General features: G+C 41.2%; 7 protein-coding genes across 25 annotated transcripts; 4 read left to right on the forward strand and 3 right to left on the reverse strand.

The window, feature by feature from the left end:
- Positions 1–748: 748 nt before the first annotated feature.
- On the forward strand, positions 749–6,365 carry LOC103477065 (cyclic nucleotide-gated channel alpha-3-like). The gene is made up of 8 exons (XM_008429949.3): positions 749–856; positions 1,833–1,877; positions 2,774–2,851; positions 2,964–3,020; positions 4,191–4,277; positions 4,477–4,578; positions 4,675–4,781; positions 4,858–6,365. The coding sequence occupies exons 2-8, from the start codon at positions 1,834–1,836 to the stop codon at positions 6,210–6,212; spliced, it is 1,830 nt and encodes a 609-aa protein (XP_008428171.1). The 5' UTR covers positions 749–856; position 1,833; the 3' UTR covers positions 6,213–6,365.
- Positions 6,366–9,153: 2,788 nt separating this feature from the next.
- Positions 9,154–19,565, reverse strand: LOC103477069 (ubiquitin-protein ligase E3A). Its single transcript, XM_008429962.2, has 11 exons — positions 19,258–19,565; positions 18,687–18,731; positions 14,138–14,442; positions 12,804–14,053; positions 12,576–12,720; positions 12,221–12,426; positions 11,977–12,141; positions 11,742–11,897; positions 11,583–11,656; positions 10,869–11,012; positions 9,154–10,074 (listed from the first exon to the last, which is right to left on the reverse strand). The coding sequence occupies exons 1-11, from the start codon at positions 19,332–19,334 to the stop codon at positions 9,954–9,956; spliced, it is 2,688 nt and encodes an 895-aa protein (XP_008428184.1). The 5' UTR covers positions 19,335–19,565; the 3' UTR covers positions 9,154–9,953.
- A 4,505-nt stretch (positions 19,566–24,070) lies between these two features.
- ddx4 (DEAD (Asp-Glu-Ala-Asp) box polypeptide 4) lies at positions 24,071–30,147 on the forward strand. Of its 2 annotated transcripts, none has more exons than XM_081614184.1 (22): positions 24,071–24,206; positions 25,160–25,192; positions 25,299–25,347; positions 25,477–25,518; positions 25,594–25,644; positions 26,300–26,365; positions 26,598–26,642; positions 26,723–26,749; positions 26,825–26,878; positions 26,950–26,985; positions 27,057–27,092; positions 27,169–27,210; positions 27,290–27,432; positions 27,497–27,649; positions 27,760–27,914; positions 27,982–28,111; positions 28,177–28,343; positions 28,414–28,559; positions 29,186–29,285; positions 29,351–29,621; positions 29,699–29,800; positions 29,881–30,147. In XM_081614184.1, the coding sequence occupies exons 2-22, from the start codon at positions 25,172–25,174 to the stop codon at positions 29,956–29,958; spliced, it is 1,914 nt and encodes a 637-aa protein (XP_081470310.1). In that variant the 5' UTR covers positions 24,071–24,206; positions 25,160–25,171; the 3' UTR covers positions 29,959–30,147. The 2 variants fall into 2 exon arrangements, with proteins under 2 accessions (XP_081470310.1, XP_008428196.1); XM_008429974.3 differs by having other exon boundaries at positions 24,072–24,206; positions 25,471–25,518.
- A 588-nt stretch (positions 30,148–30,735) lies between these two features.
- On the forward strand, positions 30,736–43,486 carry ccdc14 (coiled-coil domain containing 14). 13 transcript variants are annotated; one of them, XM_008430083.2, is made up of 12 exons: positions 30,736–30,859; positions 33,419–33,462; positions 33,532–33,607; positions 33,802–33,874; positions 34,306–34,407; positions 34,729–34,833; positions 35,220–35,582; positions 38,692–38,859; positions 39,047–39,190; positions 39,478–39,580; positions 40,071–40,575; positions 43,346–43,486. In XM_008430083.2, exons 1-11 carry the CDS (start codon positions 30,857–30,859, stop codon positions 40,522–40,524), a joined length of 1,635 nt encoding a protein of 544 aa, XP_008428305.1. In that variant the 5' UTR covers positions 30,736–30,856; the 3' UTR covers positions 40,525–40,575; positions 43,346–43,486. The 13 variants fall into 13 exon arrangements, with proteins under 13 accessions (XP_008428305.1, XP_008428314.1, XP_008428328.1 ...); XM_008430092.2 differs by having other exon boundaries at positions 33,594–33,654; XM_008430122.3 differs by having other exon boundaries at positions 30,788–30,859; positions 33,594–33,607; positions 34,306–34,403.
- On the reverse strand, positions 40,686–45,435 carry LOC103477127 (ankyrin repeat domain-containing protein 10-like). 2 transcript variants are annotated; one of them, XM_008430042.3, is made up of 6 exons: positions 45,238–45,435; positions 43,481–43,633; positions 43,320–43,411; positions 42,793–43,004; positions 42,637–42,696; positions 40,686–42,526 (listed from the first exon to the last, which is right to left on the reverse strand). In XM_008430042.3, exons 1-6 carry the CDS (start codon positions 45,433–45,435, stop codon positions 42,222–42,224), a joined length of 1,020 nt encoding a protein of 339 aa, XP_008428264.2. In that variant the 3' UTR covers positions 40,686–42,221. The 2 variants fall into 2 exon arrangements, with proteins under 2 accessions (XP_008428264.2, XP_008428269.2); XM_008430047.3 differs by lacking the exon at positions 43,481–43,633.
- Positions 45,436–45,505: 70 nt separating this feature from the next.
- On the forward strand, positions 45,506–49,989 carry hsf2bp (heat shock transcription factor 2 binding protein). 5 transcript variants are annotated; one of them, XM_081614256.1, is made up of 10 exons: positions 45,506–46,013; positions 46,251–46,329; positions 46,413–46,548; positions 47,046–47,149; positions 47,548–47,697; positions 47,869–48,013; positions 48,106–48,223; positions 48,309–48,412; positions 48,495–48,692; positions 48,777–49,989. In XM_081614256.1, exons 2-10 carry the CDS (start codon positions 46,279–46,281, stop codon positions 48,788–48,790), a joined length of 1,020 nt encoding a protein of 339 aa, XP_081470382.1. In that variant the 5' UTR covers positions 45,506–46,013; positions 46,251–46,278; the 3' UTR covers positions 48,791–49,989. The 5 variants fall into 5 exon arrangements, with proteins under 5 accessions (XP_081470382.1, XP_008428216.2, XP_008428223.2 ...); XM_008429994.3 differs by having other exon boundaries at positions 45,506–46,042; positions 48,495–49,989; XM_008430001.3 differs by having other exon boundaries at positions 48,495–49,989.
- Positions 49,990–50,193: 204 nt separating this feature from the next.
- On the reverse strand, positions 50,194–53,096 carry cryaa (crystallin, alpha A). Its single transcript, XM_008430147.3, has 3 exons — positions 52,718–53,096; positions 52,424–52,546; positions 50,194–50,706 (listed from the first exon to the last, which is right to left on the reverse strand). Exons 1-3 carry the CDS (start codon positions 52,913–52,915, stop codon positions 50,497–50,499), a joined length of 531 nt encoding a protein of 176 aa, XP_008428369.1. The 5' UTR covers positions 52,916–53,096; the 3' UTR covers positions 50,194–50,496.
- Between the last annotated feature and the right edge of the window lie 15,465 nt (positions 53,097–68,561).

A 68,561-nucleotide genomic window follows, 5' to 3' on the forward strand; every position in this document is an offset into this window, starting at 1 on the left:
TGTAGCATCTAGCTAATAGAAATTATTTTTGTAATTCTAACTGACATAAAGGGAGGAGTTTGGTTTGATTTAACTTCAAACAGTGAGAAAAAGAGATGTCTTTTTTTTTTATGTAAACATTTGGTTTCAAATGGATATAGTGGCAAATCACAACTCGTGTCACCTCAAGTCACTTTACCAAAATAAATTTTTTTTTTCAATCATACAGACAGATTCCAAGTCAAGTTTCGTCTCAACGTGCATGAAAGCAATAGAAACCTTTTTCAGCTTGTTAGAAGCTGAGCTAAATTATAAAGGAACATTTTGCATCCTATTTGTGATGCAGCTCTGGGCAGCTGCCTTTATGGCCCAAATCAAAAGCCAAGCCACTACTGGTCATGAGTTCTTTTTTTTTTTTTACATCACAGAATCATTAATGCTCAAAGATTAGTGGTGTCACTGAACTAATATCTTCTGATTGGGAAATATAAATGATTCTAAAAAGATGTTTAAGATACCTCAGTCCAGCAGGATTCAACGACCTGGAAGAGGTTCACAGCTGAGGGAGGAGAAATGTCTCACTTCCTCCTCCTCCTCCTCTCACCTCCTGCTGGGAGGTGTCACTGCGATAAGGATTTCCTCCACCAGCAGAAGATGAACTCAGCAGAGCGAGGAGACGACTTCATTCACTGAGCTGCGCTGGGGGTCGGACTGCGATTCCTTCCTGGTGATGTGTTACTTTCTGGAGGAGAGTGTTGCTTTGTTTGGTGTGAAACAGCAGGATGAAAATTAGTCAGAGCTCACCCTGAATCCTCTGCAGTCACAGACGCTCCTCATCATCATCTTCATCATCATCATCATCATCATTTACACGCAGGTAAATTTCAACAGCTGAGGTGGTTAAAGTGAAGAAAACTACTTGAGACTGGGGCTTAGCGAGTCACGTTGGTCTGAAAATCTAATTTTAGTTTCCGTAATCTGGGAGAAAAGGATTTCAGTGAACTGTACTGTAGAGGCTTAATGAGCTAATGTGACCAAACACAAACTAATTATGGTTTTATTTATAATTCAGAGATGTCATCTGCACATTCAGTTTGCAGTCATGAGATAAATAGTTTCTAATGTAAAAACTGAAGTTTGTGCCTGAATTAATTATAAAAACCTGGATGATCTCCCCGATTTTATCAGCATCCTCCTCTCTCTGGAATGTGGGAAAAAAATAAATGCATTGATTTGGAGAAAAAAGGAGGGAAAAGGCTGTTTTTAAGAAAGAAAGAAGTTAATAAGGATTTGATACCTTGTTAGTGCAGTAGAGAGGGATGACATTGGCCTGGACTTTGGGTTTTGCCTCTTCAGGAATGCTGTCATTGTTACCGGGAGGCTAAAGAAGACAAATCATAGATGTCTTAAAATGAAAGAAGCAAAGAAGGCAGGACAGAAGGTGGAGTGTTTGGACTTGTGGGAGAAAGTTACAATTAAACCTGGTTGGTCTGCAGCACTGCTGTACCTGTGTAAAACTGATTATCTTTAAAATAAACAGACTCTGGTATATACATGACACTGAATTTTGTTTTTCTCTCTCTTTAACATGAAATCAGACAAAACCTTTCAAACTCAGGATTAATAAAATAAAATTATATGTACACTTACACCAGTTACTATCTCAATTGTCTGTGGTATGAGTCAGAAGTACCATTTTTATTTTCTAAAATAGCAAAAGTAACCAGTGAAGCCAGAGATTTTGGTGCCTATCTTTGGAAAAAAAATGTTTTCTATGAGGAATTGACTCATTAATATTTATGTTATGTGTTGTCATAGCACCCGTGTACCAGTCTAATTGTCCTGTGTTACAGGATGGAGCCCCAGCAACAGGCAATAAGAGCAGGACTGCTGTCCAGGTGAGAGCAGACAAAGCCTCACTAAACAGTGGATTATGGGGTTCCATTTGTGCCAAAAATATGTTTGTGTGTCTGTAGCAAACGAGGAAATACTCAATTGTACTTAGATATTGCAATTTCTGTTACTGTCATTTATGAAAAAATATGTACATATTTCTAGAATGAGTCCTCAAAGTTGATCTTGTGTACTAAAATCTGCAAATCCTTGAGACCACCTCTAAAAATGCTTATAATTGCCATTTTTAACAGTTCAAATACCAAATATACCTGAATGTGAATTAATACAGTGGAAAATGTCTTGGCACTAACATCCACAGTCTTCCTTATATTGGGAGTACAGCCAGTCACTGCCAAGGAGGCGAATTTGCTAATCCTAGCCAGTAGCATGTCAAGTAGCATTGTGTCTTTGTAAATACAAAGACACAGCTGAAATCAGCTTCCCAAGCTGCATTTTCTTTCTACAAACAAATACACAGATTTTCTACAAATAATTCAGACTTATGTTTCACAGAAAACGTAAAGAACAGTTGAATCTGTGAAAACTGAACCAGGAACAAGTGTGGGTTCACTTCAGCGTACCCATTTTGATCTCTTACTTGGTGTTGGCTCTGACTTGGTGATTTCATCAGCATGTTTGAGGTCTGGAGGAGAATTATTATTATTAGTTGGCATCACAAGAGACCCAATCCCACAACATTGCATATTTTATTTTATCCCAACTTGCAATAAGACAAAAAACAAGAATTATTTTAAAAGCTCAGGTTTCTGAACCTGCAGATAAAGATTATGACTTTCAGGAGGCTTATTTGATGTGTATTTCATTACAACTACAATCTCAGGCAAGACTCACTATTTTTCTAACCAGCAAATATTTTTTTTTGGTTCTCTTCTCAAAGGCTTTCAAACATGACACGCTTTGGAAGGAGCAGCATTGGTCCAGAAGAGTCCGGCCTCGGCAACCAGAGGAAAGATCGGTGAGCATGTAGTTCTTCATATGTAGCTTAGCATTTAGCCCGATGTTTCTCACTCTGTATGCTGGGGGACTTCATGAAAATGAATTAACTTTTCCATTTGTTCCTGTTGCAGGGAGAAACAGTGGCCCCTAGCTGCTCAAAACACAAACAACTCCAACAATAACGATGGGTAAGTTACAAATTATCTCATGAATTTATGTCAGATGAGCCTCTTTATAAATCTTTTTAGTCATAAGGCTGTGAAGAGCATAAAGCCTAGTTGAAGTCAGTGGATGGTTGTACTGTCCTTTTGCCAATGCTTCATTTCAACCTTGAATCAGAAAGTCTGCATAACAGTGAAGGGTTAACATCAACCCAAAATACTTGCTGTAAGTCCTAAGTCAAAGTGTTTTGTGAACGGGGTTATGGGGTTGATCATGAATGAACATGCCTACATCTCAAAGTTCAGGACAATGAATAAAGACTACATCTGCTTTCAATTCTGGGTTTTCTGGATGCATCAAGTTTCTAAGGTAGACTTGTTGTTTTTTTTTTTTCAAAAACATCTTCCCTTTCCAAATTCTGGAATATCTGTTGTTTACTTTAGTACACATGGTATGTCTGGCATCATGAAGTAGTGTAAAAGATTTCAAAAAGTATCACATCAAGCCCCAATCTAAAGAAATTTAAGAACAGATCAGACAGTTATTAATTACTGTGTGTGTATGAAGTTCTGCAAAGCCATTTTTATGACTTTGTAACACCTTGGTACTTTCTGGACTTTGGTACTCCAGGAATATACAATGGGAAACATGAAACTGTGATGAATCTTCCAATGAGTGATTGTATCAAAAAAAAAAAAAGTACGGTAATTGATAATGGCCCGATCAATGGACAATCCTGAACAGAGCTCATCAGGAGTTCATGTAGGAGGTTGGAGAAGAACTCAGAATAAAATATAAATCTCAAATGTTCATGATTCAACAGCAGAGACAGGCACCGCAAACTAGCTGAAGCCAAGATTTTGTTGTCAATGGACACTGAACATTTGTCCTTTTTAAATGCACATGGTGTAGAGGTGTTCTTACGAAATACATGTCAGAAAGTAAAAAGTGGGTTTTCATTGGCTCTGTGTGAAATGGATCTATATAACATATCAGTTTCATATTTTGAATTGAATTGAATTGATGAGTCATGTGAAATATGTACATGTATCACTGAACAAAAATGTATTCACTTTACTGGTCATAATATTATGCCTGATTTGTATTCAGAACCACCAGTCTATTTAACTGTGAGATTCCTTACTGACAAGGCAGCACAAGTTCCCCTAATCTGACTTTTTACAATTGATTTTTAGGAAAAAGGAGGAAAAGAAAGATGAAAAGAAGGAGGAAAAGAAGGACGATAAAAAAGATGACAAAAAGGATGATAAAAAAGAACCACCGTAAGCACCTTAATCTTTTTCTTGAATTTGAGTGGTACACTGATGTCCTCTTGAGAGGTTAAAGACATTTACTGTATGTCTACTGGTGCTCTATTTGTCATACTTTTTTTATAAAGTCAAGCTTCATGGGTTTGGTATTGAATAGTACACTGTCCTCACTAATGAAGTTGACTTCTCACTGTGGCTTATCATCAACCAGGAAGGAGGTGTGGATCATGGATCCTGCTACCGATACGTATTACAACTGGCTGTGCACAGTCTCTGTGCCGGTCTTCTACAACCTGATGTTTCTTGTGGCAAGGTTTTGGTTTATGTAATTTTCTAAATCAATTTCATATATCATTTTACTTTCATTCACTATTCTCAACTTTTTCTTGATGATTTTGCTTCCACGTAGGGCATGTTTTAATGAACTCCAATATGCTAACTCAACACTGTGGATGGCTTTGGACTACATATCAGATGTTATCTACTATGTAGACACCTTTGTGAGAGCCAGGACTGGTAAGCAAAGGCAGTTACTTCTTTCAGTTTTTTTTCACAGACGGTTCACTTCCTAAAGCTTGCAATGTTCCAACAGGTTTCTTGGAGCAAGGACTGCTTGTGAAGGATGCAAAGATACTAAAAGAAAAGTACATGAAGACCCGGCAGTTTAAGTTAGATATGATGTCCATCATCCCTACTGACTTTGTATTTCTTCATATTGGAATCAACAACCCAGAGTGGAGGTTCAACCGTCTCTTTAGGTTAGCTCGACTCTTTGAGTTCTTTGACCGGACGGAAACTCGAACAAATTTTCCAAACATCTTTCGAATTGCAAATCTGGTACTTTACATTATCATCATTATTCACTGGAATGCTTGTCTCTACTTTGCTGTCTCCAAGGTTCTTGGTTTTGGTTCAGACACATGGGTATATCCTAACATAAGCAATCCTGTATATGCTAGTCTGACCAGACAGTATATCTACTGTTTTTACTGGTCCACTCTTACCTTGACAACCATTGGAGAGACCCCACCTCCAGTCAGGGACATAGAGTACTTTTTTGTTGTAGCTGATTTTCTCACTGGGGTTTTGATCTTTGCAACAATTGTAGGCAATGTTGGTGCCATGATTTCCAACATGAATGCTGCACGAGTGGAGTTTCAGGCCAAGATTGACTCAATCAAGCAGTATATGCAATTTCGGAAGGTCACAAAAGATCTGGAGGCAAGGGTAGTGAAGTGGTTTGACTACTTGTGGACAGAGGGGAAGTCCTGTGATGAGAAACTGGTACTAAAGAATCTGCCTGACAAGCTTAAGGCTGAGATAGCCATCAACGTCCACCTGGAGACTCTGAGAAAAGTACGTATCTTTCAAGACTGTGAAGCAGGTTTACTTGTGGAGTTGGTTCTAAAGCTTCAACCTCAGGTCTTCAGCCCTGGTGACTACATCTGTAAAAAAGGGGACATTGGCAGGGAAATGTACATAATCAAAGAAGGAAAGCTAGCTGTTGTGGCAGATGATGGGGTGACACAATTTGTTGTCCTCAGTGATGGGGCATATTTTGGAGAAATCAGCATCCTTGGAATAAAAGGCAGCAAAGCAGGAAACCGGAGAACTGCCAACATCCGAAGTGTTGGCTACTCGGATTTGTTTGCACTATCTAAAGATGATCTAATGGAGGCTCTCGTTGAATATCCTGATGCTAAATATGCTCTAGAGGACAAGGGAAGGGCCATTTTGATGAAAGATAATCTCATAGATGAGTCACTGGTAGCTGCTGTTGATGCCAAGGATTTGGAGGATAAAGTCAACCAGATTGAAGGCAGTGTGGACGTCATGACAATCAAACTTCAAAAGCTTAGAAATCAATATGAATCCTCTCAGCGTAAACTCAATCAGCGGCTCACTAACTTATCAAATGAGGTCAAAAGCCTCAGAGTTGATGAGTGATGTTTGCTGGGAAATGAGTCTACAAAGAGATAGTGAAAGCTCGTCATCTTTGGCACTTTAGAACTTTTATACTCACTAAATGAAACAGTTGGACAGTGTTTCTACTCACTATCCCCATACAAAATATTCTAAAATAAAAAGGTTGCCTTTTAAGTTCTCCATTGTGTCTTTCCAGGTGGGCTCATAAGGATGAGCCTAGTAAGGTCTACAGGGGCTGAACACAAAAGCAATGCTAACAGAACCATGATAAATATCACCCAATCCATTATGACTTCAAAGTTTAAAAAAACTGTACTGATGACAATAAGAACACGATGCTTCTCTACCTAAAATGGTCAGAAAAGAAGATGAGATATAGATACAATGACTCAATGAAGAGATTAATCTATAATGAATGTCTAACTCTATACCAATCAGTTGTAGTAGCCTTAATGTGACATTTGAATTCCTACCTAATCCTGCCATCTAGTGGGGTTTTAATTAAGGCCATCAGATTAAAGTATCCATCATATTTAGCAGATGTTCTTTGGAAGTATAAATGGAGACGGTGTAGGATCATCCCAGGAACTACCAAGGGATGATCCTTGCCATCTTCTGGAAGTTTCTAGAACTCCACTTCCATAACCTACAGTGAAACCACCAGCACAGAGAGCACCTACCAAAAACGGGGTTCCACATTGATAATTAAAATGTCTTACAGTGAAGATGAGACACAATGTCTGTTTAGAAGAAGAGTCCAGGTCACGCATTCAATCTCAGGACACACTGTACCAAGTACCCACATGTTGCCGGCAGAGGCATCAAGTTGTGAGGATGCTTGAATGGTACAAAGTGACTGAAATATTAAAGGTCAACATTGCTCAGCTTTATGCAAGATCTATGCAATTAGCTCAAAATTATCCATAAACCTGTCAGATTCAGAAACAAACTCCTTGGAGTTGAAATCATCTGGAATTGAAATTTGCCAGCTGCATGAATAATTTCAGGTTGGTTTTGGAAAGAATATGCATGCTAACATTAAGATTCTGGAAATGTCTTCCCACAACGCAAATCTCAAATTTTATGGACTAATCTTCAAATCCAGGTCCCGAAAAACTATTTTGGTACTCCGCCAACACAGCCAAAATAAAATGGTCAAAATATTTCTGGAAATAGCTTCAGATGTGTGGAAGCCATTTCCACACATCTGAACCTGCTGGGGACCATATTAGTGGGTTTATGTATGAATTAGAGAACATCTTTTAAAACTGAAGATCTGAAAAAGTTAAGATGGACAATGTTTGAAGATGAAAATGTCGGGCATTTGTACGGTTATAATACACGATGCCAGATTATCAGGTCCTCTTACTAATTGGTAAAATATAACAAGATCTTTTTCATAGTTCCTTTTATTGTTTCTGCCTGGTCTGTATGCAAACAAAATTACATTTACATTCATAGTAATTTCTTTAATGGTTCATAAGGAAGTGGCTCATATAGTTCGTTTAGATGATGCATTTTCCACGGCATACATCAGAGATCCAAATACAGGTCGGAACGTCTTGCCCAGATGAACTACTAGGAAAGTCACCACGGAGCTTTGCCTGAGACTAAGTGACTTGTGGATTTTCTGACAGGTCAGCAAACCTTTGGTAGGGTTCTTCTACTCATGGTGGTGTCCCACCACTTACTACAGTCCAAGAACTAAAGACCAGAGAAGTCCAACTGTTGAGATCTATTGGGATCTCCTTGACTCTGCCTGTGCAGAAGGTTCCAGATAAGCTGCTGCAGTGTGAGCCTCCTAAGTGTTCAACATTAAAACCAAAAGTGGATGAAATAAACTGGAGTTTTTACCTGACAAACGGTTAGTAAATGAATTGAGCTGGAACCAGATATTTACATACACCACAGCATGAAACATCCAACCTTTTCATTTCCTGTCTGACTTTAAAGTAGAAAAAGCTGTTTTAGGGCCACCAGGATTACCTAAATTATTTCTATTTTCTAAATACAAGATGTTTATTATTTACATACACCAAGATTCCTGTGTCTTTAAGCTATTTGGGGTATAGCGCAGATGAAGCTTCTGGTGTATTTTAACGCAAGATCTCAAACTGATTCCTTGTGTGACATCGTCACAAATTAAAGAACTCAGCTAAGAAATGAAAACTGTGAACCTCAAATCTAGTTTATGTTTGAGATACTTGAAGGTACCACATCTGCTAAAACTGTTATATGCAACTACAAACAGCATGGGAGTGTCTTGACATATCACTGTGGAAGAAGATGGGTTCTGTTTCCCACAGGTGAATGGGTTCTGGTGTGAAATGTGACTCGACACCAGAACAACAGCTAAAAGTGAAACGAGCCCTGTGTCAAGATGGCCTGAAACGCTGCTCAGCAATGAAGAAGCCTCAACTGAAAAACCAAAGTGAAAAGCCAGATTACGGTTTGTAAAGATGCTCACAAGGAAAATCACATTTAAGGATGTCCAAAAAAATCAAATCCCTAAAAATTTCATTTTTGAAAAAGCTAAAACTGATTAAAGTCTGTGTTTTGTAGTGTCCAAAACATCCTGACCTCAGACCTAAGAAAATTAGTGATAAGAGGTGAAAATGTGTGTAATGGAGCTCTACTAAATCAGTTATGTGGGGAGCTAATGGAACGAAACCTTCATGACTTGAGCTCAAAGGAAATTCTACCAAATCCCGAGGCAATGGAAGAAAACGTGCATTTGAAGAACGTTTCCCTACTCTGATATTAACCAAACAAAAATATTTTTTGTGATCCTAAACAGGCAGTTTAGCTTGATTCATTGTCACAAATAGCTAAAGCAGGTTGTTTTATACACAGCATTTGTGAATATCTGGTTTCCCTGGGAGGTTGACACATGGAGAACATCCTCTTTAATCTACATGTGTAGATGTTGTACGATATGGTGATGCAGTTTCTACTGCACTCGTATATATAAACACTGTTTTTATTTGGAATTGTCAACACAGGAAGACAAGGAAATGAAAATTTCCAAACAATCATGGCAACCTGTGGCCAAGAAAGAAAAAAACAAAACATTCTGAAAATGTCTAAGTGCACTTTACACAGCTCTGATCCGATAAGATTTGATTCTTACCTGTGGTGTACCCCCATCCCACCAAACCCCCACCCAGAGCAAGAACAAATGCCCAGAAACAAACTTGAACAGTAATTTAGATGATGTGCCATTTTGGACCAAAGGACAGACAGTAATTTTCCCAATGCTTACCTTGATCTGAATTGTGTTTAAGCAACAGTAGAGTGGAATGGTCAGTGAAGCTCTTTCTTTAGTGGGGAACCTTCAATCATCTGTTAGACCAGGTTATCTTAACATCCTGTTTTTGTTGACTGGATTCTGTCCCCCTTTTCCCAGATTAGGGAAGCTAACAACAAGCAGCCATGTGATAACCCACTGAAACGTAAAAATAAATAAGGAAAACCATCCTCTCTATACATGGAAAACCCAAAAGGAGGCTGCAACACATTCACATACTGTGGATGTGGGAGTGGGAAGTTCAGGAGGCCTCTGTGCTTACACTGACTGAGGGAAGATGATGCAGACGCAGCAGCAAAACTACTAGAGTGCTCAGTTGGAACCGTTTGTCCTTTCGTTCTCCTCCTGGTCTGTGTTCTGTCACCGTTTGGATTGTGTCTGATAAAGGAGGGGCAGGACGGGGCGGGTTGGGGATTCATGAGCTTTCTGAGAAGGAGTCTGTTAGTAGTGGGGGCTCAGAGCATGCCAAACCCTTTGGCATAGGTGATGGCTTTCAGCAGTCTCTCTCTCAGCTTATCCTTGTTGCTGTATTCTGGCAGCAGCAGGACGTTAAAGCAAGTGTGGGATGTCGGTAACCTGCAGACAGAAAAACATGACGGCAGAAAGTTCAGGAAAAACGAAGAACTAAGGAAGAATAAAGGAAGGAAGGACAGGAAAATAGAGTTTACTAGGCGAATGCGCCTCCTACTGGTGGTGTTACAACAGTAATATTTTAAGCTCAATACTGATCCTAAGAAAAATATTTGACACTGTTTTCAAAACATTGGCAGTATTATCTTAGGGTTCTTTCTAGTAAAGACCAAAAATATAATTAAATGCAATGAGTAGGAAACAATTCAGCCCTTGCTTAGAAAGATATATAATTTAAAAATGTCATTTTGACAAACTGTTAGCAGTTTAAGTGTCTATGTTAAATAATGTTAATAACTGGACAATATATTTTCATAAATTTACCCCTTACTCTACAGTCTCTGTTCCTATATATATATATATATATATATATATATATATATATAATTTTTTTTTTTTTAATAAGTTTACTACCTCTAACTAGCAGCTGGTTAACCCGAACCTCCTCACTGTGGGGCATTAAAGGATATTTCTCTTTAGGAAGCATGTGCCTTTGAGTCGTTTATGCAATTATGTTTGTTATAACTTTATTTTTGTGCGTGTTTGAATTTGCCTGTTAATAATGAATTACAAACCCTAATTTTGCTGAATATTTTCTTCAGACTGACTGAGAATGAGAGGCTGGGTCAGCCTCACATTCTGACTCAGCGAGACAGGAAGCTCTCCTTCTGACCTGTGGAACCTTGTGTGACTGACCGGCGGCCTATTGGAGCAGGATGGTTATCATGGTGACACCTCACCTATCTGTGTCTGGGCCATTCTTGGCTATGATCATCTTCAGCTTGCCGAGCCCGCCCACAGGCGCTCTGTCAGTACCGGTGGTGAACTGCAGGAAGAGGCGCTTCTGCTCCTCACTGAAAGAATGCAACGTCTCCCAGAATTCCCTGCAGGAGACAAATCCCACAGTCAGAACAGAAGCTGTCATCACAGCATGGAATCAACCTCTGGAGAAATACTCTTCACCTGCTGGTTCTTATCACATTCTGCATGTTTATGGTTTAAGTTCTCTAACCAAATGTAGTGGAAAAACTACAGAGTCTCCAGCTTATAGAGTCACTAAACCTCCAGGTTTACATCAGAATAGGAAGGAGGGAGTAAGAGAGGAAGGAAAAAAAGCAAATGAGGAAGGAAAAGGGGAATGAAAAAAAGCAAAGAAAAAGACAAGAAGGTACAGAAAGAAAAAAGGGAAGGAAAGAAAGAAAGAAAGAAAAAAGTTAAAAGAAATAAAGGGACAGGAATGAAGGAAAGAAAAATTATTAAAGGAAAGGAAAAGTTAAGAAAAGAGCAATGAAAAAAGGAAACACAGGGATCAAATGGGGTTATGATGAAAAGAAGGAAAAGTGAAGAAAGCAAGCACAAAAGGAAGGGAAGAATGGTCACAAGGAAGAAACAGACAGACCACATCTTTAACACACAATAATAATGCAGACCTAGAGAAAAACTTGCTTTCTTACTTAATAATTCGAGAGTCTTTGTTATAACCGCCGTCATACTCCGTTGTTTCCTCAAGAGCTTGAAAGTCCAGGTTCTGAATGAGAGAAAGAGGACCTCAAACCCAGGTTCTCAGACACAAAGAAAACTCCCGATTCCTGACAAATGTTTCCAGATCTCACCCTGCTGCCGCAGATCAGGAGCTCAATCTCCTCTGGTCTGAACAGGTACTTCAGCGGCGACTCGTTGGTGACCATGTGGAAGCCTCTCCTGAATGCTTTGAACTGTTTCTCAACGCTTTTGTTTAAAATATATTCAGAATACAGAGCTACAAAGTCCTGTGGAAACAGACATCATCAGCAGGTAGTAGCAGAAAGTGTTAAAGTGAAGAACAAGGGTGGCATCAGTCAGCCTCACCTTTCGGTTTTCATTCGTCACTGGAATCTTGTCCCCATTTTCCCTCAAATCGTACATGAGTCTGTTACCAAACGGGTCCGTCTGGGAGATCTGGAAGGTGATCATCATGTCCTCCTCCACATTGCCCTCGTACTCCACCAGCTCCTTCAAACTCTGGTACAAAACCTTTCAAAACACAACTCAATGTCAGCAAAACCTTCAACTCATCAACTGCTGCTTGAACCGATCCTGAAGTGAAGCTCACTGGATTAGCATCAGCCAAGTCCCTGAAAGTTCCTTTCTTTCCCATCAGCTTCCTGTAGACGACCATGGGAAAGTGCACATCCAGGATGCAGTTGTTATAGATGGCCAGGCCGAGGACGATGCCGATCAGTGTGTACTGGCCTTCATTTTCAAACGACGACGAGTTGAACCAGAACAACCTGGTGTGTTCATCGTATGTGAACATGCCTGAACGAAGGAAAAACAAAAACATGACAGTGGAACAGAAGCATCCTCATTTGAGTGAGGAGAAGAATTTTGTGGAATGAGTCCAACTCTGTTTATACCGTCAGGGTAGCATGTGGGCGACACTTTGAGCACTTATTGGGATTTCTTACCAATATCAGGGTTGAAGATTTCCTCCACTACCAGCTGGAAGAACTCTTTGGACACTCCTCCTTCATCAACACCTTGCTCGCCTTCAAACTCCACATACAGTTGCTTCTTCAGGTCCGCAGGATTCTCCATTGCTATCATTTCCAGCTGCAAGAACAACAAAACAACCTGGTATGACTACACTCCGTTGGTTGCAGGAGCTAGCAAGCATCGGCATTGTCCACACGTACCCTGACCAGAGCGTCATCAATGATGTGGTCCCTGCGCACTTTGAGCCTCAGGTAGGGGTTGAGCTGCTGGCCCTGCACCAGGCTGTAGAGCACCGTGATCCTCCGCTCGCTGTACATGCGGATGCGGTTGTCGTAGTACAGGCCCAAGTTCTTGGTGACGGCATTTAGGACGAAGGGACAGGTCATGAAGGAGAACTTGTTTTCTGTCTCCACCTTAAAGAAAGTGTAGTCTTTGTCCATTTCCAGCACTTCGTTCAAAGGCTCGTTCACAAACTCCTCAAAGGGAATGAGCGGCCGCCTGCAGTCGTTGGTGCGGACTCCCAGCTCTGTCTCCAGAGGGTCCACTCGAGGGCCTTTTTTGTTCCGTCGTTCCTCGCCCAGCAACTCCTGCAAGGTGAGCTCGCTGGACTCCGGGATGGGCTCCTCATCCTCGTCTTCGTTGTTCTCTGTGTCCAGGTCGCCTCCAAGCACGTTTGCATAGTAAACAATCTTCAAGCACTTGGTAGCCGCCACCACCGCATCGTCGTCATTGACCAGGTTGCGGCTGCTGAACTCGTTGCTGATCACCTTGAAGGTGATGAGCTGCTGGAAGGTTTCCATCATCCGGCGGATCTGCTCCGCGCTATAGTGGGACCACAGGCGAGTCAGCTTGGCCTGGGCAGCCAGGGGGAGTTTGCTCATGGCTTTGCAGAATTGCGGCAGAGCGATCTCCAGGTATTCTGGACTGTGCAGGTTGTTGTTCTCCATCACTATAACGAACAGGTTCAGATAGTTGGGGTCTCTTGAATACACATTGTGGTATGTCAGGTCACACTCGACATTAGGTGAGAGGTAGACGAGTGCATTCAAGAAAGCAGCCTCTATCTTCTCGTTGGAGAGCAAGCGCTCGTAGACCCGCCGCACGGCTTCAACGTCCACCGAAACCTCATCAGGGGCCAACTTCTGGACATCGTTTTCTCCTGAGGAGCATTCGCCGAGCCGTGACGATGAGGAGGTGGGGGAGTCTTCCTCCATGGCTGTGGCAGAGCACGCAGCAGCCTCTTTTTCATCTTCATCCTTGTCCTCGTCCTTTTCTTGGAGGGACTTTAGCTCCTCCTTTGTGTGAGGTTTGGATCTCCGGAAGCTCTGCACCAGGCCTTCAGCACTGGAGAATACCCGACCTATTACCCGGATCAGAGGGGAGTAATCCTCCTTCTCTCCACAGATGTCCAAGATCTCGTACACCTTCTCCTCTGTCAGGTAATTTATATCTGTGTACAGAGACAAATGTTTCATTAACAGAAAAGGCAAAACTTCATCTTAGCAAACGTTCCATATGTCTTGAATGGACCCACCTTTGAAATTGTCTCTCACAGCGTGGACATCTTTATGGTTCAGCTTTCTGTTGCTGCAGGCCGAGTTGCTGTGAGCGCTGCTCTCCAGGTACGTGGACGCGGTGCCTTTCTTCGAAGGGTGTGGGTCACATAGTTTGGCGTTGACCTTGTAGAGCTCGAGAGCTTTGACTGCCGCCGCGTTGTTGTCCATGCGGCTGAATCCCACTGATGAGGCACACCAGGAGTTGGAGCAAGACTCATTCCCACAGCCTTCCGTTAACTGGTGGTAATAGCGCTCTATTAGATGTTTGGCAGCTGCACGCTTCCTGTGTTCAGAAGACAGAAACGGACCAATGAGCATGAACCGATGAGGATGACAATAGTAGAGGCTATTTTCAAGGCTCCAGAGCAAACTTGAGAGAGAAGTATAAATAATACTTCTCTCTCAAGTATCCTGGAGCTCTGAGCAGAAGGAGCCATGTGTACCGTAACGTGTACCATAACGTACATTGTACCGTGTGCGGTACTAGCTAAGCTAGTCTGTAGCTTACAGTAGTCTACTACAGCTTAGTCTGTAGTAGTCTGTCGCCGGATGCATAAGGCCGGCTCAAGTGAAGCCATGAAGGGCTTAAAAGTAAAAAAAAAATAAAATAATTAAAAAACCTGAGCCTGGAACTTTTTGTGGTGGTGATGATAGAAAGATATTGCTGAACATTTATCAAAAACTGCCTTTGTTGTGCTGTTAGAATCAGTTGTTTGCAGTTTTCAAACGGACAAACTTAAAGTAACGACTTCAATGAGATTCCAATTTGGCCCAGCGTGACTATTTATATGACACACTGGCGCCGTGTAGGGGGGGGGGGGGAGTTATGGTAATTCTAAGGGCCTGGGGACCCTCCACATTTATTTATTTTTGTTGATAGAAATAAAAAAAAAATTGGGGCCCTGTCAATTACAAAATTAATCATATTATGTTTTTGAAGATTGTTTTTAGTGGTAAAAATGTAATGTTCCTACTCCCAGACCAAAAAACACACATCCATATTTGCCCTGAACCTCATTTGATCTGCATGAAATGGTTAGTTCCTGCTTAAAGCGATTGTCAGTGACAGTGTTCAGCAGCAGTCAGTGGAAGACAAGAACGACTGTGGCTGTTACTATGCTGCCAAGAAAAGTTATAAAATCAGGTTTTCAAAAAAAATAAAAAATAGAGGGAGAGAGAAAAAGAGGTAAGAGTGTCAATTTGTAACCCAGCTTTTCTCTGAGAGGTGGATAGACTGTGTGAGATTATCAACCATCCATCCATCCATTTTCTTTACACCCTTGTCCCTTAGTTCTGGTTGGGAGGGGTGCTGGTGCCTATCTCAAGCTAACGTTCCGGGCGAGAGGCGGGGTCACCCTGGACAGGTCGCCAGTCTGTCATTTATCATAATTAGCTTAGCTACAGACTACTGTTTGCCTTCTTTTCATTAGCATTTAATGAATTAAGGAAAAAAAGTACCAACATATTCATATATTTAACTTGTCCCTTAACAGATGAGTCAGTCAGCAGCAGCTCTAACCCACGCATCTCCTGTCCATTCTCTCCTAAGTGAAATTAAAGCTGCACTATGTAACTTTTATAAAAAATATATTTTTCACATATTTGTTAAAACTGTCATTATGTTGTGACAGTATGGTATGAGAGGTAATCTGTGAAAAATCTATTTCCTCTGCCTTCTCCCAGTGAAAGAAACAACCAGTCAGTGGCAGGAGAGTTTTAGCGCTGTCAATCACAATCTCATGTGGCTGCTCATCCACCCTGCCCCTTGTTCTGTGCTCTGCTACAGCTAGCATAGCCTGTTGTGAATGCTCAGTCTAGTTAGCATAGCTACCAAAGACGGCAGATAAACTGTTTCTTGTAATGATATGTCGTTTCTCCATCATTAGCACATTTAGTAGTGAGTGAATGAGGTTGATTGACATCACTAAGACCCTCCTCCTGGTTCTGATTGGTTGTTTTGGCCAGAACGTTGAATTACTTTAGCTAGCAATAGTAGTTCAGGGAGGAGGTGGAGGAGATTGATTGTTTTCACATATTATCTGTCTCATAAACTGCTACGACATGGTGACAGTTTTAACAAACATGGAGAAAACATTTTTTATTAAAGTTACATACTGCAACTTGAACAAAATGCAACAACATGGCTTTTTTTTTTAAGGTCTGGATTGCTTCATGTATATTTTGCACATTACTTTTGACTGTTGCTCGTGGGGAGAGACATTTCAGTAAGCTAAAACTAATAGAAACAATTTAAATAACCTACTTGCATACTGTATGCAGACTGTTGGATGTAAAATTCATGAGCAGTAAATATTGTATTAGTATCAACATTGGACCAAAGAAAGCAAGTTGTAAGCCTTTAAAATTGTGACGCTTTTTATGGGTCAAATAGACTCAAAAAATTGTAACAGCAGCAGCGCAGGGGGGACCCAATCAAATTTTTTGTCAGAGGGCCCAAGATTCCTGGCGGTGCCCCTGGGTACACAACATATCACTGAAAATATTTGCATGGTGTTTTGTTTCAAAACTTAAAGCTCAGCTTTAAGGTGAATTGTTACCATTAGAGATGTGCCGATCAGGTTTTTTTCCTGCCGATACCGATCACCCATGAGGGTCGATCACCGATACCGATCACATTTTTTTTTTTTTTTTTTTAATCATAAACACTACTGGTTACATTATGTGGAAAAAGGAACCATGAATTCACCTTAATTTAGACAAGAACTTGTTTTTAATAACTTTTTCCAAGAAGAAAACTAAACAAAGGCATTCTGCAAATTGTACTGCTATCAGTAATACTATCTTTAACAGACTGATAACATATGAAGGCTCTGAAGAGGCTAAAAAATGCAAAGAGCCAAAATAAAACCTCTCAACATTGCCAAAAAAATTCAAGTATAAAACTTAACATTCAAAGGCAAATACAGGATCCATTACAATAAACAATCCTGAGTTACTGAATGAAAACTTCCTAATAGCTTGGCGGCTAGCTGATTACTGCTAGTTCTGAGTGGCTGTTTCTGACTGAGCGGAGTAATTATGATATTGAGACAGATGTTATCCGTCTCATGTTAGGACAGCGAAAGTTTTAATACGCATGTAAAATTTATTTTTTTAAGATAGATGCTGCAGCTTTAAGCAGAGGTTCGGTGTGAGAGTCACTACCAGGTGGAGCAGAAGCGGCGCTCCGTCTGTGAAATATTACTACCTGTAGCGCGTAGCAGCAATTCAACAGCGAGAGCAGAACCAGCGTCTTACATCGCAGCTCGAAGACTTAAATAATTTTGCGGGTTATTTGTTTAGCTTTTTGACCGTCATGCTAATCCGGGTGAGTGTTTGTAGCTGTGCGCTGCTTTACCTGCTATCTGATCCTCCATGTCTTTTTTACTGCAGTGAGCCTCGATGTAGCCAAACTCCGTCAGGTATGGCATTGTTTTTATGTCGTATTAGCTTCGTCGTGTTGATGCATTTTGACGTGCTTCAATTTTCCGCCGCAACACGCAAACTTCCCCATTCACTCAGTGTGTTATAGTTCCACATCGCTTAGGATTTGTTGCTGCGCGTTTGCGCAGTGTGAAGGAAAGAGGAGACCAGCTGCAGAGGCAGGCTGCAAAATGATATGCAGGTGATCGGTATCAGCAACAAGAGCTAATGATCGCCAATCACTGATCATGCACTTTTTCACAAAAATCGGCCCGATTATGATCGGTGACCGATCGATCAGCACACCTCTGGTTACCATGTTTAAAAATTAGGTTGGAGTCTCACTCATTGAGTGTGTGGACTGTCGCCTTTAATACAGTTAACCAGTTCACACTGGTGTACCTAATACAAGTAATGAGCAGAGGACAGGAGGGCTTTGTAAAGATGAACTAACAGGTCTGTGAGAGAATGAATTCTTGCAGATTGCTAGGAGATCAAGTTTCAGACAATAACATGCTAATTAATAATTAAAAATCATACAATGGGATTGTCTGGATTTCTTTTGTCTCACAGTTCAGGTGTCCCTTTGATGAATTTTACAGACTTCTTCATTCTTTGGAAGAGGAAAAACTTGAAAAATCGGTGGTGTATCAAATATTTACCCTACTGTAACTGTTAAAACAAGACCAGACCGAAAATGGTCAGACAGGATGCCTAAAGCCCATCAGTAACATTTCTACAGATTATACCAAACCATCAAGTTCTAACCCAAAACCAAAAGGACAGTTTGATTAATTTTTGGAGACAGGGTCTGATAAAACTATAACTGAAGTGTTTGGTCTTAATGACCTTCCTTACATCTAGAGGAAAAAGGGCAAAGCTTTCAAGCCTCAAAACACAGTCCCAACTGTGAAGTAAGGTGGTGGCAGCATCATGTTGCAGAGGTGTCTGGTCTCATTTTTAACATCACAAAAACCTGACATAACACCTAAGGTTCACTGTATTAGATCTTCGGTGAACAACCATGTCCTGAAATTGGTGTTTCTGAATGGAGGAATGGAAATAGAATGAATGAAAATGTGTAACTACAGATATATTACTTACATTCGGCTTGCTTCTGGGTTTTCTATGTCAGGCTCCTCTTGTTCTCTAATTAAAAGGAGAAAACAAAGATTTAAAGTCAAGACTGACTGACTCATCTGAGCTGTTCTGATGCAGAACCACAATGTAAACCCACTAAGAAAAAGAGGAACCAGACTTGGTCTTGTCGTCTGCTGTATTATGGGTACAGTAGCACATTTCTGCTGATATATCACCGTAGTACCACGATTAATAAGTGGTAACTGCTGTGTTGTAGAAAATCTCGCAGCCATTGTCAGAGAAGTCAGTCAGACAAATGTCACGGACAGATTCTCTCTGACGCTGACCCAGCAGGCTAACATAGCAAACCTATCAGGCTTCCTAGCTCCAGCTGCATTGTGTGCAGAATTCCTCTCGCCAATATCTGGACAGAACATATTCCCTATTAAACAACCAAACCTGGGGGAGAACAGCAGCTGCAGAGGTTCTGCAGCCACACAGCAACTAACAGCAACAGCTATCTAGCTAGCAGGCTAGCTATTGATCGGTTCGCTCCTCCCCGGCAGCCCCGGCTGCCTCCTCTCGGTTTCCTCACCTAGCAGCTCCTCTGGCGGGGCTGGTCTCGGCCTGTGGTGTCGCACACTCACAGTCCTCCTTCTCGTCGGAATTCATACGAGACTTTATCCTCACTTGTTTGTTATCTGCTGCTGTTTGGGAGTGTCTCGGCCCTCCGCAGGCGGCGTAGAAGTCGGCGAACGCGGCGGTTTTAACCCCACTATAGAGGCGGTGGAGCTGTGTGTGTACCGGGCTTCATTCACGGCCTTCTTCCTGCAGGTTCTATCCTATGCCTGAGAGCCGCAGCCATGTTGACTTCACCCGTTAACCAGTATCCCACAATGCTCCGCGCGCCAGTTTCAAGACCTGCTGGCCTGGATCACAACTCCAGGGACTGGACTCAACTTCACAGTTGAATTACTATAATTTCTTAATAAATAAATATTATTAAGAAGTTAATGTATTTAGGAATCAAACCTTAAGTCATATGAAATATACTTGAAAACCAGAATTTTCCATATAACGAATAAAATGACACATTTTTCTCACTGTCTGAGGATAAATTAGACCAAACTTCAATTAGAATTAGAATAACCAAAGTTCTCCTTCCTTTTTTAAGCCAGGTAAAACTCCATTGAAATATAGATCAAGAGGGACCTGAGCAGAAATGCAACACACAACAGCCTGGTTACACAAAAGTAAAACAAATTAAAACACAAAACATCTTTCTAGTTGCAGACAGTCACAATGATGAGAAAATATGTCAGACGTACTTATTTAGCATTCAGAATGACAACTACCTATCTAAACAATTACCTATCTTTATAGTACCTATTATAGGCACTATAAAGTACTTTTGAATCTGAATTAGATAACGATGTCATGGCTTGAGAAGCCTCTGATAGGTTAACTGAGACATTTGACTTAATCCACAACACACCGAGGATGTATTTTAAGGACACACCTGCAGCACACTACTTTCTGGTTTGACGTGATGGGAAAATAGTGTCAATATCCACTGTAAAATGTGTCTGTACCCACATGGGCTGAAAGGCCACTCAGTAAGAAGGAAGTCATTTCACCAAAAGAAGCATCAACAAGTTAGATTGCAGTTTACAAACACACACAGGGACAGTGACCTTCATCTTTGGAGACATACCATATGGTCTGATGAAAATATAATTAGTGTTCAGTCATAATGGCCATTGTGTCATTTGTAAAACTACACTGTGAAAAATTTGCAGCAATAATTTGGGTTATTTAGTCTGTCACAAGACAAAAAAATGGGGGTTCATTTGTGAAAGTCATATAAATATAAATATTTGGTTTACTAACCAAATATTTAGCTCCAAGCTACATATTTAGCTACCTAGCTAAATATTCAGTTTGAAGTAAAATAGTTTAATTCACAAAGCTAGATATTTATTTAGCAAGCTAGATATTTAGTTAGCATACTAAATGCTTAGCTGGCAAGCTAAGTATTTCCCTCCAAGGTAAATATTTAGCTAACATGCAAATTCGCCTGTCAATAAGAGGAAGTGGACTATCAAAATAAATGCTGGGTCTTGAGAAATAAAAACTTCTACTCATAAGACTGAATCCTTCAAAAAATTACACTGTCACTTTTGATATAAATCCATTGGTAGACATCTGCATTGCATTTAGAACAGCTTATTCTTTGTTTTAAGCTGAAATGTTGGACAAGAAAAATGGAAAAGAAACAAGTAGGTGAGGTGACATATGAGCTCGGAGCTCATAATTAGCTCTGAGCTCAATATTTTGCTTCTAACTAAATATTTATCTTGCTAACTAAATATTTTATTTGATCCAAATATTTATAAATGAACAAAAACACAGTGAAATGACTTTGAGACACAATACACCCTTTTCCCTCTTATGACAAGCTGTTAATTTTACTGTATCATGCTGTAGAGGTGTTTTCCTGAGTAAAAAACATGGAGAAATAGCATATCAGCATAATCAGCAGATACCACAAAATGAGTTACAAAGTGACATAAAAACAACAAAGTCAATCTATTGGAGCGGCCATCAAAAATCTTCATCTCTATCCCAGAGAGCATTAGTGATAAATGCTGTAATGGAGTGTGTGAGTAGGCCTGATGCAGTTCGACCAATTCTGTTGGAAAATATGGGCCAAATTTCCACCAGGGTATACAGGTCCTTTTCAAAAAATTAGCATATTGTGATAGAATTAATTATTTTCCATTATGTAATGATAAAAATTAAACTGTCATATATTTTAGATTCATTGCACACTAACTGAAATATTTCAGATCTTTTATTGTTTTAATACTGATGATTTTGGCATACAGCTCATGAAAAGCCAAAATTCCTCTCTCAAAAAATTAGCATATTTCATCCGACAATTTAAAAAAAAGTGTTTTAATACCAAAAAAGTCAACCTTCAAATAATTATGTTCAGTTATGGTCAGGAATCCTTTTGCAGCCTTCAATGCGGCATGGAGGCAATCAGCCTGTGGCCCTGCTGAGGTGTTATGGAGCCCAGGATGCTTCGATGGCCTTAAGCTCATCCAGAGTTTTGGGTCTTGTGTCTTTCAACTTTCTCTTCACAATATCCCACAGATTCTCTATGGGGTTCAGGTCAGGAGAGTTGGCAGGCCAACAGTAATACCATGGTCAGTAATACCAGTGGTTTTGGCACTGTGAGCAGGTGCCAGGTCGTGCTGAAAAATTTAATCTTCATCTCCATAAAGCTTTTCAGCAGATGGAAGCATGAATGCTCCAAAACCTCCTCATTGCTGCTGCATTGACCCTCCCTTGATAAAACACAGTGGACCAACACCAGCAGCTGACATGGCTCCCCAGACCATCACTGACTGTGGGTACTTGACACTGGACTTCTGGCATTTTGGCATTTCCTTCTCCCCAGTCTTCCTCCAGACTCTGGCATCTTGATTTCCGAATGACATGCAAAATTTGCTTTCATTCGAAAAAAATACTTTGGACCACTGAGCAACAGTCCAGTGCTGCTTCTCTGTAGCCCAGGTCAGGCGCTTCTGCCACAGTTTCTGGTTCAACAGTGGTTTGACCTTTGACCTGGGGAATGCGGCACCTGTAGCCCATTTCCTGCACACGCCTGTGCACTGTGGCTCTGGATGTTTCTACTCCAGACTCAGTCCACTGGTTCCTCAGGTACCCCAAGGTCTGGAATCGGCCCTTCTCCACAATCTTCCTCAGGGTCCGGTCACCTCTTCTCGTTGTGCAGCGTTTTCTGCTACACTTTTTCCTTCCCACTGAGGTGCCTTGATACAACACTCTGGGAACAGCCTATTCGTTCAGAAATGTCTTTCTGTGTCTTACCCTTACTGAGGGTGTCAATGGTGGCCTTCTGGACAGCAGTCAGGTCAACAGTCTTACCCATGATTGCGGTTTTGAGTAATGAACCAGGCTGGGAGTTTTTAAAAGCCTCAGGAATCTTTTGCAGGTGTTTAGAGTTACTTCGTTGATTCAGATAATTAGGTTAACTGCTCGTTCAGAGAACCTTTTCATGATATGCTAATTTTTTGAGATAGGAATTTTAGGTTTTCATGAGCTGTTTGCCAAAATCATCAGTATTAAAACAATAAAAGACCTGAAATATTTCAGTTGGTGTGCAATGAATCTAAAATATATGACAGTTTAATTTTTATCATTACATTATGGAAAATAATGAACTTTATTACAATATGCTAATTTTTGGAGAAGGACCTGTATGTTTGGGCAAGAACAAACTGCATCCACTAACTATTCACAGTGCTTCACTTTGTCCACATTTTATGTTACGGCCTAATTCCAAACTATAAAAAATTTTATCTCTTTACTCAAAATTCAACCCACGAATAACTCATTATGACAATGTAGAAAATAAGATTATTAGTATTTTGCACATTTATTAAAAACGGAAACTCAAGAAATTATATTGACGTGTTCACAACTTTTGCCATGAAGTTCAAAATGGAGCTGTTTCCATTGATCATCCTTGAGATGTTTCTACAACTTAAATGGAGTCCATCAAGCGGTCAATTCAGTTGATTGGTCTTGATTTTGAAAGCCACATACCTGTCCATATAAGGTTCCACAGTTGACAGAACAGGTCAGAGGTCAAACATGAAGCATGGAATCAAAGGAGTTTTATGTAGACCTCTGAGACTCTCAAATCTGGAGAAGGCTCTGGATATTTTTAATGGCATGTAATTAAGAGCAATCATTTGGTCATCTTAATTGCAAAGCCAGATACATTAATCACAAGAAAGATAAAGTAAGGGTTTATGAGCTTGTGATGTTGTGTTTGTTGTGAAGAACATTGGTCAGCTGAGGCTGTTGTAAATGTGCTATATAAATAAACTTTGACTTGACTTGACATACCAAGATATTTTTTACTGCGGGATCGCCAAGAGTAAACAAGTATTGCTTTCAAACTGTCAGAAAATAACTATTGGTTATTTACACAATTCCACGCTATGGCAATCATCGTTATAAGTATAATGTTAGTGTTGACACTTCAATCCAGTATATTTTATGTGTTGCGAATTTAATCGATCAATTATACGACGCTCATACTTCACATGTTTAAATTAAAACGTTTGATCACATTCGCAAAACCCCATCAGCATGTCCCAAGAAACATTCACATTCAAATGTTTGCAAAGTCTCCTTGCAAAGCTACTTTAATTATTTTCACATTTATACTTTTGATACTATCTTAGATGTAGAAAATCATAATATAATTTTCGTATTTGACTGTTTTTATTCAACTGATTTAAATAAGCTAACACGATAAATCAAACGGAATAATTACGTAAACGAAATTTGTTTAGTATTCTCAACATGCTCCAGTAAAGCGGGACAGAAACGGACCTGGCAACCATCCGTGTCATCTACCCTAGCTCGTGAGCTCTCCGTCACAAACGTGATTGGAAAGCAGAGGGAGACAGTCACAAGAATAGCTTTCTACCTGAGAAGCTAAAGGTAATGTTAGCTAGTTTATAGTTTTACTGCTTTTTATTCCCACTTCCAATGAGAAAAGATTAGTTATTAAAACAACGAAATAAAATAACGTTTGAGTCTTTTAGGTCAAAGTTAATTTTATGAAGAGCTCTGTTGAAAGTGCAATGTTATCACGCCGATAAAACTTGAAATGTTAATAGTTTTTATATTGTTAATTTTTATGGAAAATTACGTAAAATTTTATATGCTTAGCTAGAAACGGGCCATGCTTCAGCGAGTTTTCATGTCTGGGAACATGTGCAAGCTGTAACAAATATGGCGGCGGAGCACCGGCGCCAAGCTGCTTCCTTGACGTTTGTGGCAACATGGCGGTCGTGGCTTCGCATAAGGACGACACTGACATGTGCTGCAATTGTGTTAGTGACATAATTAGCGGGAGACCGCATTGTAGGCTTCATTTCTCAATTATCCATAACCAGCCCGTCGTTGGAACATTAGCTTGGTAGCAGTTATCACAGTGTTTGCCGGGTTTTCGAGGCATTGACGTCGAAGTTGGCGTTCAAATGATAACGGGCTATTGAACCAGGGTTCTTGACACCGTCTGGAAAACCATGGAATTCAATTTTATAACTTTTCAATTGTGCTTTCATATGAGTTATACCGAAGAGTATTAGAAAAACTTAATGAAAAAATATTTATTCCCTTGTGTTGGGCATTCCCGTAGTTTATTGTGCCTTTTTTTAAGGGGTGCAAGAGAAAGTTCTAGCTTTAGACATATTTCTATATTGTGGTTTGCCTTCCCACATCTACTATAAATAATTTAGAAGAATGATGGCCCTGCTTTCTAAAAGGGTTAAAGATTTTTAAACCATGATCCTGTTAAGTTACTGGTAAAAACTTAAGTTATTACTCTGAAGTAATTTTTATGGAGAGGGGAAAAAAAATTAATTTTTTTCCCTTTATTTTTAAAAAAGATTTCCATAAATATGGACGAGTGGGAAGAAGAGGTAAGCTACTTATCTCTTAATTGACCAATATATTTGCTGCTAACTGAACTTTAAAGCTGTGGTGTTTTCCAACTGTCAATGTGTGATTTAACTTTTTACTTTACAGGAAACTAAAGCAAGTACATTTACAGCAGCCAGCTATTCCTCTAATGATGGTATAGTTTCAAATATCTCCTGCTGGTTTTTCAGTAACTACATTCTACTGCAGCATATTTAAATGGAGGATATGTAGCTAAGTAAAAAAAAAACAACCTAATCTTTAAACTGTTTTTTCTAAGCGGCAGGAAGAGACTCATGGAAAAGTGACCATGGTGAATTTGGACGAGGTAAGGAAGTGCTGTAAGCAGTCTCTGATTTTTCAGTTTAAAGTCACAGAGACTGAGTTGGATGTTTTCCTTTAGGTCGAGGAGGCAAAGGGAGAGGCAGAGGAGGATTTTGGAACTCCAGCGCAGGTCCCCATTACTTCAGTTTAATGGTTTTCAACAGAAAATTTGGTACAGTGATCCATCCATTTTCAATACTGGTGAAATCCAGTGCAGGGGGAGACAAGGTGTTGCCTGTCTTTACAGTGCAGCATATTATTGTAAAAAAAATTCTTGTGTGGATACAAGTCTAAGAGTTTGAGGTCATATGGTGACCATTTTGAACTGTTTTCTCCAGAAAAGAGAATCACTAGATCAAGACTATGTAGGATTTCTATGGCACAACCAAACGCATTCATCCAATTTCCAATTTCAGTGCAAAAATTAGTTTTTCATGACAACCATCTTAAGAAATAAAAAATGTCAGTAAATATAATTTATACGGGCCTGCCTATGAATGATCTAATACCATTTATCACAATTGAATATTTTATTGAATTGTGATAAATATTGGCAAATTTAGTGCAAAAATAAAATTTCTTTTATGACTATGGTGGCCATTTTGATTTTGTTTTTTTCCTCAACCAACCAAGACATTGAAAAAAACTGCTCCAATCTAGGTTCTTGTATCTAAATGAAAGGTTTTGCTGCGTTTTTAAACGACCTGCTGCAGTATCAGGGATCAGTCTGCATAGAAGTAATTGTTGAACTCTAGTGTTCTAAGCCTTCAGGTTTGTTGTTGCAGATGGAGACAGCAGGGATTCTAACGAAGACGGGGAAAGACATGGTTTCAGTGGGAGAGTAGGTCGAGGTGAGACTTGAACCAGACTAGACCTTCATTTGTCCACTTTAAAAAAAATCTGTTTATGTTTAGCACCAGATCACAGCAGACCAGTTCCATTAATATTCAATCTAACTCCAGTACAGTCAAATAAAGATTCAGTTCCACAAGTATTTTAAGTGTATTGTTCTCCAGCTATCTACACGAAAAACCTTGGCTGACTTTGAGCTGCTATTTTTACTCTTACCTGTTCTATTATCAGGGCGTGGCCGAGGATTCAACAGGATGAACTCGGACGGTTTCTCTGGTAACGTTTGTAAATCTTTATTTTGGTTTGGTTTCCTGGGATTTGATCAGCCTCTAATACTTTTGGTCTCTGATTTGCAGAGGATGGTGATGGAGCTCATGAGAATGGTAGGAATAACTTGAAGGTTTTCCTTCTGCTGCTCCAAGAGTTCCTGATTGGCTGATTGTTGTTCTGATTGGCAGGGTTCAGAGGGCGAGGAAGAGGAGGTCGGGGAGGAAGAGGAGGATTCAGACAAGGTACCAGTGGATGCACAGCTTTCTGCAGACACGGGTGTTGCTGTTGACTAATCACTGCTTGTGTGTTAAAGATGCTGAGCAAGGAGGAAGAGGAGGATTCCGTGGAGGTTGGTCACCCAGACCTTCAGCTTGAGAGGACTTTTCTGTCAGCAAGAGCTCACTGTGTTTGTCGTTGCAGGTTACCGTGGAAAAGATGAAGAGGCCTTCAGTCCAGGTTTGAGGCTTTAGGATGAGAGAATGAACTGATGTGTGTGAGTGTGAATCTGTAATGGCTGTTCTATGTGCTGCAGGAGAAGACCAAGGTCCAGTCAAGGATGACCCTGATAGTGACAGTAAGTGATCGTCCGGGCTCTTGGATAAACACAGCATGTTCTGCTGCCTAGAACCCGGTGTTGCTGTTCTGACCCACAGAACCGAGAGTCACATACGTTCCTCCAACGCTCCCCGAAGACGAAGACTCCATCTTCTCCCACTATAAGAGTGGAATCAACTTTGACAAGTATGACGACATCTTGGTGGACATCAGCGGCACCAACCCCCCCAGGGCCATCATAGTGAGTCCCTCAGCTGTGTGTCTGATGGAGGACTGCAGCCACACTGACTCCGTCTGTCCCTCAGACCTTTGACGAGGCGGCCCTGTGTGAGTCCCTGAGGAAAAACATCAGTAAGTCTGGCTACGTGAAGCCGACCCCGGTGCAGAAGCATGGCATCCCCATCATCTCTGCAGGCAGAGACCTCATGGCCTGCGCCCAGACCGGCTCTGGGAAGACGGTGAGATCTTAAAGATAGGAATTCTGTTGGACGATAAAAATATTTTACTTTTGGATACGATCCAACCAGTGTGTAAAATCTTAAACTAAGCGTTCCTTCCTGTCCTCCAGGCTGCTTTCCTGCTGCCCATCCTGCAGCAGCTCATGACGGACGGCGTGGCGGCCAGTCGCTTCAGTGAGACACAGGAACCCGAAGCCGTCATAGTCGCTCCGACCAGAGAACTCATCAACCAGATCTACCTGGAGGCTAGGAAGTTTGCTCATGGGTAGGTGTGACGGTTAGAAACCAGCCAGCCAGGCAGGAGCTGAAGTCTCTTCCTCCTGGTGTTTCAGGACGTGTGTTCGTCCCGTTGTGGTCTATGGAGGAGTCAGCACTGGATACCAGATCAGGGAAATCCTGAAAGGCTGTAACGTGGTGTGTGGAACTCCTGGACGTTTGCTGGACATGATCGGGAGAGGAAAGGTGAGGACAGGAACACTTCTACTCCTCTGGGTAAGACAAAGAGGAACTCAGTGGGTGCGTTCCAGGTAGGACTGAGTAAGGTGCGGTACCTGGTGCTGGACGAGGCCGACCGGATGTTGGACATGGGCTTTGAGCCAGACATGCGGCGCCTGGTTGGCTCACCTGGGATGCCGTCTAAGGAGAATCGTCAGACTCTGATGTTTAGCGCCACCTACCCTGAAGACATCCAGAGGTCTGTTGAACACACAGGCTTCCAGCTTCACCTTCATGACCCCACCTCATTCATGGTTCTCCTTAAACAGGATGGCTGCCGACTTTCTAAAGCCGGATTATCTGTTCCTGGCTGTGGGCATTGTGGGCGGAGCCTGCAGCGATGTGGAACAGAAGTTTGTACAAGTCACCAAGTTTTCCAAGAGGGAGCAGCTGCTTGATATCCTCAAAACCACAGGTACACTGTTGGCTGTTAACTGTTTACGTCATATCTGTGCATGGCTTTTACTGTTTATGCAAATGAGACAAAACTTGGCCAGGTTGTCCATTTACATAAATTGGGAAAAAATATTGCATAAAATTTTTTTTTTCTCTCTCTCCAAATCTTTAAAATGCTTTTTTCAGCATGTTTAGCTGTGCCCCTGGTCCAAAACTTGAATCAAGTGTTTAAACCAACTGTTTATTAACTTTGAATAAAATGTAAAAATTGATCCCCTTTGACCCTGAAACTAAAAACTCTTCATGTTGTGGTTTTACAATAAAGGAACTAAATTTAGCTGCTAAACCTGGCAGTTAAAGGTGATGCAAAACCTGAAATTGTTTATAGTGAAGACTGAAGTTCATATTGGTATTTGTTTAAAAAAAAATACTAGTAATCCATGAATATTTTTCACTGGAGATATTTAAGAAAGTGAATGATTGAAGTTGCTACATAATTTTTGTGCCCATGGAACAAAACAAGTGGAGCACATAATGAAGGATTAAACACGATCACTTACCGTTTCAGCTGGTGGAGCAGATAACGTGCTGCTACACCAGTAGCAGCACGTTACTGAGGGTTGATGACTTTTGACCTCTGTGCAGGAACGGAGCGTACCATGGTGTTTGTGGAGACCAAGAGACAAGCAGACTTCATTGCTGTGTTCCTGTGCCAGGAGAAAGTTCCAACCACCAGCATCCATGGGTACCTCACTCCTCCATCTGCTCCTGTTGTTGTTGTTGCCCATGGTAACTGTGTGTGTCTGGCAGTGACCGAGAGCAGAGGGAACGGGAGCTGGCTCTGACAGATTTCCGCTCCGGGAAATGTCCTGTTCTGGTGGCCACCTCTGTAGCTGCCCGTGGTCTGGACATTCCAGATGTTCAGCATGTGGTGAACTTTGACCTCCCAAAGGACATCGACGAATACGTCCATCGTATTGGGAGAACTGGACGCTGTGGGAACGTTGGGAGAGCCGTGTCGTTCTTTGACCCAGAGGCTGATGGGGGGTTGGCCCGCTCTCTGGTCACAGTTCTGTCGAAGGTGAGACTCTGAGCTCTGATTTTCTCTCAGCTTGTGATAACAGCCTGATGACAACCTTTGTTTTTCTCTCCTGACAGGCGCAGCAGGAAGTGCCGCCTTGGTTAGAGGAGTCTGCCTTCAGCAGCCATGGCGCCGGCTTCAACCCAAAGAAAACATTCGGCTCCACGGATTCCAGAAAGGTAATCTACTTCCACTCTGACTCTGAGCCATGTCTGATTTTCTGCTCTTCTAAAATGTTTGCTGTGTTGTGTGTCTGCAGACGGGCTCCTTCCAGGAGAACAGCGGGCCGAGCCAGCCGGCTGCCCAGGCTGCAGCTGATGACGAGGAATGGGAGTGATGCTTCTCCAGACTTGATTTAGTTGTTTGGTTCAATTTGTTAAGTGTTAAATGAATCCTGGGGAATTTGAGCTTGTGAATGTTGAATGTAGAACCCCGGGCTTGCATGCAGCTTTTTTTTTACTTGGTGACATTGTGAAGTTTTGATTTCAATTTTTGATAAATTAAAACTGTCATTCTGCTGATCAAATTTTGTTTTTATTTCTTCTGAGCATTGACACTTCTGAAATTAACAATAAATGGTGAGCAGCCTGAGTTTTTCCTTATACTGCTGAAAGTCAAAACACATGAGGTAAGTTATAGGTAAAAGCTCAGCTTTCCAGTTGCAATATAACTTCTGACGGTCAGTTTTCCCATCAATCGATCTAAACTTAAAAGCAACAGTTCAAAGCAACAGGAGATGAAAACTGATGTGATTAGCAGAACTCCAGGTGATGCAGGTGGGCAGTAAGAGTGGAACTCATCATGGTCAGCAGCACAGAATGTAAACTCCCTGAAGAATGCATGTTTAAATGAACTCGAGTTAGATTTGTTTCACAATTATTCAAACAAAAGTCTTAGACCTTTTAATCATAAAAATAATTTTAAACGAAACGTGTTTTAAGAGTTTTATTTTTTTTAATTGAAAAAAATTTTTGTTTGAAACTTTTTGCATATCAATTTTTTTTGTAGACAGCCTAAGTTTCTGGTTGAGTAGATTTTTTTTGAAGCTCGTGTTTTTTGGTTGAACTCAACTTTATTTACTTGCGAATCTCACATGAACATTCTAGGCGGGGCTTAAGGACGAGGAATGTAAGACGTGTTCCGATTGGTTAGCGCTGACTAAAGCGGATGACTCCTTGAGATCTAGGAACTCTGTCCCGAACTGCAGGGCTTCGGTGAAGGGACACAGAATGTGAATGGTAAGTTATCTTCACAAAATTACACCGTTTAGCAGCTACTAAAGTGTCCACCCTGTTTCAAAGAAGAAATCTTGTACAACTAATGACGACAGTTACATATTTTGTCTGCCGCGATCCCTGGTAGCATATTGTGCTAGCTAATGTTAGCACTGGGTAAAGTTTATAAACTAGACTTGTGTAATATTCGCCTGTCTTTATGTTGAATTCGTTAACCAGCGCACCTCTGTCGAGTGGCATTAAGCGTGGAAAATAGCAAATGATCCGGAGGAAATAAGTGTTAAAAACTTTTGCGTAATCCTCCGTGTGTGTGCCGCGCGTGTGTGTATTAACTAGCATTGAAGCTAAAGTGGGAAAACGGCGGATCGTTGCACCAATGTCCACGTTAATCTGCACCACACGTCAAGTGACTGCAGATTATTTATCTCAGATCTCAGGGAGTTGGAGTCATCCGCTTTAGTCAGCGCTAACCAATCGGAACACGTCTTACATTGCTCGTTCTTAAGCCCCGCCCAGAATGTTCATGTGAGATTCGCAAGCAAATAAAGTTGAGTTCCATCAAAAAACGTTGAGTTCAACCAAAAAACAGGAGCTTAAAAAAAACTTAAGACTCAACCAAAAAATTCTGATATGCAAAAATAAAAGTTTCAAACAAAAAGGTGTAATTTCAGTTAAAACAAAACTCTTTAAAAACATATTTTTGTTTCGTAAAAAAATGTGTTTATGATTAAAAAGTTGAGATTTTTTTTTTGTTTGAATTTTTTTTGATTGAATACTACTTTTTTGTTTGACATGATTTTTTTTATTGAATAATTGTGAAACAAATCTAGCTCCATAGAACTCCAATATAATTATTTTAAAGGAAAAACATTATTTGAAATAAGCATTTTATTGCAAAACTACTAAATGGGGAAAAAAAAGGACTTAGGCCATTTATTCCTTTTTCTGGGTTCCTAATGTGTAGAACTTTCCAGGGTTGGATAACTTTGGAATGTTTCCAGACTATATTCCATCATCTAATGTCCCATTGCTCTGTATTTGTCAATCATTAGTCTAGCCACTCATGCAATAATTCCATCTAATCTTTGGTTAGTCCATTATCCTTCCAGATGTGTCAATTATATAAGACTTTATTAATACCAAAAGGTGACTGAATTCAACTCATAAAAGTTTGTTTAAAGAGTCAATACTGATTGATTTCCTGCAGCAGTCTGTATTTTTTTTACAGACTGCTGTATTTTTGAAGATGCATTCTTCAGATGCTTCTTCAGCGATCTGAAGAAGCATCTGACTGAAGAGCTGTTAAAACAGTCTTATGAAGAGGATGCTGAGGGTTCGCTAATCTTTATATTCTGAAAACTCCACAGCGGTCCCCAAAACTGTGGATGTGCCACTGAGGTATTTGTACATTCCATATCTAACCCTGACCTGAATTAAGAAATTAGTTTTTCTTTTATTTACAATTGAAGTTTTGAAACTACTACAGAGTATTAGGGCCATTGTAGACAGAAATGAATTTGGCAAATTTCCACCAAAAAGCTATAATTTTGAGAATAATCTAATTTTTTGGGGGGGGACCAGGAACATTTCTGAGTTTCTAAAGTAAAAAAATGTTCGAGTTTTCAAGTTTCTGTTGGCTCTAGTGGCCTTTATTTGAAAGTAGTTCGACAGGAAAGAGGGCAATGAGAGAGGGGGAAGACATGCGGCAAATGTCACCAGGCCGGGAATTGAACCTGCGACCACGGCCACGAGGACCAAGGCCTCAATACGTGGGTTGTGCTTTGCCCCTGCGCCTCCACAGCACTCCAGACATTTCCAAGGTTTTTTGATAGAAAACATTTCTGCTCTTTTTTGGTGGACATTTTCTGTTTTTCTATTTATAATGGGCCTATATGCCGTTCTATTAAACAGTTGCTTGGTCTCCAGATTATTTCAGCGTCATCGTGTTTGCATTGTATCTCCTAAACGGACCCACCCTGTCGACCTGGGATAAATAATACAAAAATCCCTTCACGCTCTTTATTATAAAAGAGCACTGCATGTTTACGGGAGGCCGCTGGGTGTGGGCGGAGTCATTTACAATGATGCGTTCGCTGCACCTAAAAAGCATTCGTTATAAGTGCGGCATTCTATGTATTATATACAGACTTTTTTCGACTTGAATGTCGTATTGGTTTTTAAAATTAGAGTTGAAGAACCTCCGACGTTCCGAGTCTGATTTTCTACTTCAATTCGTTTTAATGACTTGGAATTCTAGATTTCCGAGTAGAGAGTCAATGCAGCATAACGCCATTGGTTAGTTAGATATCATGCTTCCAGCGGAAGTGATTACTTTGAAAGTTGTCTTTTCCCTCTGGTTAGCTTAGAGACATGTCCACGTCTAGGTCCAGCTGCTACCTTTAGACTGACTGTGGGGAAACCATGAGTGGAAAAGCGCGAGACAAAGTATGACTTCCGGATTGCTGAAGGGGTTTAATCACTATATTAGCTATTAGTCTAAAACATGGGATAAAGACGGACTTACGTCTGACCTAGCTGTGTTTTTCTCATTATAACCGCCAGGTGGTGACATCGGGAAGACTAACAGGAAAAGTTAAAGTGAGCCGGTGAGTTTGAACGTTCAGAATAGATTTTAAAGGAATATTTTTTATGGTGTCTTTGTTTTGGGTGATCAGAGAGCCTCCAGATAGAGGACGTCCACCCCAACCTCAGCCCAACTACTCTCTCTACTCCACAGACTCAGAGGACCAGGTGAGAATCATCCAGGGATTTTAGTCCCTAGGCCCATAACAATGACAGTAAGACCAGTAAATACTCAGCACTGCCCAGATTTCATTCTTAGACTCTATAAAACCCATTCTCTGCACACCATGAAGCCCTGACCAGGATGAAAATCATTATTTGGAATAGCCTCTTGATTGGTTAAATGTTCATTCTGCCCTCAGGTCACCACACTGCATAGGGGCCTGGACAAATGTGCTGCCTTGCTCAGTGGCATTCTTATGGCAGACGAAGCAGGTCAGATTGCTTTCCTTCATACTTGGACTCAAAACTGTGACATTTATCATAGGTTTGTGTCTGTTTGAGTTGAAGAACTGCGTGGCCTCATATTTGTGGTGTTTCCTGACATGTACCAACATGGACTGAAAGGCCGCTCAGACAGGAAGAAGCCATCTTTTTTTTTTGGCTCACTTCTTTGCAGAATTGTGTTAATTTAGACTCACAGAGCTGCTTTTTTCACCATTCTCCTGCATCTGAAGCCATGTTTATGTAGAATGATGATGCTTTCTTTAAAGGTTAACAGAAGAAGACAAAGATTTTAACATCAGCCCCTTTTTTGGCAGTCAGTTTTCTAACGTGTTTCAGTGAAATCCTTTCACAGCTTTCAATTGAATTATCCTCCTGCAGAATAATCTAAAAAAAAAAAATTGATGTGTTGTATGTTTAAGCATCAGCAGGTCTTCAGAGAACCCCAAAGAAAGTAACGAGCAAACCAAGATCCTCCAGTTTCCAAGGAAAAAAGCCTGGAAAGAAATTCCCAGCGAAGGCAGGTACTTGGTGTGTTTGGAATTCAGTTCCTGATTTTAACCCAGTTTGGATGTAATGGTGCCCTCCAACATAACGCATGCTTGGTTCTTTTATATTAAGATCTTAGGTGATAAACCAACAGAGTAGAAACAGAAATTCCAAGATTTTGTTGCGTAGGAAAAAGCTGAAAAGTGTGGCATGCATCTGTATTTAGACCCACTGAATCAGAACCCCGGAGAAGCAGCTTTTATTAAAGCTGCAAGTCTCTACCATCTTCTGCATGTTGGAATAGGTTATTTTCCCTGTACTTAGTTGTGTTGTGAGTATGTGTGTGTGTGTGGAAGGTACTCCAGCTCTTTTAAGAATTGTAAAGGGTGGCGCAATCAAATCAAGAGGATCCACCTCCCAGGGGAAGGCGAGTGAAAAGAAACCGGCCATAAAATCAGCTGGTGAGTGGTTCAGTTTATTCCAGTAGTTCAATGCAAAAAATGAAACTCCATATAATTTGTAGATTTACACAGAGGGATTTATTTCAAACACTCTGATTTAAGAAAATAATAAAAATTTTTATGGCAGGACCAGGTTTCTGAATCGTCCATTTTTTCCCTGATCAAATAAAGTTGATGTAAATATTGTTTTATGGTTTTTGGCAAAATACATAAAACAAAAGGTATTTTATAAAGTTGAGATAAATATCGGATTTACACTCTCATTTTGTTTTCATATAAATTCCTAAAATAAAATTAATAAACAAAATTATTATTATTTATTAAGTTACACCTGCATACCTCTGTTTCCTAAGACCGCCATGTTTGTTTTGCCTCTCCACCCTCAGATGCTCAGAGTTCAGAACGGTGCCAACCAGCAGCCGCCCATAGCTTCACCCCTCCGGCTCCACACTCCGGAGTGAAGCTTCATCCTCCTCAGAAACCAACCCTGCCTGTTCAGTCTCTGTCTGCGGGTTGTCAGACGTCTGCGCACCAGTCTGCCTCCGTACCTCCTTCACAGCGGTCCGGCGCAGTGCTGAGGGATCAGAACCATTCCTGCTCTGCATCTGCAGCATGTGATGGGAAGGACGAGTGTGTTCCTATGGGAGATGCTGATGGTGCAGCCGGCTGCATCCTGACGGAGGGCTGCTGCAGGGAGGAGATGCTCCACTCTCTGCTGGAAGAAGTCCGGGCTCTGATCGCTGGACAAGGTGCTCAAATGAAATTCTCTGTCTGTCTGTCTGTCTGTCTGTCTGTCTGTCTGTCTGTCTGTCCGTCCGTCCGTCCGTCCGTCCGTCCGTCCGTCCGTCCGTCCGTCCGTCCGTCCGTCCGTCCGTCCGTCCGTCCGTCCGTCCGTCCGTCGAGAGAGAGAGAGAAGGCGGGTCTGGTACCGCGTACCCCTAAAAGATTTAGCGGGGTACGCAGTACCTGCAAGAGAGAGGAGCGGCTGTATGCTGTAAAAAAAATCAATTGGTGCATGTGCACCGACTAATCAGACGTCACTGATTAGTTTTTCAAGAACAATCTAAAACACGACTTAATCAGTTAATAAATGTTTTTTTCCCATTTCATATTGTTTCTGAACTGTTCTTTGCTAGAGCAGAGGTGCAATATGTCGATTGTGGAAGGTTTTGAGTCGATCTCGGCATTAGGTGACAAATGTTCAGGGGAACGCTTAATGATAATCGGAAAATAAATATCAAGCCTGAAAACTTAATATCGTAACGGACTGAATGTTATGTTTTTAATGTAATCTCTACTCGGCTCGAGGAGTGCAGGAGGTTGTCGTAGCCATGGGTGTGCTTAAATGACAGAGAGAGAAAGGGAGAGAGAGAGTAAAAAGGTGCGAGTAGTGTTTTGATCCTCTGTTCGGGTTATTTTACCTTTGTCTTGGCGCATCACAGCCGCTGTAGTTTCTGATAAACAATAAACTTGGACTAATTATCTCGTTAGTCTGTGAGTATACATCATTTACAACAAGCATCAAACGCGGTAAATATGTTTCATTAAGAATTTAACAAACAAATGGCTTCTACCGCGATAATTATGTGAAATTAAATTGTCTAATTTAAAAAAATAGTTTTATTGCTCTGGCATCTTGCTTTGAGCTCAGAGTCTGAGAGGCTTTTCCTTTATCAAACTATTTTTTTTTGCTTCTTTAGTGGAAATATTGATGTTGATGAGATTTTCTCCAAAATAACCTTTTTCAACCTTTATAGCTCCACTGATGAAAATAAGGCTCTAACATTCACAAATGACAATGAAATAAAATCCAGTCCAACATCTGGTTTGAGGTGATTCCTCTGGAACCTGTTGGAGGAAAAACATCCCAACTTCAGAAGATGAGCTTTAACCTAACAGAGCTCTGTGGTTCCTCCTATCAGTATGAGAGTCAGGGTGAGGAGGCGCCATGTTAGGAAGAGAAGTGGAAGCTGCAGGATCTTCAGAACAAACAGGTCATGATGCTGGGTCCTCTGTCTATACACAGGATCAATATAATCAGTTTAAAAGATAAAATAAATGGTTATATGCCAGACATGGAAAACTGGGATGCACTCCATGCCATGATGTTCAGAATTTAGGTCTCATGGCATCTCAAGGTGTCAACATAACAACCAGTGGGCTGAAGGAAATACAGCTTTACTTTCTAGTGATTCAAGAGCTAGTACCCCCAATAATTTTTAAAACTACTTTCACCTCTGTGCGTGCATGCGTGCACGTACACTCCTGATCAAAATCTTAAGACCAGTTAAAAAACTGCAAGAATTAGCATTTTGCACTATTGGATCTTAAGAAGGTTCTAAGTAGAGCTTCACAATGTTAAAAGAAGAAATCGGCGTAAGACACAAAAACCTTTGAGCGGGGAATTAATTGAAAACTGCATTTACACTCAGACATGATTTTTTTCAGCTGATCAAAAGTTTAAGACCATTGCTCAAAAAACCCAAAAACCCCCCAAAACAGAAATCATAGTGTCAAAAAAAAGGACTCGGTAATGAGTAGCTCCACCATTCTTGTAGATGACTTCAAACAATCGTTTAGGCTTGATGCCAGTGTTTCCAGGAGGCAAGTGGGGACGTTGCTCCAAGTGTTGAAGATGGCTTCACAAAGGGCATCCACTGTCTGGAACTGATGTCCATTTTTGTAAACTTCCCTTGCCATCCATCCCCAAATGTTCTCAATTGGGTTTAGATCCAGGGAACATGCAGGATGGTCCAAAAGAGTGATGTTATTCTCTTGGAAGAACTCTTTTGTCAGACGGGCATTGTAAACTGCAGCATTGTCCTGTTGAAAAACCCAATCATTACCACACAGGCCCTCAGTCATGAGGGATGCCCGCTGCAACATCTCCACATAGCCAGCTGCTGTTTGACGCCCTGCACAACCTGAAGCTCCATTGTTCCATTGAAGGAAAACGCACCCCAAATCATGATGGCGCCCCCACCACTGTGCCGTGTAGAAAACATCTCAGGTGGGATCTCCTTGTCATGCCAGTAACGTTGGAAGCCATCAGGACCATCAAGGTTACATTTTTTCTCATCAGAGAAGACAACTTTCTTCCACCTTTCAATGTCCCATGCTTGGTGCACCCTTGAAAAGTCCAAACAGGCAATTTTGTGGCGTTGAAGAAGACGTGGCCTTTGAAGACGTTTTTTGTTTCTGAAGCCCTTCTCTCTCTCCAGATGCCGCCTGATGGTTATTGGGCTGCAGTCAGCACCTGTAATGGCCTTCATTTGGGTAGAGGATCGTTCTGTGTCTTGACGGACAGCCAATTGGATTCTGCGGCTCAGAACTGGTGAATTTTTTTTGGGTCTACTACTTGACGTTTTTTGTTCCATAACCCTCAGGATCATTTAAAAAATGCAAAATGACTGTCTTACTGCGTCCAACCTCAGCAGCGATGGCACGTTGTGAGAGGCCTTGCTTATGCAGCTCAACAATCCTACCACGTTCAAAGTCAGTGAGCTTTTTTGCTTTTGCCATCAGGAGGTCTTGACATGGAATCCAGATTTTTGCACAGCTTTTGGCTTTTAAAGACAATGGTCTTAAACTTTTGATCAGCTGAAAAAAATCATGTTTGAGTGTAAATGCAGTTTTCAGAAAATTCCCTGCTCAAAAGTTCTTGTCTCTTGCACTGATTTTTTCCTTTAACATTGTGAAGCTCTACTTTGAACCTTCTTAAGATCCAATGGTGCAAAATGCAAATTCTTGCAATTTTTTGTCTGGTCTTAAGATTTTGATCAGGAGTGTATATATGTATGTATGCAAATATATGTATATATATGTTTGGCAGTTTACAGCAGACCGTCTGTGTTTCAGACAATCAGAACCCTGAGCTCTGCAGGTATGCCATCATTTCCCTTCATGCTCTACTCACCCATGGCTTCAGACACACATCTACCCTGAAATGTGTGTGTTTCCGTGTGAAGAATTGGCATAAGAAGGTGGAGGAACCTCAGAAATGCGAGATACTAATTTCTTCAGAAGGTCAAGTTTTGGCAATTGTCGTTTGCTGAACAGCAGCAGATGTTTTTGAAAGATTAAATTATTGGGAGTTGAATTGCATATTTTCTCAACCTCTGTGTCTGATGTTAGCGTTTGACGATTTGAATCATGACACCATTTGACCCAACCTAAAGGAAGTTGTCACCGCAGCATCCTGTTCTCGCCACAGAACCAAGCCTCGAACAGGAAGTCATCTCTGCCCAGTCCAGCCTTCAGCAACTCCAGGACGACCTCACGGAGCTACGGGAAGCTCTTCAGGACACACGGAGCCGGCTGAGGGACACCGAGGCAGAGAAGGCCCTCATAAAGACAGGTTTAGACTGACTGAGATTATATCCATAGCAACTCACTGCAGTGGTAGGAGAATGTGAAGAGTGTTGAACGGCAGTGAGACAGTGGTGAGGTGTGAAATAAGAGTGAGAGCTGGGAAAAAAAAACTTTTCTACTGTTAAATATGAAATATGGAACAATTTTTTACTGCACTGCAAAATAAGTATTTAGTTTAAATCTGGTGGTTTAAAATGTTTTTACTACATCCTGAAGTGGTACGGAGAGAATAAGTTGGCTTCTTTTGGTCAAGCAACATGTGTCTGTTTGCAGAGTTGGAGGCGGCTAGAAACCTGCTGCTGGAGAGCGAGCGAGAGAAGATTGAGCTAGAATCAGTCGCTCAGCTAAGACTGAAGGAAATCAAACTTCTTAGAAGGTAAGTCTGGGTGGAGTTCTTAAAGAGTCCACCAGGGGGAGTTTTGCTTTACCAAATATATTTCAATCAGTAATGATATTTCCTTTAAAATCTAATGTTTCTCTAAGTTACACATTTAAAAATGCCGTTGTAAGCATTTTTAAAGCAATTGATTAAAGGCTGCTGGATAACAGATCAGAGCAGGGCTAAGAAAAAAATTTATTTCTACAATATATGTATATATTAGGAGTTCAATCTCATAAATTCAAATAATTTTAAATAAATCAGAAATCAATCTAAAAGTCAAATTCCATACTTGATGAAATAAAGTTTATATACTGATGAAACTGTCCAGATTTTCAGAACTTGACACTTCGGTCAAAATTAAATGATTATATTGAAGTTGCATATAATAGAACTGACTTGCTGTGTCCTCAAGAGTAGAGATAAGAAAGATGTTTGGAATTGGAGAGCTGCTGCTGCCAACATCTGATCTTCCTGTCTGTTTCAGGCTCCTTCAGAGTCACTGTTCATCAAAACCTATGGATGTCCAGAACTCATTGTCCCTCACAAAGCAGTATTTTGGCCAACAAAATCAAGTAGTGGCATCCACTGACCGCATCAAGGAATACCTGACCTCCCTTAACCAGGGGGAGCCCCCATACACCGAGAGTCTGCATGTTGCTGCAGAACGAGAAGAAACCTCAAAAGTCAGCGGAACAAATCAAAGAGAGCAATGTGTTAAGACATTACCTCGTCACCAGGATCATCATCATCACCCCAGCCTATCCGTCTCTGAGGATGTCCCGCCGTGTGAGGTGGAGTCTGTGTGGTCCAACTGGAGCATAAAATCAGAGTCGACCTTTAACACCAGAGATGAGGCGGCATTCAGAGATGGCCTGGCAGCTCTGGACGCTAGCATAGCCAATCTGCAGAAAACCATTCAACTGGATCTGAGGAAGTGACCAGACGGCCTCCACGTCTCTACAGCTTGGTGTTTGACCTTTTTAATATATGTAAGGATTCAAATAAAGTATCTTTCTTCCTTTTTATTCTTAAACCAATCTCTGATCTCAGCTTTACATCAAGGAAAGAGCAGATTTATTAACCACCAAAACTCACGATATGTTATGTGTAAAACTGGTTTTATTAGGAAAGATCAGGACAAAATAGAAAACTAGCTCTGAAGAGCAATGTTGCTGGTGTAAGGCAGTTGTGACAACACACCTGACATGGCTTGTCCTTTTAGCACAAGGTTCCCCTTCTGTAAAACATAAATAAGTTTGGATTAAGTCCCTGGAGACAGAATCACAACGCGGTACAAAATGTTCCCTTTGGTACATCGAGGACTTCAGTTTAGTTTCAGTGCAGCAGATCCTCATGGTGATGGACAGAGGGGGGTCATCTGGTCACCCCTCATAGTGCAAAGTAGCAACGGTGTAAACGTGAATACACCACATGAGGTGGCAGGTAGGAACCGTCAGTTTTACAGGAGCTACCGCAACCAACCTGGCAACTTGCAAGTTGCTCATGTCGACGTTCCATGCTTTCCAAGAGCTTCCAGCTCTTTAGATTATTTTCCAAGCACCTTAAATGTATATATAAAAAAAACTAAATACAGAACCAAAGAAAGGTGGAGATAAAGGGACAAATCACAAAGAAAAGAAGGGTAGGAACAAAAAAAAGTAACGAGAGATGTAAGGGCGATAGAACAGAAGGACATCAGGAGGCAACTGAAGGAATGAAGGCACAAATTATGGACAAGTACAGAGAGAAAAAATTATTAATGTATAAAGTAAGATACAGGGAAGAAAAAAGAATGTTTAGACAGTATGATGGAGAATAATGTCTGGAAAAAGAAATATTTTTTACATGCTCATTTTCCTTCTCCATACTTGGAGATCTGAAAAATACTGAGATCCCAATTCTATAGTTTTCCAGGCCTAAGAAGAACATCTACTTGAATGAAGTAGACGCTCTTCAAATCAAGCAAAATTGCCATCAAATCTTTGTGCTGCTTTTATTTTAAAGATACTGATGAAAGTTTAAATGGTCAAAAGTTCAACCGGTCCCCCTCCACATTACCCAAATAAACATTTGTGGAGGAAAAGTTTAGCAGCACAAAGTAGCACAGTTTGATTTCAAATTAGTTTGATATCATAAATATGGGAGGGGCTGGTTGACCTTGTCTGACCTCTGGAAACGTAAAAATGATTGCAGCAAAACGAAAAATTTAGCTGCACAAATGTTTGATATCAATTTAGTTTGTTTTGAAGGTTCAACTTGATTCAGAATGTCTCAGATCATGTCTGGGTCACGTTGTGTCCGTTCTGTACAAAGTGGCTTTAAACATGAAAATCAAGTTTGTTCTGGTACCATTCTCCTGACTGGACCAGTAGCATGGGCCATTCTTTGGAGTGTTTCACGTCTCTCCACAGACTTATTTGCCAAATTGTCCGTTAAAAGCAGACCAAGCTGAATCTTAGGACCATTCTTAAGTCTGAAACATTGGGGAAAACAAACAAGAACAATTAAGACGTCAGGACAGTGAAGAAGTTTCATTTCCTGACTCATGAGTTTGACCTCCTGAACTCTATTCAGCACCAAAGTTCCTGAGGTCTTGGTGCTGTGACTCAGCCTAACGGCGTCTCGCCAGCTTCATTTATGAGCCGTGGCAGAGGTGGACGGCGCTGGCCAGAGGCTGCCTGCAGCCGCTGTCACTCAGGTCTTCGGCCGTGTCTCCAAAGCCGTGGTAGTGTCCGTAGAGCAGCGAGTCCCCGCAGTCGGCTCCTGTCAGGCGCCAATGTTCCGGCCGGTTAGAGCCAGAGCTGCCGGGACTGCCGATCAGGTGCAGCGAGCCGCACATTTCAGCTGGACTGGGCAGAGAGTGGCGGCGTTCGTCTAGTTGGGTGTTCTCAGAGGGAGGGGTGAGCTGATGTACGCCGAGGAACGCTTTGGTGTTTGCATCTGTGTGTGGAGAAAATATAGCAAAAGCAAATCTGTAAAAGTTTAGGTGTAATGTTTGAAAATAAATCTCCCATCGTTGGCTGCTGGATCTAAACTGATTCTATTCTCACCTGAGCTCAGCTCCATGCTCATGGTCTCCACCTCATCACCAATGCTACTCTGCACCAACACTGCAACAGTTCCAACACACACTTCTGTACTGCATGGTTCTTATATTCATGGTTGTTTTTTTTCAATTAGCTCCAATAATTGGTCACATTTCTTACCCTCTGCTCTCCGGGCCTTCTTCATGTGATGGTTCTCCTTTTGAGTCAGCTGCCTCTTCCTGCAGTGCTGTCCCTGCCCACAGGGGGCGCAATCTCGGAGCACACGAAGCTGGACCAGATGTGTCTGGGCATTGGAGATGATGCAAAAGCAGTCATGAAATCCGTGAGCTTGGGCAAGGTCAGCTGCCGTCTGTCCACTGGCATTCCTTAAGCTGAACAGGAAGAAAAACTCAGGAATTAACGGTAGAATTCCAACATTTTCCGGCCTCAGTTTCCAAGACTTTTTAGTTCTTTACCTTTCTTTTAAAATGATAATCATCTCGAGTCTCCAGAGCATAAGCATTTCCATGAAACCCCATCTGTTACTCCTACCGCACACCTCACCACTGTTTTCCTGCCCTTGTTGCTTACATATAAACATTTACAAACATGCCCTGGTCTTCAGTTTACATTATGCTGGTCTTCAGATCTGGAACCACCCCCGTTAACCCAACATCTTCCAGAAACTGTTGACACCGATTACTCACTGTGGTTCTGCTCCGGCTATCAACAGGACCTGAACACACTCCAAGCTTCCGGAGCGAGCCGCCTTGTGAATGGGAGCCTCACCGACACAGTCCTGAGAACAGAGGATGTGGATCAAACACCTCCTGGTCACAGGACAGCCGAACGGGTTCCACAGACGCACCTGTCTGTTAATGTCGGCGCCGGCCTGAGTGAGCCACACCACACAGTGAGGGTGCCCTCCAAACGCGGCAGTGTGAGTTGGCGTCTGGTTGAAGCGGCTTGTCACCGTGTTCACCTCACACCCCATCTGCACCAGGTGCACCACGCACTCCAGCTGATCGAACACAACATCAGACAGTGACATGTAGGAATCCTAAAAAGCTGCATTCGGGACGGCACCTCCTGGTTTAAGGTTTAGTCTTAACATGGGACGCCTGGAGGTTCAGCTGTTGTTGTGTTCAACCTCTTTATCTTGTCAAAGCAACATTTACAGTGTAAATACACAGCAATCCAGAGGTTTGACATTTCTCAGGTCAATATTCCAGACACCACCTTCCAATGTTTTTGTTTTTGTATTTTCCATTTAAAATAAACTAAAATACGAATGCTCACTAGCGATTTATGTGCTCCTACGGTGGGAAGAGACCTGAAACAAGAAGGAAAGATTGTAGGTAAAATACAAGGAAGTTAGGAAGAAATAAAGGACACAAGGAAGGAAAAAAATGAGGGAAGTTAGAGAGAAAAGAATACAAGGAGGTTTTATCCAGATGCACACACAGCGTTTACTCTGACAATGACTGCTGCAAAGACCTTCATCATTACATTGAGCTAAAATAAGCTTTTATTCCAGAGTCCCTGAGAGGGTCACGACTATGAAGCTGCTATGAAACTTTAGGCCAAGCAATTCTCTTTATGGTGAACGGCTGTCCTAACGTTTAAACAAGGCATTAAAACCCAAGAACATTCTTGGCTCTGATCCTGCATAGGATAAATTCAGTTCAGTGTATCCTGTTTTCAAAACATGCCCGTTTTGAAAATGTCTTTTCAACTTAAACTTCATTTTTAAAATTTGTTTCTGTACTTTATTAATCATTTAAAAATGTTAGTGTGAACAAGTTTAGTTATGAATTCTATTGAATCACTACATCATATACTGTGTGTTATGAGTAAATATAGAAATGTACCTTGATAAATTGATTAGAAAATAATATACAATTTATGTTTGCACTAATTTTTGGTGCATATAATTAAGTAGGGAGAGGAAGGCCACAATGCAGGAAAGACAGAAAGAAGAAATACATTTAGAAAACTGAATAGGGAATAAGTCTGGAGATAGTTAAAATTGAGAAAGCATTAAAAACAAGTTTTTATTATGTTATCTTGTAAAAATAAACAAAATTAAAATCCTTGTCACTTAGGGAATTTGTTACAAACCCCAGTTTTTCCGAGTTTTATTTTTTACTTTAAATCCTTGCATTTCACAGTTTTTGTATTATTGCTTGTTTTCGACCATGTTCATAGCTTTATACATTCTGTTGTTGAGAGCAGGTATGGCAATTTCTTAAAATAAAAGTGCTTTTTGATCAGATTCTTATTTATCCAGAAGTATTTGTAAATAAAAACAACAAATCCGCATTTCATGCTTTCGGCTTCGCGCCAAAGCAGTGATTGGCTCAGCGGGAACCAATGAGAGCGCAGCGCCGGTTAGGCTTTTGTTTTTTTTCTTTCACATAACTTTATTGAGAAGTAACCAACAGAGCAGTCGCTCAATAAGACAAACACGTTTGAGTCTACGGCTTTTGTTGCTGTTCCAGCCGAGGTTAAACTCACAGTTAAAGACGTTGTGGCTGAATTTAAACTGAATATTTCTAATAATAAAATATTTGTATTTTCTCTACTGTAGAAAAATGACTTTGAATCGGCAAATCAAAACGATACCTGTCCATAGTGAGCAGCCCAGTGAATGGGAGTCCATCCATAGCAGGAGTCCTCAGCGGTCAGATGAGCCTGGTTTGACAGCTGCTCCAACAATGACATCAAAGCCATAAGATCTCCATCCCGGCACGCGCGGTGGATGGGAAACTGCTTAAAAAAGCCCTCATCACGAGACAACTCGGCTCCCACTCCAACCGACATAAGATAATTGTTCACGCCGCGTGGATTACAGCGTTTCTCTGGGTCACTTCTGGTCTCAGCGGAGAGTTTGAAACACAAAAGAAAAAGGGGATAATGCTGCGTTCACGCCATACGGAAACTCGGTATTTCCAGCACCTGAAGTAAAATCAAAAGAAAAGTTATTTAAAGAGGAGGATGCCTAATTTATGAATTTGAACAGTTTCCTAACCACCAGTTTAATTTTTTTAAAGAAAAGGTCTTGCATATTTAACGAAGGTTTTTTTAATTTGCAATATTTTAAGAAATAATATAATTTTGAGCATTGCTGCAACTTACTCTGAGAAACCTACACAACTTTCGAATTCATATTTGTAATGAACAGAAAAGAAACACTACAACTTAAATCTACTTTGTACGTCGAAGACGAAAAGGACGGAACTGATTTCAATTCAAAAAGCTTCCATATCCGAGACACACTGAATGCAGCATAAGCCTCTGTGAACGTGCGGAGAATCCAAAGACCCGGACTGGAGTTTTCTAGCGGTATTTCGTCTGGCTCGGACAACTCTGGTAAATAATCGATTAGGAACGTCACTGAGGTATCAACCGCACTTTCTTTCACATGAAGGCAATTATTCTTATTATCTTGTTATTATATGATTATCTTTTAAATAATGAGTGATGTCGGGCTTATTAACGCAAGTACTTTCTCTGTCTTCTCACTTCAATATTTTTTTTACTATCTAGTTAACATTACTGTTAGCTAGCTAACCTGAATGTTACTGTTACATCGCTTCAGACTGAAGCGATGTAACAATATGAATGTAACAATATAGGAGAACTTCTGTAATCATCAGAGTAGAGATGTCGTCTTTATATGGCGGGAAATCCGTGGATCACAATCACAAGGCTAAGGTAAACTATTAAAACTAGAGTTAGTTGTATTTTCTCTGCTTTAGTGTTGCCTTTACTGAACATTTCTTTCTTTTCTTCTACAGGATGCGTTTGTGAGAGTGCGGAAGAGGGATTTAGAGAAATTAACAACAGAAGTCATGCAGCTGAGAGAGTTCCTGCCCCGAGTTCTGAATGGTGATCTGACTGAAATGCTTCACAAAGCCCGGAGAGCAGAGACAAGTATGATACTATAACCAAAGTTCCAACATACTTTATGATGCTTCAAGAAAAACTTTAGGAAAAAAGAGAGATTAAGGGAAAGCTCAGATGGTGTTACCCTACCTTGTTATTTCACAACGTTGGAGTTAATTTATGGCAACACCTTAAGACCAAAACCAATCAGGCCTTCTGTTCATATCTGGTTCCCTTCCGAGATATGAATGGGTTTTGGTGAGAAGTGTGTGATAAGTCAGTATCCATATTCAAACTCATCTCATTTCCTGTACCAACATGAGCTGAAATGCCACTGAGAGGGGAAGAGGCCATCACTCCAGAAGTAGCATAAATCAGGGGAAAAGACTGTTGTTATTTTTGGAGAGATGCTCTGTGGTTTGACGCTGCTTATCCATATTAGCATAAGCTTGTCACATCAGAGCAATGCATATGGAAAGCAAGAGCTTGTTTTTTTTGGACTGTGTCACATTAGAGGAAGTCAGTAAATGTGGCTTTGTGTTTAGAGAAGGAACACCTGGAGCAGGAACAGAATCAGCTGAGACAGGACTGCTCACATCTTCAGTCTCGGCTGGAGGCAGCGCACTCTGAATGTCAGAAAGAAAGAGAGGTGAGAGCAGGAAAGTGTCAGGCCAGGGGTGGCTCGGGGGTAGGGGGGGTTGGGAGGAATTCATGTGAAGAAAAGTCACAGAGAGACGGAAAATAATCAAATATATGTCATGTAGGATTGTCCTGGATTTAGCTCCATTCATCTTCACATCAACTTCATTGCTAAATAAAACCTCCTTCACCTCCTTCCACATGGCTCATGTGCCCCTAACTGGACTGGTGGCAAACTGCATTTGGCTTTATTTCAGCAGTACTTTATTGTTCCACCTTTGTTTTGCTCTGTCACATAACAACCCAACAAACGTAAAGCAAAATAAAAATGTGGAACATTTTAAAGACAAGACAGTAGCATCCATGATTTTAGTTCCTGTGTGTATTTGTGTGTGTGCGTGTGTGTAGGAGAAGTTGCTGCTGCGTGAGCAGCTGTGGCAGAGCGGAGCAGAGCTGCAGCAGCAGGCCGACTTCTGCTCCACCCTGGCTTCTGCAGCCTGCAGCCTCCTGTGGAGTGGCTCGTCCAGGGAGGAGACGGTGACTACCTGGCTGGCTGATGTGAGTCCGTCTCTGTGCTGTCATCCCCATGACAACCACCGCTGATTTATGTCTTCATCTCATAACACACTGCACATTCAGATTCAGCTAAAATATAATACTTTTCTTCAGATGTCAGATTTTGCTGTCTAATGTTTCTATTTCTATATTTTCTGCATTTCCATGGGGAAGGGAAAGCTCCCCTGCTTCCTGACTGTTACTGCTCAGACTCTGGAGAGTTTCGTCAAGTCCATGGGTGACGAGATAAAAACTCAACCCGGGGACCACAACTCTCAAGAGCACCAGTTTGTGTTGGCTCTGGTAGGGACAATCACAAGTGAGTCCAATATGTTGGAATATATATATATATATATACTGTATATTTAGTTTGACTGAATGTTAAACAACTACTGCTTTTCCTCCTATTAGATATAGCAGCAGTAACATGTGGGCGGGACTTCCTGTCCAGCTCAGGACACGTCCTGCTGGACACGCTAATGAAGCTGCTGCAGCTGATGAGGCCTTCCATCTTCCCCAAACTGAAAGTGTAGGTAGCCAACGTTAGCAGTTATCAGAGCCATTTTAACTAAGACACTGCTGGACTCGGGCTGTGTGCTGGTGTTCTGCTCCAGGTTGATGCTGATGGCTTTGTATAATGTGAGCATCAGCATTAAAGGACTGAAGTTCATCATTGAGAATAAAGATCTCATTCCACTCATCTGGACGCTGTTGGATGGTAGGGTTGATAATTCTGACATTCTGTACTAATGGTTCCTGCTGTAGTTTAGAATCCTGTCATCTGATTGGCCCCTTGCCAGATGAGCATTGGGAGGTGTGTCTCCACTGCCTGCGCCTACTCCAGTCCGTTCTGCTGGAAGAGGATGTTGTGCTGCTTCTCGGCTCCTCGTTGCTGGATCCGGAGCTCCAGGCTCGGGTTGGCCGGCTCACCTCCAGCCTGCAGCCCAGCCTGAAGGCCACAGCTCAGCAAACCCTGGAGGACCTACAGGCCCTCCGAAGTACACAACCCTGCCGTAAAGATGGAAACCTGTTAAACATTTGGCTCTTCTCCGTGTGTTTACAAAGTTGTGTATGTTTTCCAGGTCCGGTTAGATAAACCCAGAAGTGTGAACTCTGGATTCTGCATCTTCAGTTTGCTTGTTGTCACCCATTGCTGTCTTTCAGTTAGATTTGAGCTGACCTGAAGGGTTCTGAATTGATTGATTTTATACTTCTAATGCTACACTGTTAAACTGTTTTTCATTATTATTCATGGTATGTTTAATTGACTTATTAACCATAAAAATGATAGTTACACTTCTCAGAGAATTGTGTTTCTGTTGGTGTTCTGCTGTTCAACCACCTGCAAGGAGGTACACATCCCAGTACTCATCCATCCATTGTACACCTAATTATCCTTGCACCCAGCATGTACAACATAGAAAAATGTAGGTTATAATATTAATTTTAACTGGTGTGTAGACAACCCTGCGACAGACTGGCGACCTGTCCAGGGTGACCCCGCCTCTCGCCCGGAACGTTAGCTGGAGAGGCACCAGCACCTCCTGACCCCACTGAGGGACAAGGGTGAAAGAAAATGGATGGATGGATGGATGGATGGATGATGGATGGATGGTGTGTAGGCATCAGAAATGATGAGAAAGTTTTTTATTCTGGATTTACTTCAAACAGTTGTTCTTTGGATTTTTCAATATTTAAGATGTTTAAACTGGCCACCGATAATATTAACAAAAAGGAACTGTACACAGATGTTTAAAAATCTACTTCTTGCATGCAGAGTGAGTTTTAAATTTGTCAGTCTTAAATCTAGGATTGCCACCTTTTTCAGACACCTGCTGTCATTTATGAACTACAAGCTGACAAATACCATATAGTTAAAGTATATTTTGTCATCTTTAGCAGAACACTTAAAAGCCAGGACTTAAATGCATTTTCACCAACTCCATATGTCGGCTCCAGTCCACTGATGTTGAAGTAGTTACAGTTGGGCAGGTAGTCACAACCTGGTATTGATCAGGGTTTGCCAGCTTTACAGCTGTCCAGCACATGGTGGTAGGAGCATCCACAACATCCTTTTAAGGTGAAACCCAACTACTGTAGGTCTGAGATATGTTTCACTAAACATCGTATCCAAGCAGTCTTTTGAGGTGGTGATAATGTACTACACCGATACTGTAATGACAGAAACTGTTGCAAACTTGTAAAGACGACCAAAATTCCTCTGCAATGATTTAAAGGATTTGTCAAGTCTAATAGAAAGTGTTTCCTAATAAAGGAGGTGGTTCTAGAAGCTGATGAATGAGGAGTGTCCTACATGATGTCTTGTCATAAATCTGATGGTGAATTTACCAAACCAGGTAAAGACCAGATGTTAGAAGGATGTTGGAATTGTACTACCTGCTTTACCATGAAGAACTTTCGATTACAGACCACTTAGGCTTTCTGTTGTTCATGCATCCCAAGTTCAGCTGAATCTTTGGGAATAAATAAATAGACTGGTTGCAATTTGTTAATTATACAGCTTTATTATATGTTATTAGCAGATATTCACTGAACACGGTCTGCACTACATTACAGGGCAGGACAAAAGAAGAAAGGGTTTTGAGCACCATACTTAGCCCGTAAGGGCTAATCTATGTTATACTTAAAAACAATGATACTATAGTTCTGGATGAGAATGCTATAGAGGAACTAGAGAAAATGAAGGAAGAAGAACGAGTATCTTAGGGAAGGGTAGAAGAAGAAATCTCTGGTTGTCCATCTCAGACTAGCAGATTCTTGGGGAAGTGAACCAATTTTCCTCTATGAGGATGGAGCAGCATTGGCTTTGTCATCATGGGTGACGGGGATGCTACGCTCACCACGACCAGATTCACTTCCTCCAGATAGCTTTGGACCAGTCAGCGTCAGCAGACCATCAGTTGACAGGGTGCAGGTGATGGCTGATTGGTCAACAGAAGTGGGCAGGCGGTACCGGCGATGAAACTCGCGAGAAATGTAACCATGGTCGTCCTGAAAAACAAAGCGGTTGGTGCCATAAGGTATGGGTTGAGGATTACCCATTTATGTTTTAAGAAGAAATATTAGGACCAAACTTTGACATAACTCAATCTCAAAAGTCTGAAATACAATCAATTTCTTATAGAATTAGTGACTTCTTAAAGATCTGAACATGAGTTATATATAGGTTTCTCCACAAGGTGGTCATATGCCCAAAATGTTTATGAAATCTGGTTCTGGTTGATGGTTTTAAGTCAAAGTGGAGTTCAACTGTGTTTTCCAGCTAGATGAAATGGTATTTTTACACCATACTGAACAGTATTAGACTGTATACAGGGGTGGGCAACTCGAGGACTGGTCTCTTGCAACTTTTAGATGTGTCTCTACTTCAACCCACCTGAGTCAAATAATGAGGTCATTAGCAGGACTCTGGAGAACCTGACTGCACTGAGGAGGGGATTCAGCTATTGGACTCAAGTGTGTTGGACCAGGGAGACATCTAAGAGTTGCAGGACACCTGCCCTCCAGGACCAGGATCCATTGTATAGAATCTAATTAGCTTCTTGAGACTTCATCTGATTTGACTGGAGGTCTTTTTAGTTCAGATCGCTTTGGACTCTGTTATTGAAAGTGAAGATGGTTGTTCTGACTGACATGTGGTTCATTTGTTTTTCTGTAAAGGGCTTTGAGATTACTTTTTTGGTGTTGGTACCAAAGAAGTAAACTGAATTGATTTGGAATGAATTGGACTATTCAGTACAGTGGACCCAGTCTGAGTCACCTATTCATTGATTTATTTCTGTGGAACTTAATACCAAATTATTTGTGGAAAAATTGTCCATTGGTAGATTTTTTTTCCTGAAGCATATCTAAAATATTTGAAAGAAAATGTAGTTTGGAGTTTGGGAAACTAAAATACCTAGGCGCAATGCTACTAGACATGCTATTGGCTGCTGTTTGCAACATAGCTAATTGAGGAGCGTCATTCATTTTCCTTTGTGCCGATTGGCTGTACTCCCAAGAGCTAGGGATATATATTTCTATAGCTTTAGATTTTACTAGAAAATATCTTTGTACATAAGACACAGTAAAATATGATGCCATTGCTTTAGAACAAAAGAGCATATTCTAAGATGTGAGAAAACTAATGAGTTTTCGTGCAACTAAGGAGTATTGACATTTAGTGGTACTCAGAACATTTAGAGAACCAGCTCACAGAACAGATCCAGGACTCAGTTTGGAAAACAATGGAGTTAGATTGAAGTATTTTCCAGGTCCACATAAGTTTGGAAAAAAGGTTGAATTTTCAGACTTGGTTTTTTGTTGCTGGGTTTTAGTGTTGCTTCTTTCTTTCCTTTCCTTGTATATTTATCTGTTCTTCATTACATTGTTCTTTTCTTCCTATCTTGTGTTCTTTCTTCCTCAATGATTGACCCCTCATTCCTCCACTTTCCTTCTTACCTTTCTTTTTTATGTTCCCTCTTCATTCCTCTTCTTTTCTTCTATCCCTACTTGTATCATTCTATCCCTTTGTGCCGTTCTTACCTCCGGTCCCTCTTTCCTTATCTGTCCTTTCCTTGTGTTCTCCTTTTTTCTCCCTAATATCCTCATGTTCTTCCTTCTATATTTTTTCTTTCCTGGTATCCCTCTAGTGACATCAGACTTGGATGCTGTCTAACTGTCATTCTCACCAAGTTAGTCCTGATTGGAGAAAAATCAAGAGCATCACCTGTCTTTCTCCATGCTTGCCCTGGATCTCCAGGTAGTCATCAGTCACCTTCACGCTCAGCTCATCGGGGGAGAAGTGCTTGACATCCAGGTAGACTGTAAACTTGTCCTTGTCAGACCTCACCTGAAGAAACACACATGGACAGAAAGGTTCAGTCAGCACTGTGGAAAGACCTTGTGCGTTTCACAACAACACAGCAGAAGATCCATTTCACTCCAGCTAACATTAAGAGGACTATAAAGAGCTTAAGGAATGTTAATCTGTTCTCAACTGTCAGGGTCTTAACTGTGTTACCTCAGAGATCCCAGAGTTGGAAGAATCCAGAAGGTTGCGGAAAAGTGAGTGTCTGTAATAGGGGCTGATAGTGGAGGTGGTGTAGGGGAAAAGGTCATAGTCAAACATTCCCTCTCCAAAAAACTGGTCAAAGAGTCGGGTGGGGTAGATGGAGCCCAAGGCACGTCTGAACCAGGGGTGCTGGATGGCAATATCCATTGTGATTGGAGGCGGTTTGGTCTATGTTTGCTTGGTTTGGCTCAGGTTGGCAGGTTCACCTGCAGAACTCAGAGTCCAGTAGGACAGAAATTGCAAACGGAGCAGGAATAGGAGAATAAAGCAGACCATAAAAATCTGTGAATAAAGAATGTTTCCACGGTGCTTCGTCCCCCGTTCCACAGCTGACACCTCTTTATATACCTGAGGACCAGAAAGACAGGCTTTAACAACAATCCCTCTGGAATGGCATTATCTCATGATGGGTTGGACCCTGTCAGCAGAATCAGAGGTGACAGAAGGGGCCTATGTGTGTGTGTGTGGGGGGGGGGCACCATTAATACCATACCCTGGAGCGACCCAATGCCCTCCACAAACATACCAGACTCACATGGCTGCCAAAACAAACTATGGGTGGATGGAGGAATTCTACGTGAGGAACAAAAAGGCCAGGAATCTGGCCTACAGACACACAGAATAACTTTACCTGCATGAAACAGATACACACATCTGTTCAGCCAGTCAGTGACATAATGCTGCTGGTTTGTTCTGCAGCCTGGCTGGATGTTGACCAGCTTTAGGTACAATGATTCCCAGGATCAATGGAGCAACAACCACTAACGGAGTCAGTCACAGTGAATAGGAAGCAGAACGTCTTTTACCTTTAAGAGGTGGAAATAAAAATGCACAGAGAGTTTTGTGATGACAGATGCATGTTTGGTACAGATCCACCCTTGTATGTGGAAGTTATGACACAATCCTGTTTGATAGCAAGACGTCAGATTTTGTGGCTTGGCCATGCCTACATGCTTTTTGCAACAAAAACCTTTTGATAACTTTTGATTTTCAATACCTGTAGACTACACTGAATGATCCAAGAGTTGTTTTTGTAGGTCTGCAAAAATAAAAATTAGGCCCAAATCTGTTACAGGCAACATGTCTGACACAAAGGGAACCCCCAAAATGGAATCCTGCAGGTGGTTTTTACTGAGATGGGAAAGATGCTATGACTCCCCCTCCTGTATCTGAACTGGTATTCAGTATAATTGCTTCACTACTGTCTTGGAAATTTTAGTATGTTATTTTATCAGAAATTATTAGTAAAAAAAAAACAGTGCATAAAGAACAAATAACAGAATCAAGGCCACAATTGCTATCAATGTTCATGATCTCAGCTGTAGTTTGTTAGAAGATGTTTGGGGATTTCCACAAGCCTCTTGTCTCACCATCACTGGTTTCCCATTGTATTCATTAGTGTAATCCCTCTGGGCTTTGGCTAGCCAACACAGGGGGCTTAGTGGCACCATGCAGCCACAGGCCAAGAGCAACTGGGCCAGGCAGCAAAAGGTTGCAAAAGGCTGCCTGGCCCAGGGGCAACTTGGGCAGTCTGTTTGGGTTCAGGGTTTTTAGCAGCTACACACTGGGTGTGGATGTAGTTAGACTGACTGCAGTTCAGCACAGTCAGCATTCTCTTTTTATCAATGGGTCAGACAATGCCTGTGTGCTCTGTCCTGCCCCAGCTCCAAAAGCCCGTTTTAGCCAACAACATGGAAACCTACCAGAATGGCATTTGTAATATGCAAAGATTTTTTAGATGTTCATTGAGGCAAACACAGAAGAAGACAAAAGTTAGGCAGGAGGATCTGAGAACCTTGATGAAAAAATAAATCCTCTATTTTCCCCAGTCCACCTTATTTGCTGAAGGTGCAGCAAATAAAAGTTGTTGAGCGTCCAGCTCTGATATCTTCAGTTCAAACAGATTCAGATGAAATGACAGTTTATTTAAAATGTAACGTCAGTCAATTATTGCTTGACTATAATTGACTATTGACTATTGTTAAATTAATAAGGTCACACCAAGCAATCGAATGGGGAAGAAAGAAGATTTAAGCAACTTTGAACAATTATTAGTTGTTATCCTGGTTATTTCAGAAACTGCTCGTATACTGGAATTTCCATGTGCCACCATCATTCATGTGTATAATAGAGGGGGAAAAACCCAGTAAGTATTAGTTGTTTGGACAAAAATGCCTTGTTGAAGTTAGTAGTTTGACTTGGAAAAAAGTTAGCAGTCGCTCAAAGAACTACTTGTTGCAACTGAGATATATAATGTATCGTCCATGAACAGATCTGCTACAGCAGGAGGAAAAAACACTAGGTGCCAGACTGTCATCTAAGAACAGGAAATTTAGGGGTAACACTTTATTTGAAGGGGGGTGAATAAGACTGTCATGACACTTTTATAAACATGACATAACACCTGTTTAAATTTTACCATAAAGTTACCTAATTTTTAAAGTGCAATCAGTAATACTTTTATAGCAAATTTATATCAGTAATGATTTCTTGGTTAATGTCAAGTTGTCATAACAAAGACATTTTGAATATTGTCAACTTTGTATTAAAAGTGTCATAATTTACTGAATGACGCTTTATGACAACAGTCATAAATATTCATGAAGGATTATTCATGTTCATGACAGGAGTTATGTCATGTTTATGACAGTGTCATGACAGTCTTATTCAGCCCCCTTCAAATAAAGTGTTACCGATTTAGGTTACTGCTTATTCAAACTCACCAACATTAGACAATAACAAATTGGAGAAAGTTTGTGTGGTTCTACAAGTTCAGTGTACTCCAATGATTTTCACAGTCACAAACGTCCAATCCCACAGAGCACATTTAGATTATAGTTTACCAGAACTACCCTCTTCCATTTAAATCTCTCCATCTGGAACCAGATTGTTGACCTGTAAAAGACTGGAATGGATGACAAGACCATCCACGAGGTGGTCAGTATGAATGAGAGCGCTGATGGCTCCATAATTCCAAAATTGAAGTAATAACAGGTAACAGTCTGAAGTCTACAATCTGGAGCTTCGTGGATTAACTTCATGATTTTCTGTCAGAGGGTTCTTCAGATTTGTGGTAATACAGACTGCTACAGGAGATTCTTCACAGCCTTCAAAGATCTGCAAAAACAATTTGAAGACAATTGTTGAATTGAGCTCAATTGCCTCGAATGGAGCTTGATCCAGTAGTTTTAGCCAAGGATACAAAAGTGAGTTCAATAAGAAGAACCTACACCCGTCTCCCTGTGGAAAATCTGTAAAAGGAGCTGAAACTTTAGGTTGCCAAGCAACAACATCAAAACCTTCAGGATTTGGAGATTATTTGTAAAGAGAAGTGGTTCTAGAAACAAGATAAAAGAAGTGTCAGGGTCAAGAGGCTGGAGAGTCCGCTTCATCCCAGGATCCACATCTGGTGCCTGGAGGAGCTTCTCTTTCCATGTCCACACATCAGTAAGTTGAACTTTTATTGGGGATGGTTCAGGAAGAATTACAGGAAATGCTCCACCTGCTGTGACGAGTTGAACTCGGATGATCTGTGGCAGCACAGTCTCTTAAGGCATGGAAGTACAAAGACTGTACACAAGGTGGCGCTATTAGCATTAAAGTAGCTTCAATGGTATGTTTATGAGTATATTCTTATGTGTATAACTATTATTAGAGCTCTTTCTGTCTCTACTGTATATGATATTTTCATACCCTGGTCAATAAAATTGGCTTATGGCTGATTATGGTATGAAACAGATAAACATGATGTACTGGATCCATGTTTGTTTTTCTCTATTTGCAGAATAATTCCAACATGTTTATGTAACCGCAGGGGTTCGACCCCATCCTTTGTTCCTGGGATTGGGGAGTACAAGTTTTTTTTTTCATTATGCAAAACAGTCAAGCACTGTCAACTTCTCTGTCTGCGCTGCCTTTGGGAAATGATAAAAATGTTCTCTACCCTCGGCGCGTAGAGCGTCGGTTCTGCCTGAGTTCTGCCCTGAACACAGAAAAACACGCACTATCTGATCCAGACTTGGATTGATCTTTCATAACGGCACCATTCCTGACAGAATTACATAAGATCTCGGATCGAAGAGATTATTAATGCAACTAAAAATCGGCCTCTTATCTAATCTATAGTTTACTAGTATGTGGTCACTCCGCTCACATAACAGGTGACTAATCATTTGTTATATCAAAGCAACCAAAAAAATCAAGAGATACAAAAGACAGACTTTCTGTTTTACATCCGGTCCAGGTTAGAAAATAGCACACATGGACTCATTTCTCTGCATCACTTTGCAACAGGACATTTGTATTTTTTGATATATTTAAAACATGTTTTAAACGAGACTTACAGAATATGTCCTAATCAAAGTCAACACAAAAGGACAAAATTTGTTTCCACTGCAGGAGACTACTTCAGGAAGTAGGGTTGTTTTCTGAGACAGAACATAATTTTTTAAAATGTTTTTTGAACTACAGGTGGAGATTTTTTTGCTCTGAAGATGCCAACATTTCTCTTGTTCCCATCATGTCCCAGTTTAAAAGCCTTAAAATGATGATGCAACATGTATTAAATTGTTTACAATCAAATGCATTGTAAATGCAGCCATCTTCAGCCATTATCATTAAAACATTTTTTTGTGACTTTAATGTGATTTTACTTATGTTTCACATATAACCACTAGAGCTGCACTGTGTTTCTTAGGTTCTAGGTTTGATTGCTTCCCTAATTATTTTGTTCTTTATTGTTCATCCTACAGAACATCAACATTAGTTATTAGAAAGACTTTCCAGCCTTAGATGACCACATTTTTAATCAGTGTTTCATGGTTCTGAATCGTGCCTGAGCAGCGGTGTGTAAGCAGTTATCAAAGTGCGGTCGGATAATTGGCCTGTTCCTCTGTAGTTCCAGACATTCCTATGGGGCGGGTTCTGGTAGAAGTCTCTGACACCTGCAGACAAAATATCCAGCATTTAGATTCAGACAAACTACAAGAGTACAAGTGTGTGACTTTTTAAACATTTCTCACTGATGCTCTATTTATTTTATCTTAATAAAATGGATGGATGGTTAATATGTTTCTTCTGTCCATCTATGTGTTTCAGGATGCTTGATTCTGTTTGTATTTTGTCATTTATACAATTTTGTCATTGATTTACAAATCTTGTAAATCAAGAATCTTCTTTTCAAGTTTAGATCAGTCACATTACTGTGGACATCAGAAAGTATTTCAGATTGGCAATGGATTGGCATAACAATGGATTGTATCTTTGAGTTACAGTACATTCCCAAGATTCTGTGTGGAATAGTCTTGTGAAGGCTTTATTTTTTTAAAGCTGATCAACATTTAAAAAATCATTTTCATGTTGATCAAAGTCAGCTCTGTCAGGACTCTGGGTTTTTGGGTTGGTTTTGCTTTTCATTTTATTTAGCTTTATGTTTTAGTTCACTTTAGCCCTTTTGATATTATTATTTGAAAAACACTATAAAGGACTCAAAATAAGAAAAGCAATAATATAATTCTAATTACACTAGAATTATATTATTCTAGAAAAGCAATAATATAATTCTAATTACACTAAATATAGTGTAATTAGAATTATATTATTGCTTTTCTTATTTTGAGTCCTTTATAGTGTTTCTTAGGTTTATTCTTTAGTTACCTTAGGTTCTGTCCTTGTTTGTCTGAGTCCATGTCAAGCATGTTTTAATAACTATAGTTTATTTCTATTTTATCCTTTTAGTTATTTCTTATTTCAGCCTCCTGCAGTGTTTCTAGTAATGTTTATTTCTTAATTTCACCACCCTAGGTTTAGTTATTCTTCCATGTCAGAGTCTATGTATATCTTCCTTTAGCAGTTAGGTTATTTCTTAAGTCCTTCTAGCTTCTCCCGTAGTGTTACTAGCTCTTATTTTGTCACTAAGTTCAGTTAGTCTTTTTTTTAGTAATTCTAGTTGGATTATTTGTTCGTTTAAATCTTCTAGTTTCTCTTGCTCTGTGTTCCTTAGTTCTTATTGTTGTTAGATCAGCCTTGTTTCTATTTAGGTTCAGTTATGGTTTCCCTCATATCTTTCTTTCCTAGTTCATCAGGTTTTTCTTACTATTAGTGTCTTTTGTATTAGAATTTTTCAGCCACCTGTTTCCTCCCTTTTGAAGGTGGCACATGGATCTTAGTTTCCATGTGCCACCTTCTCCCCACCCCTCAGCCAGCTCCTGTGCCAACTACTCACACCTGCAATCACTCTTCTCATCTAGCTAGACCATTGTTCCAATTACTACCTCCCAGTACTTAAGCTCCAGTTTTTTCAGTCCCAACTTGCCACTCTGTCTTGTTGCCCTGCTTATCTCCATGCTTGTCATTCCCCCTGTGTTCCTAAGAATATCTTTGTGTTTCAGTTTTGGATTTGCTTTGGTTTGTTTTAGTGTTTCCCTTGGATATTCATATTTTGTAAGCTGGACTCTGATTTTGTTAAATAAATTCTCTAAACTGCACCACGTCTTTACTTGCTGCTTTTGGATCCACTACATCACATGACGAGCTGTAAAGAAAATAGCAACTTGGTTATACTAACACTCACTAGAGAAACCATAACCTAGGGCAACAGTTTAAACAGATGGTACTCATGCTTATATTCTTTACACAAAAAACAATCTAATACCCAAGTTTTTCATCTACTTTACATTTTGTTCCTGTTGGTGTTGATGTGGGACTGATCTGGGTTTAAATTTATTTTAATATTGCAGAAGTTGCAGTAAGGTGTTGGTTTTGGAAGCTGATTGAATAGAGTAAGCTATATTTATGAAGCAACTTTTTAATTTGGGCAAAGCGTACTTTTTTGCTTTAACAAGAGTGTTCTAAACACACACCCAACGTGCAACAGGATTGTTCCAACAATCACAGTTTCAATTTCCATCCCTGTACAGTCAGATGACGCAACAAGATGAATTTGAAACAATGATCAAACTTCAGAAGTTAGCTCCTTTCACTTTTGGCAAATGAAATTCCTAAAGTCCATGTAGAAAAATTCTTCTTTCACCTTGCAGTTGGGTTATGACCAACCATCAGAACTGGGTTCAGACAGGGATTAACAGCCCTACATGTATGAATATTTATCACTGTAGGTGTACTAAAATACAATTCGTGTAAGTTCTTTAGTTTTCTTAGCTAATATTTTATCAGTACATGAATTTCTTCTCCTTGGGCTGCCACCTTATCGTGGTGGAAGGGTTTGAGTGTCCCAATGATCCTAGGAGCTATGCTGTCTGGGGCTTTATGCCCCTGGTAGGGTCACCCAAGGCAGACAGGTCCTAGGTGAGGAACCAGACAAAGCGCAGCCCGAAGACCCCATATGATGGAAACGAACTTTGGATCTGGCGTTCCCTCGCCCGGACGCCGGTCACCGGGGCCCCACTCTGGAACAAGGCCTGGAGGTGGGGCACGATGGCGAGCGCCTGGTGGCCGGGCTTTTACCCACGGAGCCCGGCCGGGCTCAGCCCGAAGAGGAGACGTGGGTCCCCCTTCCAATGGGCTCACCACCTGTCGGAGGGGCCAAAGGGGTCGGGTGCATTGTGCTATGGGCGGCAGCCGAGGGAGGGGACCCTGGCGGTCTGATCCTCGGCTGCAGAAGCTGGCTCTTGGGACGTGGAACGTCACCTCTCTGGTGGGGAAGGAACCAGAGCTAGTGTGTGAGGCTGAGAGGTTCCGGCTAGAAATAGTCAGCCTCACCTCGACGCATGGCTCTGGTTCTAGAACTAGTCCCCCTTAGAGGGGCTGGATGTATTTCCATTCTGGAGTTGCATATGGTGAGAGGCGCCGGGCAGGAGTGGGCATACTTGTTGCCCCCCATCTTGGCGCCTGTACATTGGGGTTTACCCCGGTGAACGAGAGGGTAGCCTCCCTCCGCCTAAGGGTGGGGGGACAGGTTCTGACTGTTGTCTGTGCTCACAGGCTGAACAACATCGCAGATTACCCACCCTTCTTGGAGTCCTTAGAGGGGGTACTGGAGAGTGCCCCTCCTGGGGACTCCCTTGTTCTACTGGGGGACTTCAACACTCACTTGGGCAATGATGATGAGACTTGGAGGGGCGTGGTTGGGAGGAATGGCCCCCCCGATCTGAACTCAAGTGGTGTTCTGTTGTTGGACTTCTGTGCTTGTCACTGATTGTCCATCACAAACACCATGTTCAAGCATAAGGGTGTCCATATGTGCACTTGGCACCAAGGCCGCAGTTCGATGATTGACTTTGTCATCGTTTCATCAGATCTGCAGCCGTATGTCTTGGACACTTGGGTGAAGAGAGGTGCGGAGCTGTCCACTGACCACTACCTGGTGGTGAGTTGGCTCCGGTGGTGGGGGAGGAAGCCAGTCAGACCTGGCAGGCCCAAACGTGTAGTGAGGTTCTGCTGGGAACGTCTGGCGGAGTCCCCTGTGAGATGGAGCTTTAACTCCCATCTCCGGCAGAACTTCGAACACGTTCCGGGGAAGGTGGGGGACATTGAGTCTGAGTGGACCATGCCATGTTCTGTACCTCCATTGCCGAGGCGGCTTATCGGAGCTGCGGCCGCAAGGTTGTTGGTGCCCGTCACGGTGGCAACCCTCGAACCCGTAGGTGGACACCTTCGGTGAGGGATTCTCACCGAAGGTCCTATCCTTCCTTCTTCGGGCCTTTTTTGCCTGTGGGACTCCAGAAGCAGCTGATGGGTATCGGCAGGCAAAGCAGCATGCGGCTCGGGTGGTCGCTGAGGCAAAAACTCGGGCGTGGGAGGAGTTTGGAGAGGCCATGGAGAAAGACTTCCGTACGGCTTTGAGGCGATTCTGGTCCACCATCCGACGTCTCAGGAGGGGGAAGCAGTGCAGCACCAACACTGTTTATAGTGGGGATGGTGCGCTGCTGACCTCAACTCGGGAAGTTGTGGGCCGGTGGGCGGAATACTTTGAAGACCTCCTCAATCCCACCAACATGCCTTCTGCTGAGGAAGCTAAGCCTGGGCACTCTGGGTTGGGCTCTCCAATCTCTGGGGACGAGGTCGCCGAGGTGGTCAAAAAGCTCCTCGGTGACAGGGCCCCAGGGGTGGATGAGATCCGCCCGGAGTTCCTTAAGGCTCTGGATGTTGTAGGGTTGTGTTAGCTCACGCGGCTTTGTAATATCTCATGGACATTGGGGGCAGTTCCCCTGGATTGGCAGACTGGGATGGTGGTCCTCCTGTTCAAAAAGGGGGACCAGAGGGTGTGCTCCAATTAGAGAGGGGTCACACTCTTAAGCCTCCCTGGTAAGATCTGTTCAGGGGTCCTGGATTCAGGAAGAGCAGTGTGGTTTTCGTCCTGGTTGTGGAACACTGGACCAGCTCTACACCCTCAGCAAGGTCCTGGAGGGTGCATGGGAGTTCACCCAACCAGTCTACATGTGTTTTGTGGACTTGGAGAAGGCGTTTGACCGTATCCCCAGGGGGGATTTGTGGGGGGTTCTACGGGAGTATGGGGTACCGGGCCCTTTGAATACGGGCTGTCAGCGTAGAGTGCCTCCTCTGGGTCAGGGGGGTCGTCCTGCCTCAAGTGGAGGAGTTTAAGTATCTGGGGATCTTGTTCACGAATGAGGGAAGAAGGGAGCGGGAGATCGACAGGCGGATTGGGGCAGCGTCTGCTGTGAAACAGGCGCTGTACCGGTCTGTCGTGGTGAAGAGAGAGCTGAGTCAAAAAGCAAAGCTCTCAATTTACCGATCAATCTACGTTCCCACCCTCTGACCCAAAGCTCATGACCGAAAGAACGAGATCACGGATACAAGCGGCCAAAATGGGTTTCCTCCGCAGGGTGGCTGGGCTCTCCCTTAGAGATAGGGTGAGTAGCTCGGTCATCCGGGAGGGACTCAGAGTAGAGCCGCTGCTCCTCCACGTCGAGAGGAGCCAGTTGAGGCTCGGACATCTGGTCAGGATGCCTCCTGGATGCCTTCCTGGTGAGGTGTTCCGGGCACGTCCCACCGGGAGGAGGCCTCGGCTGGCCAGGGAACACCTTGGGATTCCTCCAGAGGAGCTGGAAGAAGTGGCTGGGGAGAGGGAAGTCCGGGCCTCTCTTCTGAAGCTGCTGCCCCTGCGACCCGACCCCGGATAGGCGGCAGAAAATGGATGGATGGATGGAGGGATGGATACATGAATTTCCTGTCTTAATCACATTCTGAACTTTAATTAGAAAACTGCCAGTGATGTGAGGCATTACATCTCTGCCAAGACTTTGTTTAGAAATCTCACCTGATTTTCTTCAACAAAACAGGACTAACTGTATTACTGTGTAACTACTTAAACAATTCAGAATGATTTAGACTAGCGGTTCTCAACGTGGGCGGTACCGCCCCCCAGGGGGCGTCAGAGGACGGCAGTGGGTGCTGGTGGACATTTTTACAAAAAGGGGGCGCTGGGATGCCTTTGGGGGGCGTTTGGTCGAAGGTAAACTTTACACCTTAAATGTACAACAATGCCAGTTTAGACTTTGAGCAACTTGGTAAAACTGTCTTGTGTAACATTAAACCATGTTTGGCTGCAACTGTATCGATGGAAGCTCTTCTTCTATTCAGTGTTTGTAGCTTCTGTTAGCTTCTTGGCGCAGCTCCGTTCTCCTGCTACTGGTAGCTAAAATCACGATACCCTCACTGAGTATCCCTCTGAAAAATGAACCCATTTAAATAGAGAAATCCCTTCATGGGTGATACCTCGATAGAGAGCGTTCATTTTATAGCGTTGGTGCTGTAAGTGGTCCGGTATGAAACGGGGGTGATAGAACAACACAGCACTTTTAAATGTCAATAATCAGAATGCAGAAATTGTTTCCGTTGTTTTAAAAGGTTTATGTCAGTCTGCCTTTTCCCCATCGATACTCTTCCCGATCGCCCTGCACCTTAGGGGCTTAAAAAAAAAAGACATTCACATTGTGCAAAACTCTGAAACAGGAGAAGCGGGACATAAAACGGAGCGACGAACTAGATGTGAATTATGGCATAAAACAGAGAATATGAAGCTGAACAGTGAATCGCAGTCAACACATGATGTGAGACACATCATGTGTTGATTAGGCAGTGCAGTGGGTGATGAGATTACTGGTGGTGAGCGTCAATAAACGATAAAATCAATTTAGCAACAGGAAAGAAACTAAAGTGGACATAGCAATAAACCAAGAGAGGATAAAACTAATCAAATGAAACTAAATGGAAATGAATGAAGAACAAAATTCAAGAATAAACTAAGAAACTAAAGTAAATACAGAGGAATAAACTGGTATGGCAAGACCTTTAGAGCAATAATTAATACAGAGACTGTATGGCAAGAATAAACAGACACTATTTCCACATAAAAGGTAAAATAATATTGTTGAAATGTCATGGGTTTGTTGAGGCCACATCTAGTACTGAGAATAAATATATCTTACAGACCATAACAGTGAAGAACTGATCACTTATTTACGTTTTTAATTAGATTTGATATATTTATTTCTGCAATATTATTTTTCATATCAGTGTTAATGTCATGAGGCTGATGACTCCATGACACTTTCAATTTGACTCATTAGGATTTGATTAAGAACCAGATTTGTTCTTTGTCATTTCTGTCCAGTAAAACTATTAATCTATAAATCAATAGACAGGTTGATATAAAGATATAATCCATGTTTCTGTCTCATATTTATATCGCATTAAAAGGATCTGGAACTTTTGTTTTTCCACTGAAAGCTCTGGTTTGCACAATAAATGCCATGTGGGTGAAGTTTTATTGATGATACTCTGATGTCCCATTCTCCTGAAGGCAGCACAGAGCTGCACCACCAGAAACTCACAGAAACACAGAAGAGAAGAAGAGTTATGATTAATGTAGTTACAGTTCTATCCATGTTTTAATGTTGCAGAGCTCAGTCGTTTGCAAATAGATCAAGGTTTAAACTGGCATGTTGAACATCTTTTATCTGGAATATTTAACAACTAGAAAATGGCACAAAATAAGAATATTTCTTCCACTCCGATTGGCTGCTGTTAGGCCTACCAATTTTAACTTGAATGTTCATTGCATTTTTCGTAGATGACTGTGAAAATAATTTCTACTCCCATGACTTTTTTGTTTTCTGGGAAATTAGTTTTGATGATAAATACAGAAACAAGCATAAAAATCAAAACATCTACAATAGTGATAGTAAGATTGATAAACTAATAATGGTCAGTGCAAAGTAGCCTGCAAATTCTTTGGGGGGGCGGTGAGGGACCTGGATAAAGGCTGGGGGGGCGCTAACCCAAAAAAAGGTTGAGAAACTGATTTATACTGTTCGTTCCTTCTTCATTCATAGCTCTGGAATAAAGTAAGCAAGAAAATATACTCATGTACATAATCGGACATTTCTAAAAGCCATCATCCAGATCTTCTCCAATGAAGATGAAGATTGTCTTCCCCATTGAAAATGTTGAAATCATTGTTCCACATTTATTCATCCATTTGCTCTGGGAGACAAAGTTATTTACATGTAAGAATGGTATCCAGAGGTTGAGCACAGACGTATAGATAGGAAGATTTGATGCTTGACAAACATGACTGTCTGAACTGGTGTGGTCCATGTTAGTAAGATCTGCTAATGCACAATCTTCAGCATTATTCTGAATAAATTCATGAATTGAAGAAATACAGAGAGCAGTAATATTTCATCTTTGACCTTTTAGTCATACATATTTTAACAGGCTCAAATTCTTAATAAGGGGGATCAAAATGTTTAACTCCCTGCTGCAATTCACACCATGTAGGGGATTAAAAACACACATTAGAGAAATTGACATTTTTATTTAGCATAATTTGCAAAGCTATATTATACACAATGCAGCAGACATTCCTACTGACATACAGCAAATATTAACAATTCACATTGTGGGATGTAGCTACTGGTATACATAAAGGGTATCAACACATGTAGGTGTCAAACTAGATAAAAAGGTGCATAAATTATTGACTTGTAAGGCCAGTAGGTCAAGAGCATCAAAAGATCTAGGACAACCTAAACTTTTTAAATGCTTTTTGGCTTTCGCCAAAAAGCATAAAATGAAAAATATTTAACAGAATTTATTGGGAAGTTGAACAATATTATAAACAGGGGCAAACAGGATCAATAAGGATCACATTAATAAGATAAATGCCCTAAAAAATGTTTTTGACCTAATGGAGTTGTGCCACCTGTTAGAGATTTTTTGGCATTATCATTTTGTTATTACTTTAGTTCATATTCAGTCTAATGTTCAGTTTAAAGTGTTCTCTTTCTTCTGTGTGACCTGAAGGCCCCATCTGCCCCCATCTCATGTGAAATTACGTTTCCACAGGTGCCTTCTTATCAACCGGAATACTCCCTATTTTAGAAACTGCCTGTGTGCAGTCATAAATTATCTCTGTTGTCTTCTTTAGCTATCCTCCCAGTTTCTGCTTGATAATAAAAGTGTCGTGATCCGTGTTTCTATGTGTTTATTTTTGAGTTTCTGTGTGATCCTGTTCCCTGTTAGTCCCGTCTCTGCGTCTTTTCCCGTTGATTGTCTCCCAGATGTTTCTCGTTCCCGTGATTGCCCCGTGTGTATTTAGTCTCACCTGTTGTCTGTGTTCTTCGTCGGGTCCTTGTCTATCTATGTCGTCATACTATGTTGCCTGTTTCCCCGTGCTGTTCCCTGTTGTTCCTCGTGTGGCTTATCATTAAATTTATCATTTTTCACTACATCCTGGGTCTACCTGCGTCCACTTCATCACCGCAACCAACCAGTTCATGACAAAAAGACAAGCTGTAACCAAAGGTCTTCAGACGCTCAGTGAACGGCTTGGAGGAGCAGTTTGCTGAGTCTTCTCCTTTTGCAAAAGCTTGGTCATAAAATTCATATACGTTGTCTGTGGCTCTTTTAATGAAGGTTCGAGAAAAATACCCATCACCACCCTTGCTGGCAACAGCTGGCATTAAGTATTTGCAGTAACAAGTCTTTTACATCTCTGTGAAGGAATCTGACCCACTTTGTAGAATTGTTTTAATTCAGCTACACCAGTCAGTTTCCCATCATGACTGGCCTGTTTAACGTCAACCAGTTTCACTCAGTGTTATCTAAGTCCAGACTTTTCCTAGATGAAAATGTGCCAGAACACAAATGGTCAATTCAGACTTTTTGAAGTGAAGTTTTATCACTTCTCAGCAACAATTCCCTTACTGTTAGCAGAAAGTTGTCATTTCACTCTGAGCTAGTAAATTAAATAAGTCATCTGAGTGGTGAAAGGTAGCAAGCTAGCTAAAGCTAGACTGTCTGTTTTAGCTAATTTTCGCATACTATTTAGCAATTTTAATAACTTTTAGAATGCTTTGAAGTGCCATCAGAAATTGTATGTTCTTGTGGTCTCCATTTCTTCCATGTCAGCTGATAAAGCTCTGTAACTCACACCATGAGACAATTTCTAAAGGGCTGCAACAAGCTCACATGGTATGATGTTTGACAGTTAAAGTAACTATTACCAATAACTTCTTACTGAAACTAACCTTTCAGGTTGCTTGGTCCTGCTTGGTCTTTAGTGATGTCCAGGAAGACTCAATCTGCCCTTAGACTCATTTATGTTCACCAGATTAGGTTCACGACTGTTTCATGTTTTCTGTTTCCAGATTTTGCCTCCCACATTGGTTTGTTGAAATCCCAGAGTTTGTTTCCTTTTGTAACTGACTTTGTTTCTTATCCATTCTTGAATTTCTTTCCGTCATGATGTGTTGCTTTTTGAGATCTTTTTAACCTACTAATTGTTGTCACATAGTGAAAGTGGCCCAAAAAATAATTTAAGACAAGAATTTAACGTTTAGTTATATTTTATCAACAGGGGCTTGTTGGTTGGTTTTGGATAATGAAATCATTATTTCAATTTCACTGCAGCATAAAAAACATATGCTAATTATCTACCTAAAGACTAGATGGTTAGGTTTATTTAATATCTGACATCTTATTAGATCAGTGGTGCCTCATGACTTCCACACAGTAAGAGGGGTGTTTCCAATCAGGATCATGTAGAAATGTAATGTATATAAAAACAAACAGCTAAGCTTTAAACCCACCAAGTGATGCAACCTTACCCCAAACAATTCAGAGCTTCACCTTAAAATATTGATGGGAAGGATTATGAAAAATTACACAAAAGCAAAAAATATAGAAGACTGTCTCAAATTAACTTTACAAGATGGGTAAAAAGTCCTTTAACTATGAGACAAAAAATTACACAGTGTTTAGAGTATTCAATCACTTAAAGGTTTATTCTGCCTTTTGCTTTTTTGAAGCACTTAGATATTTCAAATCATCACATTTCATAATCTGACCAAACCTCCTCAGTGTTAGAAGTAAGCAGCTTTGCTTCCTCAACTTCATGTCGTCAGAAAGGTTTTATTTAAATAAGTTTTTTTCTTTGTTGATCAGGGATTCTGTCACAGAATGGCAATTTTTGCATAGATAAATTAATCATTTGTTTAAAAAAAACATTTTCTATTTACTCAGGTAACTTTGAAAATTCAAGTGTAACAAAAAAACCCAAGAAGAACTCAATAAGGGAGGCCAATAATTTTACTTTTAACAAATCGATTGACCCAGAAACAAATTAAATTAATACCAAGTAATTCACCGTGCACACAACTTAAAATGGGTTCCATTCCAAAGAAAACTTTTAAACGGCCTCAACTGAGCAGCAGGATGAAGTCCAGCCATAGAAGAGGAAAACATTGCAGGAAACCCCACAGCAACAAGGACAGAAGCAGGGTAACGCCGCGCCGCGTACAGCAAAGGG

This window comes from Poecilia reticulata, chromosome 2 (assembly GCF_904066995.2).
Source record: "Poecilia reticulata chromosome 2, P_reticulata-male-v2, whole genome shotgun sequence".
NCBI lineage: Eukaryota > Metazoa > Chordata > Actinopteri > Cyprinodontiformes > Poeciliidae > Poecilia > Poecilia reticulata.

Coding starts and splice junctions, on each gene's coding strand:
- LOC103477069 (XM_008429962.2), bottom strand. CDS start 19,334: ATGAATTCCGACGAGAAGGAGGACTGTGAGTGTGCGACACCACAGGCC. Junction 14,443..18,686: donor AACCCAGAAGCAAGCCGAAT/GTAAGTAATATA, acceptor TTCTGAACACAG/GAAGCGTGCAGCTGCCAAAC. Junction 11,013..11,582: donor AAAGACTCTCGAATTATTAA/GTAAGAAAGCAA, acceptor TGTCTCCTGCAG/GGAATTCTGGGAGACGTTGC.
- LOC103477065 (XM_008429949.3), top strand. CDS start 1,834: ATGGAGCCCCAGCAACAGGCAATAAGAGCAGGACTGCTGTCCAG. Junction 1,878..2,773: donor AGAGCAGGACTGCTGTCCAG/GTGAGAGCAGAC, acceptor CTCTTCTCAAAG/GCTTTCAAACATGACACGCT. Junction 2,852..2,963: donor GGCAACCAGAGGAAAGATCG/GTGAGCATGTAG, acceptor TTCCTGTTGCAG/GGAGAAACAGTGGCCCCTAG.
- ddx4 (XM_008429974.3), top strand. CDS start 25,172: ATGGACGAGTGGGAAGAAGAG. Junction 26,986..27,056: donor AAGAGGAGGATTCCGTGGAG/GTTGGTCACCCA, acceptor TTGTCGTTGCAG/GTTACCGTGGAAAAGATGAA. Junction 27,915..27,981: donor GCTAGGAAGTTTGCTCATGG/GTAGGTGTGACG, acceptor CTGGTGTTTCAG/GACGTGTGTTCGTCCCGTTG.
- hsf2bp (XM_008429994.3), top strand. CDS start 46,279: ATGTCGTCTTTATATGGCGGGAAATCCGTGGATCACAATCACAAGGCT. Junction 46,549..47,045: donor AGCCCGGAGAGCAGAGACAA/GTATGATACTAT, acceptor CTTTGTGTTTAG/AGAAGGAACACCTGGAGCAG. Junction 47,150..47,547: donor AATGTCAGAAAGAAAGAGAG/GTGAGAGCAGGA, acceptor GCGTGTGTGTAG/GAGAAGTTGCTGCTGCGTGA.
- cryaa (XM_008430147.3), bottom strand. CDS start 52,915: ATGGATATTGCCATCCAGCACCCCTGGTTCAGACGTGCCTTGGGCTCC. Junction 52,547..52,717: donor CCAACTCTGGGATCTCTGAG/GTAACACAGTTA, acceptor GTGTTTCTTCAG/GTGAGGTCTGACAAGGACAA. Junction 50,707..52,423: donor GCAAGCATGGAGAAAGACAG/GTGATGCTCTTG, acceptor TTTGTTTTTCAG/GACGACCATGGTTACATTTC.
- ccdc14 (XM_008430065.3), top strand. CDS start 33,278: ATGAGTGGAAAAGCGCGAGACAAA. Junction 33,875..34,305: donor TCTTATGGCAGACGAAGCAG/GTCAGATTGCTT, acceptor TGTATGTTTAAG/CATCAGCAGGTCTTCAGAGA. Junction 39,191..39,477: donor GAAGGCCCTCATAAAGACAG/GTTTAGACTGAC, acceptor GTCTGTTTGCAG/AGTTGGAGGCGGCTAGAAAC.
- LOC103477127 (XM_008430042.3), bottom strand. CDS start 45,435: ATGTCGGTTGGAGTGGGAGCCGAGTTGTCTCGTGATGAGGGCTTTTTT. Junction 43,412..43,480: donor GCGCCGACATTAACAGACAG/GTGCGTCTGTGG, acceptor CTCTGTTCTCAG/GACTGTGTCGGTGAGGCTCC. Junction 43,005..43,319: donor ATAGCCGGAGCAGAACCACA/GTGAGTAATCGG, acceptor CTTCCTGTTCAG/CTTAAGGAATGCCAGTGGAC.